The sequence below is a fragment of the Musca autumnalis genome, unplaced genomic scaffold, assembly GCF_047663935.1.
Source record: "Musca autumnalis isolate F117 unplaced genomic scaffold, ASM4766393v1 scaffold_3, whole genome shotgun sequence".
NCBI classification, from domain to species: domain Eukaryota; kingdom Metazoa; phylum Arthropoda; class Insecta; order Diptera; family Muscidae; genus Musca; species Musca autumnalis.
In genome coordinates, this window is record NW_027411866.1 from 152,481,072 (window position 1) to 152,542,019 (window position 60,948).

Sequence of the window (60,948 nt, forward strand, 5' to 3'; positions counted from 1 at the left end):
AGGTATAGATGGTGCCTGTGTGGGTGGCAAAATTCGTATTCGTACACCTAGAAGCACTATATATTTTTGGTATTTAAGGATTTTTAAGCAAAATAACGCAATTTTTTTTTTTTTTTTTTTTGGAAAGTTTTACAGTTTTTAGCCAAGTCGTACTCAGAACAGTTTGACATACGACTATGTTTTGTGTCATTTACAGTGACTTGAAAAATCACTTAAATTAAATCTTTGTATGTCGATAAAGCGTCATCCTATATCACTATGAAAAACTGGTTTAATGAATTCAATCGTGGCCGACACTCGCAAAAAAACAAGGGTCGTGAGGGTCACCCAAAATCGGCGGTTGTGCCAGAAACAAATTAAGCCGTGCGTGAACGGCTAATGCAAGATCGCCATGTTTTATACCGTGAGATAGAGGCATCCTTGGGCATTTCTTCCACCAACTAAGATTTGATATTGCATGAACACCTGGCCGCAAAAATGGATTTTTCTCTCCGGATCCAGCAAAGTTTGTCAATCGCTCAAAAAAACGCTCATGTAAATTTATGCAAAGAAATTGTGAACAAAAACAATCGCGGTGCTTCAAACGACATTAATAAGATCGTTACAGACGACGAATCTTGGATCTATGCTAAGGAGCCCGAAGCAAAACAGGAATCGACCGTTTGGATCTTCGAAAGCGAGCCAAATCCAACGAAAGTTGTTCATGCAAGAAGACCTTAGAAGCAAATGGTCGCCTGTTTCTTGGGCAAACTGACCGTGTGGCGACTATACGGTTTGAGAAATGTAGGACGTTTAATTCTGAGTGTTAAACTACAATTTGTTTGCCTGAAGTCTTCTGAGGAATTCGAAAAACTAACAAGAGAATACGAATCGTTCGGCATCATGACAATGCGAGCTCTCACAAATCGATTCAAACCAGCGCCTGTTTGACCGGACAAAACGTAGAATTGATGGGTCATGCGACGTACAGCCCATGACTTCATTTGATTGCAGCACATCAGGAAAAAAAGGCGTGGTCAAGCGTTCAAAAATCATGTTATGAGATCATTAAGCCACTGAAAACAACCCATACTGTTGTCTAGGCCAGAAGGTTTTTAGTGCCCCTCGTAGTAATCCCCATCAATTATTTTATATTTGCTAATAAAATGTGGAATTAATAACGACTTTATTAATTTTTTAGATGTGTACGAATATGAACTTTGCATACTGTACATATATTTTAAACACTATAAGAAAATATGTAGTATGTCAACAGATAAGCAAACATCATATAGCGTTCATTCATTTTTTTTTTTTTTTGCATTTGTCCAATAAAAGTCATTCCCCAGATTAGTGACTATAGTGCAACATATAAATTTGGGAGCACGACACAAGATAAGATATTTGACCACCGAACAAAAGGTCTCCATTTCAATTGAAAGCACTCTTTTCCTTTTGATTTGCCACGATCAGATATGTACATACATTTGTATGTACAATATACTTTGTTTAAATTGCCCATCATATGAAGATTTTAGTTGTATTGCTTAAAAATGATATACATGCATACTCGTATATAGCATCGGACTCTTGTTTTTTTAATTGAAAATGATGATGATGTCAATATAGAAATGACCAGACAGACCAATATTGAACATTTAAGATGCTTATAAAACCAAGGTTTATTGATCTAATATTCAGCTGGGACAAAGAATTTCTACGATAGGAGGAACTTTCATTTTAAAGCTGCTATTTTGTGGGAGAATAAATATTCATGTTTTACTACGAATCGTTTCCCTATAGACATTTATGCGTTTCAGAGAAGTTCGACTGCATATTATATAAAGATGCAAGAGTCAAAACGAAATACTACACAGCTTTATGTTTGATATTTACTAGCGCACATTCAGAAAGGATTTCCTTAACTTTATTTTAATTGTTTCATTGTATCTCGTCTACTTATCTTTCGTTTATTGAACCCAAAATATTCGATTATTTTTAACATTTATAAATAGCCCAACCACAGAAAAATGCAGATTACAAAATTCCATGTACAAAAGTCATGTCAGACGCCATGCTGACTGAAAAAATTAGCTTCATCTCTTTTAACGGAGCACAATGCAATATCAAAACCGTATAAAGGAATGACAATAACATGTTTGTGGAATTGTAAACAAACAAAAATTATTTTGGTTCACATGAATAATTGTTTTGTACAAGACTAAAAGTAGAGTTACATTAGGCAAATATTTGCTCCAGCGACAGGCAGTGTGCGCTTACTGAGAGCAAGGGAGCATAAATTCAATGTATTATTAACACTCACTTCATCTCAGTAAGCGCACAATGCCCGTAGCTGGAGCAAATATTTGCCTAATGTGACCTTACCTTAAGAAACAAATCTCATCGAAATAACGGTTTTAGACCCCAAGTATGTTTGGACGAAATATGTTTCAGACAATTTGAAGTCGATTTAGCAATGTCCGTCCGTCTGTCTGGCTGGTGCGCACGATAACTCTAGAACGGATGAGCCGATTTGATCCAAAATTTGGCTTTCGTAATATTTTGTCCAAACGTACTTTAAGTTCGAAGATGTGTTATATCGGTCCACTCCTTCCGGTACCTCCCACACAAAAGTTCGAAAATGTTCGGAAAATTTTTACGTACTATAACTCTTAAAGGGAGTAACCGATTTGGTCCATACTTTGCAAATCGTGAAATGTGGTTCCAATATGGACTTAATCGGTCCACTTCTTCTGGTACCTCACACACAAAATTTCGGATAAGTTCAGTTCAGGACCAGCTCTCGAGTCGTTTTGATTTTTGTTGTAGTCACTTGTATTCACGGCCCCCAATACGGTGGTAAAAGTTTCATCAGGGGCAAAACCATACTTCCTGAGAAAATTGCCTGAAAGGTTCAAAAAACCCCTATGACATCGTGTGTAATGGTTGGAGCGCAAGATAACTCTCAAACGGATCTGCCCACTCGATCCAAAATTTAGCCTTCTTAATATTTTGTCCAAACTTAGTTTAAGTTCGAAGATAAGCCATATCGGTTCACTCCTTCAGGTACCTCCCCCACAAAAGTTCAAAAATGTTCGGAAAAATTCTGCGCACGATTACTCTTGAAGGGAAGGACCGATTTGGTCCATACTTTATACATCCTAATATATGTACCAGATATAGATCAGGTTCGAATATGGACTATATTTGTCCACTCCTTCGGGTACCTCCCACACAAATTCACTGGATAAATTCACTTTAAGACCTGTTCTCGAATCACTTGCATTCGCTGCCTCAATTACGACAGTAAAAGTTTTTTTCAGGGATAAGTCCATACTCCTTGAGAAAACACCCCGAAAGTTGTAAAAAACCACTATGGCACCGTATGTAGTGGCTGAAGTGCTCGAACCGAATACAGCGTTCGTCCACACTTTGGAAATTGTAATATTTCTTCGAATATTATATGAAATTCGAAGGTGGTGCTTATAGGTCCACTCATTCCGATACCTCCCCCACAAAAGTTCGAAAATATTCGAAAAAATGGTACGCGAGATTTCTCATAGACGTAGCAACCGATTTGGTCCAAACTTTGGATCTCTAAATATTGTCGAAACTTAGTTTATGTTCAAATTTGAGCCCTATCTGTCCAATCCTTCTGGTACCACAAATGTTCAACATTTTTGTGTGGTTAAGGGTCTGTTCGAGGATCCTTTGGACATTTTTAGCGAAGGGTTTCCTAGTGGCCCTGTTTACAGCGATATTATATTTTTCGTAGGCTAGTGTGATAAAAAAAATCCCTACAAGTATCTATCGTTATCCCCGCAAATTTTTGAGCTTTAATCCTATCTATACTTTTATCGGTTCATACGCCCAAAATTTTTAAAACTTCCCTGAATACATGTTTTTTTTTGGAAAAAAAAAATTCGCTCCACACAGGCTGAGGGTATATCTCTGACGGCAAAGCCGACTGATACCTTTTTACTTGTTATTTCTAAAAAGAGCACGATGGGGTAATTTTGAAATTTTATTATACCCACCACGACAAATTATGTATATTGAAACCAGATTTCAGGTAAGATGATGTGGCTGAAGCTTTAAAAATACCGATACCGTTCTATGGGGGCTATATCAAAATGTGGACATGTACCGATAATTTTCTGTCAAAATGTTTTATACTCCCAACGAAGAGTAAATGCCAAATCACAGCTATTTAATTTGGATAATGTGGCTAAAACCTTAAAAATTACCAAAATCGGGCGGTACCGATCTATGGGAGCTACGTCAAAACGTGTACCTGTATCGACAATTCTCTGTCGGAATAGTTTATACCCCCCAACTGAGACTACATACCAAATTTTAACCATTTCGGTTGGGTAATATTGCAGAAATCTTCAAAATACCGAAAATCGGGAAGTTATACCGGAAAAGTATAAGAAATATAATTTTGCCCAATATATGAATAAATGAGGTAAAATTGTCAATTTAAACCTATTCCTATCCAAATTATGGAAAAACATACAATAAAACATTGACTTTTATTTTCTGCACGCTAGATCTGATTTTTTTCTACTGTGTGGCGCCGCATGGCTTACCGGGCTATTTGTAAGAGATCCACAATTGATTACAGTTCATTTTTTTTCTAGTGGATCTTCAAGTATTTGAGTAGACATTCAGAGCTACATATATTTTTTCAAAATTTTCAGCACGGAACAATGTAAAAATACATGATGAGATTTTAGGGATTCCGGTATTAAGGCATCGTAATAAACCCAAGAATAAATAGTATGGCACTAGAGCTCCAGCGCGCATTGCAGATGTTTGGATCTTCTTATACTTCAGACCAGTGAAGTGACGAACGAGAAACTTCATGTCGTAATCTCAGTTTTACCAGTGGTGAAAGCTGTTTTCAATTGATCATAATTGCTTATCAAATCCTGCACCGTGAAGAACCCAATATTTGGTTATTTAGTCGATACATGGAGCTCTATGATCTATGACAACGCGATCCAATACATGATGCTGAATTTGGGTGTGTGGTTACCTTTCTCTTCAAACTTTTGCTGCAGTAGAACTACAACTCCTGTTATTTAGCTGATATTCACGCTTGTTATATCGTTAACAATCATCAGAATTGATTTAACGTGTTGAACACATCTAACTATTCTGGAGTCCTCCTGCGATTATTTGAGCTATCCCATTTTACAATTTGAGCGCAGCCAATTTAATATTCAAAGCTCACAAGGTCCATGGTCCATGCTCATGAAAGAAGCTTACACCTGGGAAGTTTTTGCGGATTCTGAAACTGCAATGTTCATAGATGAGAAAAATCAAAAACATCGCCGGAGCGCTTTTTAAATAAATCGCGAACAAAGTTCGCATTTTTAGGTTTTCACGATTTTGCTTGGAAACCGCAAGTCCTATCGAAATGGGATTAGAGAAATTTTTGTAGCTGTGAAAATTCTCCACCAGATTGACTTTTTGATATTTTTGTAGGTTTTACCATTTTTGAGATATAGAAGTGGGTGACGTAGGGGATGGAAGATACCAAGGAACGGTCCTGCCCGGCTTTAACATGGCAAAGCCCAGGATTTATCGTGGTCCCTCTTTCATCTCAAGTGGACACTGACCTCCCCGTGGTGTCACCTGGGATACTGCCTTTAACACCCGTTGAAGGTAGTGAGCTAACATGTGCCGCGCGTTCATAAGAACGTTAAAAACTTGGGTTTGGGCGTCGTGTTAGTAACCCTCCCCTATAAAAAGCAGCCTACTATGAAAAAAAACGAAAGAAAAGAAAAACAAACTCCTCTAAAATTGACGAACCCCGCAAACGTTTTAAGGACCATGATCTGCACATGGAATATTCGCACTCTTTATAGAGAATGTGCAGTTTACGCACTGGCAGATGTACTTGAAAAGTACAAGGCCGACATTACTGCCATACAGGAAATACGATGGATTGGGAAAGGCGTCGCAACAACACCTAAAGGTGACGCACTGTATTATAGCTGCCATGACACAAAGCATGAGTTTGGTTGCGGATTTGTAGTTGGTCGGAGGTTAAAACATCTGGTCTCCAGCTTCACCCCAGTGAATGAAAGACTCGCTGCAATTCGACTAAAAGCAAAATTCTTCAACATCAGCTTTATTTGCGCTCATGCCCCCACTGAAGACAAGGACGAACAGACCAAAGATATATTTACGAGGGCTTAGAAGAAACTTATGACCGCTGCCCTGCCCATAACATTAAAATTTTAATGCCAAAATTGGAAAGGAAATATCTTTGGCCCAACAGTCGGAAAATTCAGTCTCCACAATGAAACATCTGACAATGGCATGAGGCTGATAGACTTCGCAGCGGCAAAAAACATGGTAGTTAGCAGCACCAGATTTAAACATCTCGACATCCATAAGGGACCTGGCTGTTTCCAGATCAGAAAACAAGAAATCAAATTGATCACGTTGTGATAGATGGAAGACATTCATAGAGCGTGTTGGATGTGCGCTCGTTCCGAGGAGCAAACATAGACTCGGACCACTACCTATTTGCAGCAAAGGTACGCACTCGGTTAAACGTAGCAAACAAAGTACGAACAGACACAACACGAAAGTTAGACATCGGTAAGCTGCAATCACAACAGATAGCCACAGCCTATTCCTCTCAACTAGCCCAGTTCCTTAATCAAATCACTCCTCATCCCGATAATATATCAGCGCAATGGCAAAGTATTGCCCACTCCATGCAAACAGCCGCAAAATCCATACTTGGATACCAGAGAACTCCACCAAGGAATCCATGGTATGATCAGGAGTGTCGTGCTGCTACCGAAGAGAAAAATGCGGCATATGGGGCTACTTTACAATCCGTAGCAAAGCGTAGCGCACGAGAGAGATATCGAGAGAAAAGGAGATAGGAGAAACGTCTTTTCCACAGGAAAAAGAGAGAGCTGGAAAAGCGGGAGTGTGAAAAAATCGAGATTTACAGGGGCCACAATGAAGTCCGAAAATTCTACCAAAGAGTGAAATATCAAACTGATGGCTTTGGTACAGGCACCTCCTCCTGTAGAGAGCAGCAAGGTAATTTGGTAACTGTGTGCTCAGAATATGGAAAGAGCATTTTTCAAACCTGTTGGTATCCAGCGAAGATCCAATCCAAGAAGATGGTATTGAATATATACCGCCCAGCCAAGATGAGGTAAAGACAGCAATAACCCGGCTGAAGAATAATAAGGCAGCAGGAGCCGATGGCTTACCAGCCGAGCTGTCCTAACCGGAGGCGACATGCTGATAAGGTGTATGCATCAGCTAGTTGCTCCATCTGGCAGGAAGAACGCGTACCCGACGATTGGAACCTGAGCATCCTGTGTCCCGTCCATAAGAAAGGAGATAAGACTTTATGCTCCAACTATAGGGGCATAAGTCTTCTCCTATCGCCTACAAGATAGTGTCAGGGATATTGTGCGAACGACTAAAGCCCATGGTCAACGAAATCATTGGACCATACCAATGCGGCTTTAGACCTGGCAAGTCCACCATTGACCAGATATTTACCCAGCGGCAAATCCTGGAGAAGACCCAAGAGATGCAGATCGACACCTACCACCTTTTTGTCGATTATAAAGCAGCCTTCGACAGCCCGCTACGTTCAAAGCTATTCCAAGCCATGTCTGAATTTGGTATCCCCGCAAAGCTCATTCGGCTTTGTAAAATGGCTCTAACTGACACAAGATCTTCAGTTAAAATAGGAAAGAACCTCTCCGAAGAGTTTTGTACCAAAAGAGGTTTCAGGCAAGGAGACAACCTTTCGTGTGATCTTTTCAACATCCTGCTAGAAAAGGTTATACGAGAGGCAAACGTCGAAAAAAGTGGCACAATCTACACTAATAGCCACATGTTACTTGCTTATGCTGATGATATAGACATCATGGGAAAAGAAGTAACCGATACCTTTATGAAGGTCGAAGGAGAATCTGCTAAAGTGGGTCTGGCGGTAAACTGCGAGAAGACTAAGTTGATGGTGTCGACGCGCAATGCGTCCATTTAAATCGGACCAACTGTTGAAGTTGGTTCCTATAATTTTGAGGTAGTAAAAGGCTTCGTATACCTCGGCACCGTCGTAAACACAACAAACGACATCAGCTGTGAAATAAAAAGAAGAATAGTATTGGCCAACAGATGCTAATTTGGCTTTAGTAAGCAGTTTAAAAACAAAGCCACAACTCGTCAAACCAAAATAACGCTTTACAAAACACTGATACTACCCGTGCTGATGTATGGTTCCGAAGCCTGGGTACTTACGCAAGCAGATAAGGCAGTGCTTAGCGTGTTTGAGAGAAAAATTCTTCGAAAGAGCTACGGACCAATCTGAGTTGACGGTGAATATCGACGTCGTATGAACCACGAGCTGTATCTGCTATACAACGATATCATTATAGTTAAACGTATCGAGATGCAGCGATTGCGTTGGCTATGCCATATAATAAGAATGAGCGATGATGAACCCGCTAAAAAGGCGTATAAATTCGAGCCACATGGCGGTGCACGCAGGATTGGCAGGCCAAAGAATAGATGGCGCAAACTAGTGGATGAAGAGATGACAAGGCGCGGTATTCCAGAAATCGAAGCACTAAACAGAGAGAATTGGAGATCTTTTCTTAGTTCGGTCTATGGAACAAATGTTATGTAATGGGCCAGCCAAGTAAGTAAGTAAGAGATACCTATAGAAGTTCAAATTGGGACAATACACTGACTGTATCGCCTCCTTATAAAACAATGACTGACTTCGTAAATGCAATGCGTCAAATGACATCCTCGCGACTTCATAAATGCAGCATTTATTGACATCGTCGCGACTTCATAAATGTCGCGCGAAACATCACATTGCCCAGCAATTGCCAAATTTGTGCAGTACTGTTATGCCAACTGGCATTTGCGAAGAAAAAAAAATACATAAGAAACAATTAGAAATGACGGCTTTGTGGTAATTATTTAATAGAATAAATTTAATAAAATAAACAAAGTAAAGCAATGTGTGCGTTCATAAATGCAGCAAAATAACATCTCTCTTTTTTGGCAATGTCAGCGTTGGCACACATATTTAATTCGTCTTTTTATGATGTTGTCATTTTTTGCAATGTAAATACTGCTTTTATGAAGTCGGCCAATGAGATGCATGGTGCGCCTTAACTAACTTTAAATAAAAACCGTTTATACGTGGGATTCTGAAACAGCAATGTTGATAGATGAGAAAAATCCGAAAACAAGAAAAAATCGCTGGAGGGATTTTTAAATAAATCGCAATCAATATTCACATTTTTTAGTTTATTTTAGGATTTTGCTTGGAAATCGAAAGTCCTATCGAAGTGGGTCTAAAGAAAATGTTGTAGCTGTGAAAATTCTCAACTAGATTGACCGTTATGATTTGTTCCTAGGTTTTACTATTTTTGAGATATATAAGTTTAAGTTGGGAAATTGCAGTCAATGCAGTTTTCACATCTACAATATTTTCTCTAATCCCATTTCGATAATACTTGAGGTTTCCAAGCAAAATCGTGAAACCCTAAAAAACCCTAAAAATGTGAACTTTGACCGCGATATACTTAAAAAGCGCTCCGGCGATTTACTTATTTTTTTCTTTTTGATTTTTTTCATCTAGGAACATTGTAGTTTCAGAATCCGCAAAAACTTTCCAAGTGTAAGCTCCTTTCATTTAAAGTTGGGTCAGGAGCACTGTGCCACTTCTCCAAATAAAGTGTGCTCACAAAGTATTCTTTCACCGGATCCGCTTCCTTGTATATAGCGATGTGGATTCCTGACTGACATAAGATTGATATTTCAATTTTTTCAAGGGAATGCTGGAGGCACACCGTTGATGCGTTGTGGGGTCTAAACCTGTTCTAAAGCCTAAATACTGAGGGTATAATAGGACAGCAAGAGCTATCTTTGACAAAAAATCAATTCAATTAGCGTCTACTACCTAAACATATGGCAAAAACAAATACTTTATTCTAAACTTTCTGAGCCTATATCTAAGGAAGTATGGATTTCGCAGCTATAACATAGGTTTTACTCTGAACTGTCGACGTCAGTATCTCGGAAAGCATGGACTTCGCAATAAGACCTACCTGTGATAGAAATTTCAGATCATTCGGCCTATTAGACCCAGACGATCGAGGTCTAGTCTTAACTCGACTATAAATCTAGATCTACAACCTTATGTTGACTACAATTTTTTAAGAAATCAATGACATCGTTCGCTTCCACTCAAACGTTCACAGTAAAATGAAGGCGTTTTCAGAATTGTAAACAACAACCCAGAAGTTTTGAGCTGATAATTTTGATAATGCAACGAATGAAAGAACGAGCGAATACCTACATAAGACGATTTATTACTAATCGATGAAACGAAGCAAATGACAACAATAACAAAGATCTATCGACTTAAACGGGCCAAGGGGATTTTCTACTATAAGATTAATTGAAACGAGCATTCGCGCTTAAGTAAACGATCAGTTGCGAGCAAAGCATCTTTGACATGAAGGCTGTGAACGGAGGCGGATAGAAAACGAATCAGTGCGCTTAATAAATCAAGCTTACATCTAAAAATACACATTTTGAAAATAGTTGTGGTAAAGTGAAAAATTGCATTAAAAATATAGTGATTTATTGCAAATAATGTTTGTAACGTCTAAAAATAGACTTTGGCGCCAACGTAACCACTAATAAGCCACGCGAACAACAAACTGCATACCTCGGTGAAAAAAAAAACGGGCGGGCATCCATCGAAGGCGCCGTTCTCATTACCATGGTGACAATATATCAAACTCACACGACAGATAAACTCTTGGACGGTGGACGAAGACACACCATAACTTATCTATTCTTGAATATTCAAAATAAATGTTTGTTGCACAGCAACAACTAGCAATTATCGGTGCCAACAACCGTGGCAACAACATATCGGTCGTGGTCACCAGTAATGGTGGCAGGCAGCATCAGCAAGCAGCAACAAGTGTCGTAAACAAATGATGATAAAAATAAACACAACAACCAACAAAAACAAAGAAATAAACTAAAAATAGAATTCACACACAACGAACCGACGGATGGACGGACGGACCCACAAACATAATCAAACAACAATCCATCCCATCGAAACTATCGATCGATTTACCGACCGACCTAACGTTCAACACCCAGACGATGAAAAACAAGTTGAATGTTTAGCCAGACACCCAACAAACCCAGCAACAAACCAGCTAGCTAGCTAACTATACTATGTCATAGGAAGAGGGCGGCAGCAGGCATTGGAATACCACCATTGTAAACAATCACGAAATCATCACCAGCAGTAGTAGCAGCAGCAACAACAACTCTAGGCGTTGTCAACAATAATAACAACAAAAGAGCACGATCCACAATAACACACGCTATTGCCACACGAAGGTTTCAACGCTCAACACAAACGATCAACCAGTCCAGAGCTATGTAGAGCTCGATGCGAATCGGTGGATTGCTCGCACTCAGCGCTATTCGCTACAGTAGACTAGAAACGTTTTAAATTGAAACGGCAGTAGAAGCAAGCAAGCAGTAGCTCCAAATAATTGCTCCCTGATCTAGTGTTATCGATTATTGATTCGAGTTTATCCCTTACAAGAATAAAAAAACAACAACAAATAAAAATATTTACTCATCTTGCAGAAAAAGTAGAAGAAGTTTATCTGTGCGAAACAGTTGGAAAGTGTATCACCACCAATCAACCACCATCAACAAAAAATAACAAATCTTCCCGAGTTTATATCCCCGAGAAACTATTTCAAAACAAAAACAAGCAGAAGGAAAATTATTGTGATTTCATTATTTGTGATAACCATTTTGGAAACATTTGTGATTTATTTTAAAATTATATGAAAAAATACAAAAAAAAGAAAATAAAACAAAATTCTTTACAAGAAAAATATAAAAAAAATCAAGTTAAGTGCGAAATATTTTTTGCATTATCGTAAATTGTGTGGCAAAACTAAATTAAAGTTCCTTAAACGAAAGTGATTAAAGTGAAAAAAATCAATCGATAGAGTACATCCAAATTCTGGAAATCTTACTAACTTAATACTGTAAACATAATTCCAAGAATTATTTAAATTAAACTTAGACATAAAGAAATTCAAAGTAAACGTAGAAAGGCCGAAACTATTGTATTCAAGTCCCTGCATCTATATAATGAACAAAAGTCGTCGCATCTCATCCACAACAACAACAAAAACATACAACATCAGGATTGCTCAGAACGAAAACCATAAAAGTAAGTATGTTTGTGAAAACTACAAAAACTTAGCAATAAACAATTAGGGAATGTTGGGTTCATTTTTCTTGTCTTGATCAGGACAAATTTCTGAGTCGATATAGACATGTTCGTCTATTGTTTTCTTTTTTTGCAAACAAAAATGTGCACCCAAAAAGAATGGACACAGGTTTTGTTATACCCACTTTGGTATTGTCAGTTAAAGGTATTTTGATATTTTAGGTAAAATTTGTGGCATTATAAATTAATTGTCTTTAATTTCACATTTACCCAGCAAAAATCCTCATTACAAACCTCCTTTCCCACCCATTATTTTAACAAGGGCATGTCGCGCGATATGTCTGCTTACTTTCTAACCACTGAAATAAGTAGTCAGAATCTACTCAGTATCTACGTATTTCAGTGGTTACCATCTACTTTGTTCAGTGGTTACAAAATAACCAGATATTTCGCGCGACATGCCCTTGTTAAAATAATGGGTGGGAAAGGAGGTTTGTAATGAGGATTTTTGCTGGGTAGTACTTTGAAAACTTCTCCACCAAAAATTTAGATTCACGTTTTATGATGACCCCACCTTATTTTAAGTATTTTGGTATAAACCCCTATACCCTCAGCATTTATGCTAGCGAGGCTATATACACTTTCATACGGGTACAATTTGCCTAATGGAAATAATGGTTTTTGACCCCAAGTATGTTTGGACGAAATCCGTTTCAGACAATTTGGAGTTGATTTAGCCATGTCAGTCTGGCTGTCTGGCTGGAGCGCACGATATCTCTCTAACGGATCTGTAGGTGCATACTTTACAATGTTTGTACTTGTAAACTTACATCACATTTTCTTTGAATTTTAAATTGACAGAAAAATACTTTTTTCTTTTTGAAATTATAATTTTCAGTTCTTGTATTTCATTTGAACCAAATATATGTTTTGTTACTTTTTTATAAATGTGCCTTTGTTTCAATTAAAAAACATAAACCTCGCACATTAATTGGTGACCTCGCGTTTTAAATCGTTGAATACAAAAACCAAATACAAAACTAGTGTAACCATGCCCTCGGAAAATTCGGATCAATTAGCAGATGGTCGGAATGAAAATTCTCAAGCCCGTAATGTTGCTGCTTCTAGTGTCCACAAGCTGCATCCATTCTGGAAAGAAAATCCAAAACTATGGTTTATGCAGGTTGAAGCTATTTTTGCAATTTCTGGTATCACTCGCGATGAGACCAAATTCCAATATGTTGTAGCAAATATCGATTCAAATTTTCTTCCTCACATTTGTGATATTTTGGAATCCCCTCCTGCTGATGGTAGAATTGTTGCCGTTAAAAATCGGCTTATGGAAACATTTTCCGAATCTCAGGAATCAAAACTCCGCAGACTGCTGAAAAATCAAGAATTAGGAGACCAAAAGCCATCGCATTTGCTGCAAATTATGAAAAATCTTGCTTCTGGTCAATTAAATGACGCTGTTCTCAAGACACTCGTTTTGGAACAACTTCCAGAAGATGTTCGGTCTATTTTAACAATAAATCAAGTAAGCGATTTGTCTTCGTTAGCTCTGCAAGCAGATAAGTTTGTCCAAACTTAGGCTAAGTTCGAAGATGGGTTATATCGATCAACTCCTTCCGGTACCTCCCCCAAAAAAGTTCGAAAATGTTCGGAAAATTTGTGCGCACGATAACTTTTGAAGGAATTGACCGATTTAATCCATACTATGCACACCGTGAAATTTCTAACAGAGGTTCTAATATGGACTCCATCGGTCCACTACTTCGGGGACCTCCCACATACAATTTTGGAAAAGTTCAGTTTAGGACCTGCTCTCGAATAGCTTTGATTTTTGTTGTAGCAACTTGTATTCACTGCCCCCATACGACAGTACAAGTTTCATCAGGAGCAAGTCCATACTTCCTGAGAAAATAGCCTGAAAGGTGCAAAAAAACCCCTATGACACCGTGTGTAGTGGTTGGAGCACAAGATAACTCTCAAATGGATCTGCCGATTCGGTCCAAAATTTGGCACTCATAATATTTTGAACAAACTTAGTTTAAGTTCGAAGATAAGCCATATCCGTCCACTCCTTGGGTACCTCCCACACAAAATTTCATATAAGTTCACTTTAAAACCTGCTCTCGAATCACTTTGATTTTTGTTGAAGCAACTTGCATTCGCTGCCTCAATTACGACGGTAAAAGTTTTTGCAGGGGCAAGTCCATACTTCTTGAAACAGCCCGAAAAGTGTAAATAACCCTATGGCACCATATGTAGTGGCTGGAAAGCAAGATAACTCTCGAACTGATTTGGACCAAAATTTGGCCTTCTTCATATTTTGTTCAATCTTAGTTTCAGTCCTGTTTAAAGCGATATTATGTTTTCCGTGGACAAGTCCATGCTTTCTGACATACTAGTCCAAAAGTTATATAATGACCCACAGAAATGACTAGTGGGCGCGGTAGCTATCGAAACGATATGACTTCCAAAATAAGATCCACTTCTATAACAGACCAAGGAGGTCCATTCTTTAAGTACCTCCTGCGCAACACTTTTGAACTCTAATCCTAATCCACATTTTTGTCGGCAAGCTCGTAGAAAAAAGATTTAATTCACATAGGCTGAGGGCATATCTCTATCGGCTAAGCCGACTGATACTTTTTTTTACTAGTTATGAGGCGTTTCCCTGCAGTCATTTCAGTGGCGTCACCGTATAATTTAGAGGTTTTTGGACCACTATGTCAGGAAGTATGGACTTGTCACAGAAAACATAATCGGGTATGTTCTGAGACACACTTCTCTTCATGCCTCAAACATTTTGTTCAAGCAATTTACTCAAATTTGTTACGAATTTCTAAGGGCTAAAATTCGTTAGGGCATTTAAGAAGAAGAGTACACCCTAGTCCGTTCAGAAAATACTCCAAAAACAAGGTGAATAAGAGGTGAATAAAATGCTTAAGGCGTGAAGTGAGAGTTGAAGTGTGTCCCAGGACATATCCGAATATAGCTGTAAACAGGACCACAAGAAGTAACATCGAATAGACCCTAAAGAATGGGCCGATATATGTAGTCCATATTTGAACTTTATCTAAGATTCGCAGAAATATTACCATGTGCAAAGTATGGACCAACTCTGTTACTGCCTTCAAGAGTTATCTTGTGCACCATTTTAGGGGGAAATTGTTGTACTATTTTGGGGCGGGTACCTAAAGGAGTGAACTCATTTTCGTACTTAAACTAAGTTTGGGTAAAAATAATCGGCTGATCCGTTGGAGAGTGATCGTGCGCTCCATCCACTACACATGGTGCCATTGTGGGTGTTTACAGCTTTCGGGCTACTTATATCCTACTAGACCCATACTTATATATACCAAAATGAATGTCTAGAAGAGCTAAGCTGATCTGGCTATGTGTGTCCGTTCGTTCGACTGTCCATCTAAATCTTGTAATCACGCTACAGGTCACAATTTTTATTTATTTATTTTGGGTGTTGATGAAGGTCCCGGAGGAGAAGAAGCCTATTGATTTGGTGATGGTCAAACAACGAAGATATCGCAATAGCCGCTAAAAAACCCAACTTTTCATTTTTGCGATTTTAATAATAATGACGAATATCACAGCAATGGTTGGGGACCTTCCAGTCTGACTATGAAAACCAAGGGGATATCGCAATAGTCGGTAATAGAACCCATTTTATTCTTTTTTAGTAATCACGCTACAGATCGCAATTTTGATTGGATCGTCACGAAATTTTGGGTGTTAATGTTTGCGGGAACAAAGGAAAAAACCTGTTGATTTTGGCAATTCAGGGGTCGGAATGTGAAAAAAAAACTTATTATGGAGAAAATGCCAACGTTTTATTTCAAAGCGAATATCTCTCTTCTGTAAGAGTTATATCGAAAGCAAAACCTGACAAGGAAAGTAGAAAATATCACCTTTAGAACGATGAGAAGTAGGTTGTCATAGGTGGTCAAACAACAGAGATATCGCAATAGTCGGTTATGCATCCCTTTTTCCATTTTTTGTGCAATCATACTACAGGTCGGAATATTGATCGGCTCCTCACGAAATTTTGGTAGTTGATGGGGGTCTCTCCTCACGAAATTTTGGTAGTTGATGGGGGTCTCACAGAGAAAGAAGCCTATTGATGATTGGCGTACATCACACTTTTCCATTTTTTTATTTGAGTTGTACTGACGATGCACTTAAATGCGTTTCAACAAAATTGGCCTGTATTAATGAAGACATTCAGAGCAAAGGCGCTAAGCTGTTCCAAATTTTAATATTTTGCCGGTCAAAAGCTTATGCACAGGGGTAGTGGCTTAGGGTATCACATAGTCGTTCCCGACCCGACTATAGCCTTGCCTCACTTGTTTTAGTTAAGCATCGGGTTAAAGTGACTTCAAACAATTTTCAATTTTTTTGAAAATTATTATCAGGGATACGAGGTAAAAAATCAAAACGCTAATATCCACGTTTTGGAGATTTTACCTCCCACTAACTACAATTCCGCAACCAGGCCTTTATATAATACGAGGGGCACTAAAGAACCTTCTGGTCTAGGCAAAACGCAGGGGTGCCAGGAGTCATTTTTTTGGAATGTTTGACTGTTTCTAGCCTAAGCGTACTCAGGACAGTTTGACATACGACCATGTGTTGTGTTGTTTACAGTGGCTTGATTAAACACCTCCAAAACATGGTTTTTGAAGGCTTCTATAGCATCTTCTGGCGACGAAAATCGTTGACCACGCCTTTTTTTCTTGATGTGCTGGAATCAGATGAAGTCATTGGATCCCCAGTCAGGGCTGTACGGCGCTGCGGCGCTCTGGTTTGAATCGATGTGTGAGAGGTCGCATTGTCATGATGCAGAATGATTTGTCTTCTCTTGTTCGTTTTACGAATTTCTCAGAAGACTTTAGGCAAATAAATTTTAGTGTAACACTCAGAATTAACCGTCCTACATTTCTGAAGCCGTATAGTTGCCACACTGCCAGTTTTGTCGAAGAAATAGGCGACCATTTGCTTCGAAGGTCTTCTTCCATGAACAGCTTTCGATGGATTTGGCTCGCTTTCGAAGACCCAACCGGTTGATTCCTGTCTTGTTTGGAGCTCCTAAGAATAGATCCAAGATTCGTCTTCTGTAACGATTTCATAAATGTCGTTTGAAGCACCGCGATTGTGTTTATTCACAATTTCTTTGCACCAATCCACAAGAGCCCTTTTTTGAGCGATTGGCCAATTTTGCTAGATGTAGGGAGAAAAATCCATTTTTACGGCCAGGTGTTCATGCAGTATCACATGTTAGTTGGTGGAAGAAATGCCCAAGGATGCCTCTATCTCACGGTATATAACGTGGCGATCCTGCATTATCCATTCAGGGACGGCTTAATTTTTTTTCTGGCACAACGGCCGATTTTGGGCTACCCTCATGACTTTCGTTTTTTTTTTGCGAGTGTCGGCCACGATTGAATTCATAGGATGTACCTTTATCGACATAAAAATATTTAATTTGATTGATGCACTCTTGCCGTGGTTATCCACGTCGAAACTTGTAAAAAATTATCGGACGAAAATGTTCACAAGTAAATTCAATTTTTTAGCAAAGTGAATTTTTCAAGTCACTGTAAACAACCCAATACATGGTCGTATGTCAAACTGTCCTGAGTACGCTTATACTAAAAGCTGTCAAACTTTCCAAAAAAATGTTCAAATTACGCCTGGCGACACTGCGTGTTGCCTAGGCCAGAATGGTTTTTAGTACCCCTCGTACAGTGTGCCACCTTTAGGTGTTATTGTGACGCCCAGTACATTTACCTGAAACTGAACCTTATCTATAAAGAGTCCGTACATTCCAGGTGCAGATTCGAAGATCATGGTCCCTAAAACGTTTGCGGGGGTCATCAACTTTAGAGGGGTTCGTTTTTTTTCTTTTTGATTGTTTATTTTTTATAGTGCGATGTTTTTTGTAGTCCCCCAATACCCAACCGAAGTATCTGTCGTTCTTATAGGTGAACGCGCGGCACATATTAGTTCGCTAACTTTAACTGGTGTTGTAGGCAGCTCTTTAGGTGACATCACGGGAAGGTAATTGTACACTTGAGATGAAAGATGGATCAAGATAAGTCCTGGGCTTTGCCATGTTAAAGCTAGTCAAGCCGTTGTTTGGCATCTTCACTCTTCTTCCATACCTTACGTCACACAAGTACACCTAAAAATTGGTTTTATATGCTTACAATGTCATATTTAGAAGCCTAAATATTTCAACATCTTTATAATTTCTTATCTCTATGATTTCGAAAAGGTGAGTCTTGGAGCAATAATAATTCGTTGTTTTACAAACCTACATAAAATAATCTTCCCATATGTTATGGTGTAGGGAATCAAAACCCAGTATGAACGAACGACCGTCAACCAAAATAAAACAAAAATAAAAACATTTGATTTCAATTTTTATTACATATTATGTTTCGTATGTGTATAGAAATTGCTATAGGAACTATTTTAATTTAATTTAGCATTACATTTTATTAAAAGTACATACACATACATACATGTACACATCTTCTATGTAATAATGTGTGAAATATATACAACTAAAAAATAAAAAAAAACAAAATAATTTTAAGAGCGCGTGCTACACTGTGTATAACACTATCAGTGTCTGCAGGGTGAACTATTTCCGAGAAAAGAAGGAAAAAAAGTGACAACAACAATAAGAACAACAACAGCGCCGAGATAAGAATTCTATTTTAAAAATATATATAAAATATTTTAAAACCGAAGAATTTGTTTATTCATAAAAAATATTTTAATAATTCATTGATAATGAAATGCCACTATTTCACATAAAAATATTTACAAGCACTCGGACTGACTTGCTAATTGTAATATGACGAAGACAACAATAGCGACATATGTAGCTTTAAAACAACAACAACAGCGACAGAAATAAGAGACGTTCATAATAGGAATCTACTTCTATGAGTCGAAAGTGTCTGGCAGCAACAATAACAACTGGGTATTGGATTGGACTTTATTAAAATCAAAACAACAAAACCTCGCTCGGTGGTCACTGATAATACAAATATGGACCGTGATTATTATTTATTAATGTGTATAGATGTACATAAATATTTTATAATTACACACATTTAAATATAAACACACTTGTTATTAAATTTAAATACATGTGTCAGAAGAATGAGAACAACGAATGCGGTTTGCAAATTATTCCATTGCAAGAATAAAAACAACAACAGCAGCAGCGTGTAAGGAAAATTCCCATGACCAAATTTTGTTTTTACATGATAGTTGGTGCATGTAATCTGATGGAAGGCTTACTTGAAATTTATTTTTATATAGAACAGATTGTAGTTCTCAAAAGTGGTCTAAAAGTATTCTTAAAAAAATAATCCATTAAGGCTGTAATATTCCTTGAGAAATATCCATTAACATAAACCACAATTATAGCTGTCAAAGTATGTAGTTCTTCATATACTATATGATTTAAAAAATCCCTTTAACATGTTTCATAAATGTAATAAAACTAGATTTTTTTGATAATTGTGGCTACAAAAGAATCTGCTTTACTCGCATACTTTGATCAATTCCCTTCAATTCCCAAAAAAAAAATACAAAAACCAATAAAACTCATATTCGTTGTCATATCTCTGAATCATTTCAGATGGTGTTGCTCATCAGGAAAAAATCTACCAACGCCAGGAAATCATTGGCCATGGTAACAAAAGCCCACTCAATTACCTCGTCAATTCTAATGACTGGCCTCCTTATTGTCCGCTTAATAGTTGTCATTAATATGACAGGATCATTGCAGGCAAATCCTATAACCTCAAGATTCAATAGTTCAGATATTGATTTCAAACGTTACTGTGGTCGTTCTCTAACGGATCTCATGCTACTTATATGTGGTGAAAATGTTCGCCCTGTATCGAATAGTGAGTGTACATTTAGTTTAGGATGATATTTATGAAAATTCATGAACATTTTTTCTCTCTATTTTCTCCTCTTTTCAATAACAGCGAACGTGACAGGAAATAATTCACTTAGATCACGAAATGGAGAGACGATATCTGATTGTTGTAGACATCCGTGCGGTTATACTCAGCTTAAGCTATATTGTCCAGAAGAGTGAGAAATACAAAAAAAAATGAGGGCCCACAGAGATTTAAGACTTGGAACACAACACTTGATATTCTTCTTATTTAAATTTGTTTTATTTATAATATTTTTTTTTAATTTATATATACAAAAAGATGAGTAACCTATGATCTTCATGTTAGCTTTTACTACAAACTACATATGTATATTGTTAGTTTTATAAATTAATTTTAATAAATATTTACTAATTTTTTTGCGAAAAGGAAAGTCCGACATTGACTTTTATACAACTTGCCATTGAATATTCACACCAAATGTATACTATATATACTTCACTCTTCACAAATAACGTTTTTAACATTTTAAAATATTGTTCCTATAAATCCAAAAATTATCACAAACAAATCAAGTTAAATAAAACACCGTACAAACGAAGAGATCTACACCCATTGTCTTTTTGGTTGCACCTATTGTTTAAAAAATGCACGATCAGTGCCTTTTTTATTGCCCCTAAAAATTCTTTTAAAATCAATGTTCATAACAAAATTTACGTCCATTGCATCCTATTTTTTTAATCCATTGCCTCCTAATTTTTACAGTGTTTTATTTAACTTGCTTTGGTGTCCGTTTAGTTCAAACCTGTAGCGGGATTCTGTAACTCATTTTTGCTGTTACCGACAAAAATCGGTAAAATTATATCGCAAAATTATGACTAAAAACATAAAGAAAAGTTGGCATCACTGTCTGTGTCGATAGAGGCTAGCGACGACGTTTTATTCATCGTTAACTTACCGAAAAATTTCGTTAATTATCGAAATTATAAGCATTTTAATTTTACCGACAATTATCGATAACAGCAAAAACGAGTTACAGAATCCCACTACTCGTAAAGCTGGGTACACATTGTCAGTTTTGAATGACAGCTTTGTTGTTGCTTGCTAGTGTGGCCGTTCATTTTTGTCATTCATCATGCAACCACAAAATGTTTTGTGGTTGCTGGACGGTTTGACAGTTATCGATTCAAAACTGACAATGTGTACCCAGCTTAACTCATTATACCCTCAGCCTTTAGGCTATGAAGGGTATATACACTTTCATACGGGCAAAATGTGCCTCATCGAAATAATGGTTTTAGACCCCAAGTATGTTTGGACGAAATGTGTTTCAGACAATTTGGAGTCGATTGAGCAATGTCCGTCCGTCTGTCTGTCTGTCTGGCTGGCTGGAGCGCACGATAACTCTCGAAGGGATGAACCGATTCGGTTCAAATTTTGGCTTTCGTAATATTTTCGGTCCACTCCTTCCGGTACCTCCCCCACAAAAGTTCGAAAATGTTCGGAAAATTTGTGCGCACGATAACTCTTGAAGGGAGTAACCGATATGGTCCATACTTGCCCATCGTGGAGCGTGTACCAGACTTAGATCAGGTTTTAATATGGACTCAATCGGTCCACTCCGTCGGGTACCTCCCACACACAATTTTGGAAAAGTTCAGTTTAGGGCCATCTCTCGAATCGTTTTGATTTTTGCTTTAGCAACTTGTATTCACTGCCCTCCATACGACGGTATAAGTTTCATCAGGGGCAAGTCCATACTTCCTGAGAAAATAGCCTGAAAGTTGCAAAAAACCCCTATGACACCGTGTGAGGAGGTTGGAGGGCAAAATAACTCTCGAACAGGTCTGCCGATTCGGTCCAAAGTTTGGCCTTAGTAATATTTTGTCCAAACATAGTTTAAGTTCGAAGATAAGCCATATCGGCCCACTCCTTCAGGTACCTCCCCCACAAAATTTCAAAAATGTTCGGAAAAATTATTCGTACTGTAACTTTTGAAGGGAGTGGCCGAATTGGTCCATACTTAACACATCTTAATATATCTACGAGATATAGATCAGGTCCAAATATGGACTATATTTGTCCACTTCATCCAGTACCTCCCGAACAAAATTTCGGATAAGTTCACTTTAAGACCTGCTATCGAATCACTTTAGTTTTGTTGAAGCAACTTGCATTCGCTGCCTCAATTATGATGGTAAAAGTTTTTTCAGGGGCAAAACCACACTTCTTAAGCAGACAGCCCAAAGGGAGTAAAACCCCCCTATGGCAACGTATGTAGTGGCTGGAGATCGACTTCCATAATGGTCAATGTCGATCCATTCTTTTAAGTAATTCCCCGCAAAACTTCTGCTCTTTAATCTAATCAACATATTTGTCGGTTCATGCGTTCAAAATTTTTAAAACCCTCTAAATTCCTACGTTTTATGGGAAAAAAATGTTTCAATATACACAGGCTGAGGGTATATCTCTGTCGGCCAAGCCGACTGATACTTTTTTTACTTGTTACTTGTTTAATTTACGTCCATTGCCTCCTATTTTTTTAATTTATGTCCTTTGCCTCCTAATTTTTTAAATCCACGTACATTCCTCTTAATTTTTCTTTCAAAAATCCGCGTCCTTGCCTCCTAAATTTTTCCTTAAAAATCCACATCCATTGCCTCCTAAATTTTTCTTTTTAAAATACACGTCCTTTGCCTCTTATTTTCTTTTAAATCCACATCCATCGCCTCCTAATTCTTTTTTAAATCCACATCCATAGCCCCCTAATTATACCCTCAGCATTTATTCTAACGACGGTATATACACTTTCATACGGGCAAAATGTGCCTCATCGAAATAATGGTTTTAGACCCCAAGTATGTTTGGACGAAATGTGTTTCAGACAATTTGGAGTCGATTGAGCAATGTCCATCCGTCTGTCTGTCTGTCTGTCTGGAGCGCACGATAACTCTAAAACGGATCAACCGATTCGGTCCAAAATTTGGCTTTCGTAATATTTTGTCCAAACTTAGTTTAAGTTCGAAGATGGGTTATATCGGTCCACTCCTTCTGGTACCTCCCCCAAAAAAGTTCAAAAATGTTCGGAAAATTTATACGTACGATAACTCCTGAAGGAAGCAACCGATTTGGTCCAGAATTCGCAGCTCGTGAAATATCTACCAGACTTAGATAAGGTTCCAATATGGACTCAATCGGTCCACTCCTTTGGGTACCTCCCACACAAAATTTCGGAAAAGTTCAGTTTAGGACCAGCTCTCGAATCGGTTTGATTTTTGTTTTAGCAACTTGTATTCACTACGGTACGACGGTACAAGTTTCATCAGGGGCAAGTACATACTTCCTGAGAAAATAACCTGAAAGTTGCAAAAAACCCTATGGCAACGTGTGAGGTGGTTGGAGCCCAAGATAACTCTTGAACGGATCTGCCGATTCCGTCCAAAATTTGGCCTTAGTAATATTTTGTCCAAACATAGTTTAAGTTTGAAGATAAGCCATATCGGTCCACACCTTCAGGTACCTCCCCCACAAAAGTTCAAAAATGTTCGGGAAAATTGTTTGTACGGTAACTCTTGAAGGAAGTGGCGGAATTGGTCTATACTTTACACATCCTAATATATCCACCAAATATAGGTCAGGTTCAAATATGGACTATATTTGCCGACTCCTTCCGGTACCTCCCACACAAAATTTCGGATAAGTTCAATTTAAGACCTGATATCGAATCACTTTTTTTGTTGAAGCAACATGCATTCGCTGCCTCAATTACGATGGTAAACGTTTTTTTAGGGGCAAGTCCATACTTCTTGAGCAAACATCCCGAAGAGCGTAAAAACCCCTTATGGCACCATATGTTGTGGCTGGAGATCCACTTCCATAACAGTCAATGTCGATCCATTCCTTTTAGTATCTCCTCCGCAAAACCGTGTGAGGTGGTTGGAGCGCAAAATCACTCTCGAACGGATCTGCCGATTGGGTCCAAAATGTGGCCTTAGTAATATTTTGTCCAAACATAGTTTAAGTTCGAAGATAAGCCATATCGGTATACTCCTTCAGGTACCTCCCCCACAAAATTTCAAAAATGAAAAATTGTTCGTACGGTAACTTTTGAAGGGAGTGGGCGAATTGTTCCATACTTTACACATCCTAATATATCTATCAGATATAGATCAGGTTCAAATATGGAATATATATGTCCACTTCATCCAGTACCTCCCAAACAAACTTTCAGATAAGTTCACTTTAAGACCTGCTATCGGATCACGTTGATTTTAGTTGAAGCAACTTTCATTCGCTGCCTTAATTACGATGGTAAAAGTTTTTTCAGGGGCAAATCCTCACTTCTTGAGCAAACAGCCCGAAGGGTGTAAAAACCCCTATGGCACCATATGTAATGACTGGAGATCCACTTCCATAATGGTCAATGTCGATCCATTCCTTTAAGTATTTCCTCCGCAAAACTTTTGCTCTTTAATCTTAATCAACATTTTTGTCGTTTCATACTCCCAAAAATTTTAAAACCCACTAAATACATACGTTTTTTGGGAAAAAATTGTTTCAATATACACAGGCTGAGGGTATATCTCTGTCGGCCAAGCCGACTGATACTTTTTTACTTGTTTTTTTTTTTTAATCCACATCCATAGCCTCCTAATTTTTTTAATCCACATCCATAGCCTCCTAATTTTTTTTTTTGAAATCCACATCCATAGCCTCCTATTTTTTTAAATCCACATCAATAGCCCCCTAATTATACCCTCAGCCTTTAGGCTAAAGAGGGTATTTACACTTTGATACGACCAAAAATGTGCCTCATAGAAATAATGGTTTTAGACCCCAAGTATGTTTGTACGATATCCGTTTCAGACAATTTTGAGTAGATCTAGCAATGTCCGTCCGTCTGTCTGTCTGTCTGTCTGTCTGTCTGGCAGGCTGGTGCGCACGATAACTCTCGAACGGATCAATCGATTCGGTTCAAATTTTGGGTACCCAAATATTTTGTCCAGATTCGATTTAAGTTCGAAGATGGGCCATATAGGTCCATTCCTTCAGGTACCTCCCCCACAAATGTTCAAAAATTGTCGCAAAACTTGTGCGCACGATAACTCTTGTAGGGAATAACCGATTTGATCCAAACTTTGCACATCGTGTAATTTCTACCAAACTTAGATGAGGTTCCAATATGGACTCAATCGGTCCACTCCTTCCGGTACCCCCCACACAAAATTTCGGAAAAGTTCAGTTTAGGACCTGGTCTCGAATCGCTTTGATTTTTGTTTACGCAAGTTGTATTCCCTGTCCTCTATACGACGCTGTAAGTTTCATTAGGGGCAAGTCCATACTTCCAGAGAAAATAGCCTGAAAGTTACAAAAAACCCTATGACACCGTGTGTAGTGGTTGGAGCGCAAGATAACTCTCGAACGGATCCGCCGATTCGGTCCAAAATTTGGCTTTCGTAATATTTTGTCCAAACTTAGTTCAAGTTCAAAGATGGATTATATCGGTCCACTCCCTCCGGTACCTCCCCCACAAAAGTTCGAAAATATTCGGAAAATTTGTGCTTACGATAACTCTTGATGGGAGTAACCGATTTGGTCTATACTTTGCACATTATGAAATTTCTACCAGACTTAGATGAGGTTCCAATATGAACTCAATCGGTAAACTCCTTCGAGTACCTCCCACACAAAATTTCGGAAAAGTTCAGTTTAGGACCTGCTCTCGAATCGCCTTGGTTTTTGTTGTAACATCTTGTATTCACTGTCCCCTATACGAAGGTACAAGTTTCCTCTGGGGCAAGTCCATACTTCCTGAAAAAATAGTCTGAAAGTTGAAAAAGAAACCATAAGCCATATCTGTCCACTCCTTCAGGTACCTACCCCACAAAAGTTAAAAAATGTTCGGAAAAATTGGGCCACGATAACTCTTGATGGGAGTGACCGATTCGGTCCATACTTTACACATTCTCATAATATCTACCAGATATAGATCAGGTTCGAATATGGACTATATTTGTTCGCTCCATCCCGTACCTCCCACACAAAATTTTGGATAAGTTCACTTTAAGACCTGCTATTGAATCACTTTGATTTTTAAATGGTTTTATTTAGCTCACCCCGTTTGTTTTTTTTTTTATTTATTATTTATTTTGTTGAAGCAACTTACATTCGCTGCCTCAATTACGATGGTAAAAGTTGTTTCAGGGGCAAGTCCATACTTCTTGAGAAAACAGCCCGAAGGGTGTAAAAACCCCCTATGGCACCCCCATGGTCTATGTCGGTCCATTCCTTTAAGAACCTTTTCCGCACAATTTTTGAACTTTAATCCTAATCAACATTTTTGTCGGTTCATACGACCAAAATTTTGAAACCCCCTAAATACATATTTTTTTTTTTTGTGAAAAAAGTGTTTCAATTTGCACAGGCTGAGGGTATATCTCTGTCGGCCGAGCCGACTGATACTTTTTTACTTGTTTTTTTTAAATCCATGTCCATTGCCTTCTATTTTTTTTTCAAATCCACGTCCATGCCTCCCAATTTTTTTTTAATCCAAGTCAATTGTCTCCTAAATGTTTTTTTAAAAATCCACGTCAATTGCCTCCTATTTTTTTTTAAATCCACGTCAGTTGTCTCCTAATTTTTTTTAAAAAATTCACTTCATTTGGCTCTAATTTTTTTTTTCAAAATGCACATGAATTGCCTCTAAAGTTTTTTTAAAGATCCATGTCCATTGGCTTCCAGTTTTTTTAAATACACGTTCATTGCCTTATAACATTTTTAAATCTACGCCCTCCTAATTTTTTTTTAAATTCACGTCAATTGCCTTAAATTTTTTTTTAAAGTCACGTCAACTTGCTCTATTTTTTTTTAATTCACATCAATTGACTCTAAATGTTTTTTAAAGATCCACTTCCATTGCCTTCTATTTTTTTTTTAAATCCACGTCATCCTATTTTTTTAAATCCAAGGCAATGTCCCCCTAATTTTTTTAAGAAAATCCTCGCCTATTGCTTCCTATTTTTTCAAACCCACGTTTTTTTTAAATCTACGCTCATTGCTTCACGTCTATTGCGTCCTAATTTTTTTAAAAAATCCAGGTCCATTGCCTTCTTATTTTTTTTAAATCCAGGTCCATTGCCTCTTAAGTTCTTCTAAAAAAATCCACGTCCTTTTAAAAATTCTAATTTTAATGCTTATACATATCCAAATTTTTAAAACTTTTAACAATCCAAGATTTCAAAGCTTTTAATTTTTTAACGATTTTAAAAGTGGATTTTATAAAGCTTTAAAAGACCGAAGTTTTTATAGCATTAATTAAAGCTTTCAAATGTCTATTGTTGCTGCTACAAAGTTTTTAAAAATACACCTTTATTGGAGTCTATCGATGCACCTAGAAAGGTTTTAAAAATCCACTTTTATTGGAGTCTATTATTGCTCCTAGAGAGGTTTAAAAAATAGACCTTTATTATTGCTCCTAGAGAGGTTTTAAAAAATCCACCTTTATTATTGCTCCTAGAGAGGTTTTAAAAAATCCACCTTTAATATTGATCCTAGAAAGCTTTTAAAAAATCCACCTTTATTATTGCTCCTAGAAAGCTTTTGAATAATCCACGTTTAATGGTATCTATTAATGCTCTTAGAAAGCTTTTGAAAAATCCACGTTTATTGGTATCTATTAATGCTCTTAAAAAGCTTTTAATAGAATCCACGTTTATTGGTATCTATTAATGCTCTTAAAAAGCTTTTAATAGAATCCACGTTTATTGGTATCTTCTAATGCTCTTAAAAGCTTTTAATAGAATCCACGTTTATTGGTATCTTCTAATGCTCTTAAAAAATATAATCCACGTTTATTGGTATCTTCTAATGCTCTTAAAAAGCTTTTAATATAATCCACGTTTATTGGTATCTATTAATGCTCTTAAAAAGCTTTTAAAAAATCCACGTTTATTGGTATCTATTAATGCTCTTAAAAAGCTTTAAAAATTCCACGTTTATTGGTATCTATTAATGCTCTTAAAAAGCTTTTAAAAAATCCACGTTTATTGGTATTTATTAATGCTCTTAAAAAGCTTTTAAAAAATCCACGTTTATTGGTATCTATTAATGCTCTTAAAAAGCTTTTAAAAAAACCACGTTTATTGGTATCTATTAAGGCTCTTAAAAAGCTTTTAAAAAATCCACGTTTATTGGTATCTATGAATGCTTGTAAAAAGCTTTTAATAAAATCAACGTTTATCGGTATCTATTATTGCTCCTAGAAAGTTTTTTAAAAACCACGTTTATCGGTGTCTATTATTGCTCCTAGAAAGCTTTTAAAAAACACGTTTATCTGCGTCTATTGCTCCTAGAAAGCTTTTAAAAAACACGTTTACAAGCGTCTATTATTGCTTCTAGAAAGCTTTTAAAAATCCACGTTTATTAGCGCCTATTATTGCTCCTAGAAAACTTTTAAAAATCCACGTTTGTTGGCCTCTATTGTTGCTCCTAGAAAGCTTTTAAAAATCCACGTTTATTAGCTTCTATTGTTGCTACTAGAAAGCATTTAACATCCACTTTTTTGGCTTATTGCTCCTAGAAAACTTTTAAAAATCCACGTTTATTGGCCATTATTATTGCTCCTAGAAAACTTTTAAAAAATCCACGTTTATCGGCCTCTATTATTGCTCCTAGCAAGCTTTTAAAACTCCACGTATATTGGAGTCAAAAATTGCTGCTAGAAAGCTTTAAAAATCCACGTATATTGGTGTCAATTATTGCTCCTTTGTTACTCCCAGAAAGCTTTAAAAAATCCACGTTTATTGGTGTCTATTGATGCTCATAGAAAGCTTTAAAAATGCACGTTTATTGTTGCTGCAAGAAAGCTTTAACAACTCACGTTTATTGGTGCTCTTGCTACTCCAAAAATATGTTTTAATTACCTCATAGAAGAGTCGATCTAGCCTAGCTCTAAATTCCTACCATAAGTACCATTTGAACAAAATACTAATGAAAAATTCTCTTTTCTCTTTGCAGATGACGTTTTCTCAATGTATAATCTCATCGCGTGCGTTAAGTTCAACAACAATCGCGTCTTTAGTCATAATAAGCTTCATTGTGATAATTACCCTGCCAACACCTGCCCGCACACAACCGTTGACGTCACAGTCACACGTACCACATCAGCGTTACTGCAGCACATCGTTATTTGAAGCCATAAGGACAATTTGTAACGGACGTTACAATTCATTGTCGAATGTCTATCGTAAGTTTTAAACTCAGACACCTACGCACCCGGATAATTGAAACTAATTTATCTCTTTCTTCTCTTATAGCCGAAAGTTTTGGCAATCAAAATCGTGCCAGTCTTTTGAGGCGTTTATTACCGGATGACAATGTCATTTATAGGCCCTCATTCGGTGGTCCAGTCCATGAATGTTGTCGTCGTCCCTGTGGCTATTCGGAACTGCAGTCTTATTGTGCAGAATAAATTCTAATTTATAAACTAAGATCATCGCTCATCTCCATTGTCATAATCGCGAAATCATTTTGACAAATTTTGTATTACATTGTCACTGTCATTGCCATCTCTAATATCTCTCACTCTGTCTTACACTTACACGCATTTTCCTCACATTCATTTAGGCTGTTTAGTTTTAAGTTCCTTCCTCCTATCCTTTAAGTTGTAAAGCAAAAAATCTTTGTTAATATTTTCTAATAATTTGTTTATGTAGTGTTTTTTTTGTCTGTGTTTTGTCGCGACGTTTGCTATTTTTTCGTCATATTTTGTGTTCGTTTTTTATTTTTGTATAATTTTTTTGTGTGTTTAATTTTTTTTAGCGAAATGTTGTTAGCAAATTTTTACTTTACAAAAGACATTTTTATAAAAAACGAAAAAAATAAAAATTTGAATGAAAAAACTGTTAAGAAATGGATAATAGTGTTTTTATTGGAGAAGATAGAATAGGACATTTTTGGCGAAACCGAGCTTAAGACCTTTCTTTGATGTGTTTATTTATTAAACTGTATTCTTATTTTTTGGTAACTGTATTACCAAAGTGACATCGAACTAAAAAACAATGCCAGCAGAAACTTTCTACAATCGTTTGGATGCTAAACTCCCACAACATCGCAGCAGCTGATCACAAAAAGTAACAGTCCTCAAAGAACCACTATATAAATAATCAGAACTATTTGCTTAACATTTTGTTTTGGAAAGTTGGTTTTTGGAAACAATGCCGTTATACATGGAATGTGTTAAAAAAAAACTAAAATAAGTTTTTAATTCAATTCATCTTATTGAAGAACAGGAGGTCTTGTAGAAGAACAGGGAGTCTTGTTATATAAGAGCAGGACGTCTTCTCATAGAAGGGAATGAAGTGCGGGCAGTCTTTTTACAGAAGAGCAGGAGACCTTCTTATAGAAGAGCAGTATGTCTTCTAATAGAAGAGCATGATGTCTTCTTAAAGAAGAGGAGGACGTCTCCTAATAGGAGAGCAGGAGGCATTCTTATAGAAAAGCAGAAGTCTTTATATAGAAGGGCAGTAGGTCTTCTTATAGAAGATCAGGATGTCTTCTAATAGAAGATCAGGAAGTCTTCTCATAGAAGAGCAGGAGGTTTTCTCATAGAAGAGCAGGAAGTCTTCTTAAAGAAGAGGAGGAGGTCTCCTAATAGGAGAGCAGGAGGTCTTCTTATAGAAGAGCAGCAAGTCTTCTAATAGAAGATCATGATGTCTTCTTAAAGAAGAGGAGGAGGTCTCCTAATATGAGAGCAGGAGGTCTTCTTTTAGAAAAGCAGAACTCTTTGTATAGAAGGGCAGTAGGTCTTCTTATAGAAGATCGGGATGTCTTCTAATAGAAGAGCAGGAAGTCTTCTCATAGATGAGCAGGAGGTCTTCTCATAGAAGAGCAGGAGGTGGTCTCATAGAAGAGCGGACAATCCTCTCATAGAAGAGCAGGCGGTCTTTCCATAGAAGAGCAGTAGGTATTTTTAATGAATGACAGGAGCTCTTCTTACAGAAGAGCAGGAGCTCTTTTCATAGAAGAGCAGGAGCTCTTTTCATAGAAGAGCAGGAGCTCTTTTCATAGAACAGCTGGAGGTCTTTTCATAGAAGAGCAGGAGGCCTTCTCATAGATGCGCAGTAGATCTTCTTATAGAAAAACTGGAGGTCTTCTTTTAGAACATTGAAAGCTTCTTGTAGAAGACCTAGACACTTCTTATAGAAGATCTGAGGTCTTCTTATAGAAAAACTTAAGGACTTTTTATAGAAGACCTGATGAATGTCTTCTTATAGAAGATCTTAAGGTCTTTTCAGGGAAAACCAGAATGTCTTGTTATAAAACGCTTGAATGTCTTCTTATAGAAGATCTGGAGGACATTTTATAAAATACATGGAGGAGTTATTTTAAACAAGTGAGCCAAGGCTATAGTCGGGTCGGGGCCGACTATGTGATACCCTACACCACTTCCCCTGTGCATAAGCTTTTGACTGGTAAAATTCAAAATATTAAAATTGGGATAGCTTAACGCCTTTGCTCTGAATGTCTTCATTAATACAGGTCAATTTTATTGAAACGCGTTTAAGTGCATCGTCAGAATAACTCAAATAAAACAAGTAAAAAAGTATCAGTCGGCTCGGCCGACAGAGATATACCCTCAGCCTGTGCAAATTGAAACACTTTTTTCACAAAAAAAAAAAAATATGTATTTAGGGGGTTTCAAAATTTTGGTCGTATGAACCGACAAAAATGTTGATTAGGATTAAAGTTCAAAAATTGTGCGGAAAAGGTTCTTAAAGGAATGGACCGACATAGACCATGGGGGTGCCATAGGGGGTTTTTACACCCTTCGGGCTGTTTTCTCAAGAAGTATGGACTTGCCCCTGAAACAACTTTTACCATCGTAATTGAGGCAGCGAATGTAAGTTGCTTCAACAAAATAAATAATAAATAAAAAAAAAAACAAACGGGGTGAGCTAAATAAAACCATTTAAAAATCAAAGTGATTCAATAGCAGGTCTTAAAGTGAACTTATCCAAAATTTTGTGTGGGAGGTACGGGATGGAGCGAACAAATATAGTCCATATTCGAACCTGATCTATATCTGGTAGATATTATGAGAATGTGTAAAGTATGGACCGAATCGGTCACTCCCATCAAGAGTTATCGTGGCCCAATTTTTCCGAACATTTTTTAACTTTTGAGGGGTAGGTACCTGAAGGAGTGGACAGATATGGCTTATGGTTTCTTTTTCAACTTTCAGACTATTTTTTCAGGAAGTATGGACTTGCCCCAGAGGAAACTTGTACCTTCGTATAGGGGACAGTGAATACAAGATGTTACAACAAAAACCAAGGCGATTCGAGAGCAGGTCCTAAACTGAACTTTTCCGAAATTTTGTGTGGGAGGTACTCGAAGGAGTTTACCGATTGAGTTCATATTGGAACCTCATCTAAGTCTGGTAGAAATTTCATAATGTGCAAAGTATAGACCAAATCGGTTACTCCCATCAAGAGTTATCGTAAGCACAAATTTTCCGAATATTTTCGAACTTTTGTGGGGGAGGTACCGGAGGGAGTGGACCGATATAATCCATCTTTGAACTTGAACTAAGTTTGGACAAAATATTACGAAAGCCAAATTTTGGACCGAATCGGCGGATCCGTTCGAGAGTTATCTTGCGCTCCAACCACTACACACGGTGTCATAGGGTTTTTTGTAACTTTCAGGCTATTTTCTCTGGAAGTATGGACTTGCCCCTAATGAAACTTACAGCGTCGTATAGAGGACAGGGAATACAACTTGCGTAAACAAAAATCAAAGCGATTCGAGACCAGGTCCTAAACTGAACTTTTCCGAAATTTTGTGTGGGGGGTACCGGAAGGAGTGGACCGATTGAGTCCATATTGGAACCTCATCTAAGTTTGGTAGAAATTACACGATGTGCAAAGTTTGGATCAAATCGGTTATTCCCTACAAGAGTTATCGTGCGCACAAGTTTTGCGACAATTTTTGAACATTTGTGGGGGAGGTACCTGAAGGAATGGACCTATATGGCCCATCTTCGAACTTAAATCGAATCTGGACAAAATATTTGGGTACCCAAAATTTGAACCGAATCGATTGATCCGTTCGAGAGTTATCGTGCGCACCAGCCTGCCAGACAGACAGACAGACAGACAGACAGACAGACGGACGGACATTGCTAGATCTACTCAAAATTGTCTGAAACGGATATCGTACAAACATACTTGGGGTCTAAAACCATTATTTCTATGAGGCACATTTTTGGTCGTATCAAAGTGTAAATACCCTCTTTAGCCTAAAGGCTGAGGGTATAAAAATAGAAAAGTGGGATGTATGCCAACCATCAACCATCACATTCCGACCCCTGAATAATATCCGACCATTACCAAAATCAATAGGTTTATTCGTCTGTGGGACCCCCATTAACACCCAAAATTTCGTGACGATCCAATCAAAATTACGACGTGTAGCGTGATTACAAAAAAATAAAAAATAGGACGTATTACCGACTATTGCTATATCTCCGTTATTTAACCACATACGCCAACATGCTTTACATCATTGTAAAGATGGGATTTTCTACTTTCATAGTCGGACTTTGCTTTTGGAAGGTCCCCAACCAATGCCGAGCTATTCGTCATTATTATTAAAATCGCAAAAATGAGAAGTTGTGTTTCAATAGCGGCTATTGCGATATCTTCATTGTTTTACCACCTACGACAACCTACGTTACATCGTTACAAAGGCGATATTTTCTACTTTCATCAGTAGGGTTTGCTTTTGATATACCCCTTATAGAAGCGGAGATATTCGCTTTGAAATAAAACGTTGACTTTTTCTCCAAATAAGTTGTTTGCCCATTCCGACCCCTGAATATTATCCGACCATCACCAAAATCAATAGGCTTCTTCCTATTGACGATCCGATCAAAATTGCAACCTGTAGCGTGATTACAAAAAATGGAAAAAATGGGATGTATTAACGACTATTGCGATATCTCCTTTATTTGGCCACCTACGCCAACCTACTTTGCATCATTGTAAAGATGGGATTTTCTACTTTTATCGTCAGACTTTGTTTTTGGAAGGTCCCCAACCAAAGCTGTCATATTCGTCATTATTATTAAAACCGCAAAAATGAAAAGTTGTGTTCTATTAGCAGCTATTGCGATATCTTCGTTGTTTGACCACCTACAACAACCTACCTTACATCGTTGCAAAGGCGATATTTTCTACTTTCATTAGCAGGTTTTGCTTTTGGCATACCCCCTACAGAAGCTGAGATATTCGGTTTGAAAAAAACATTGTCTTTTTCTCCAAAAAAGTTTTTTGCCCATTTCGACCCCTAAATATTATCCGACCATCACTAAAATAAATAGGCTTTTTCCCCTGCGGGACCCCCATCAACACCCAAAATTCGGTGACGATCCGATCAAAATTACGACCTGTAGCGTGATTTCTTTAAAAGTGGAAAAATGGGATGTATTACCGACTATTGTGATATCTCCGTTATTTGGCCACCTACGCTAACCTACTTTGCATCATTGTAAAGACAGGATTTTCTAATTTCATAGCCAGGTTTTGTTTTTGGAAAGTATCCAACAAAAGCTGTGTTATTCGTCATTAGAATTAAAATCGAATAAATGAAAAGTTGGGTTCTATAAGCGACTATTGCGATATCTTCGTTGTTTGACCACCTACGACAACCTACCATACATCGCTGTAAAGGTGATATTTTCTGCTTTCATTAGCAGGCTTTGCCTTTAATATACCCCTTATAGATACGGAGATATTCGCTTTAAAATAAAACGTTGACTTTTTCCGCAAATAAGTTTTTTGCCCATTTCGACCCCTAAATATTATCCGACCATCACCAAAAACAATAGGCTTCTTCCCCTCCGGGACCCTCATCAACATCCAAAATTTGGTGACGATCCGATCAAAATTGCGACCTGTAGCGTGATTACAAGGTTTATATGGACAGACGGACAGACGGACAGACGGACGGACGGACTGACGGACGGACACACATAGCCAGATCGACTCAGCTCGTCGAGACATTCATTTTGGTATATATAAGTATGGGTCTACGACCATTATTTCGATGCGTTACAAACTTTTTGGCCAAAACCAACTTATAATACCCTCCCCACATAGTGGTGTAGGGTATAAAAATCTGCAGGATCTGAAGTTCCTCTTATGAAATATATGGAGATCTTCTTATAGAAGCCCTGAAGGTCTACTTATAGAAGTTATGGAGGATTTCTTATCGATGATCTGGAGGTCTTCGTATAGAAAATCCTGGGGGGGGGGGGGAATTTCCGTTTTGTAACCAAAAACGAATTTTTTATTAATGAAATTTATAAAAGTATAATAGTAAGTTTAGATTTACGAAGTCCACTCGATTTCAATTGTCAATTCCATTGCTTAAACGTAAATTGAAACCCAATGGTTTTCAGATGAGTTTTCATTTGACGTATACACAACGGAATTGACAATTGAAATCGAGTGGATTTCGTAAATTTAAACCAAGCTAATAATGGCATTTTTTGCAAATTGTGAATCGCACAAGGAGCGCTCACTCTTTGAGACATAACAATGTGTAGGGTTCACCAATCAAAGTTTGTTGTTGATTTATCTTTAGATAACACTTCAAAAAAGAATACAAAATTATTAAAATAAAGGGGTAGCCATAAGTAGTTTGCCTTAAAATGAGCATTAACTGGCTATGCCATATGGTTAAAAAGACGCGATAGAAGAAAACACTACGATGAAATGGCGAGAGAGGCCGGAAGTTCAGTGTTGCGAGGCTATACACGTTCAGTTTACAAGGCGGTAAGAAAATTAAGCTTGGAACAAAATACGTACTGCGGCGAAAATTGATTGGCAAATAGGCAAACCCTCACGACAATCTCATGACAACAACAACGATGGAAAGTGGTGTATATTGAACTACTTATCCACGGTACACGAATGCATCAAGCCCTTTTGACTTCATAGGTTATTCCGTTTTTAATAAACCAGTCCAAAGAAAGGCCTTCCGAGGAAATACCGAAATTGGAAATTTGTAAACCTATTAAATACTACACAGAATATCTTAGCATTTGTCATCGTGGATCGTATCGTACAATTGATATACGGAACTCATAGTGTATGAAGATTCATTGTGCAACGTCTAATTTAAGGAATCGGAAAGCGAACTTCTTACTGTACAAACTATGAGTACCTACCCCAGGGCTTTCGGAACAATAGTTAGTATCTTTTGGTAATTTTCCAACTCTTTCCGTACAAATTTTCAGAAGCCCTATCATATCCCATTCCAACACATCAACAATACCTCACATTCCAAATTTCATGGTTATATCTTGAGCGGTCTCGCCTGGGCGTGGATATGCCTGTCACTCACCTACGAAGTTCGTTTGCGTTTTTTTTTTTTTGACGACCGTGTTTTGCGTTGTCTCAAAAATCAATTTTCCAAAAAAAAAATGCAATTAGCTTCTGAACATTTTCGTTCGATAATTTTTCACAACAGTCGGCGTGGATTATCACGGCTAGAGTGTGTCGATGAAATTAGATCTTTATATGACGATGAAGAACCATCCAATAGCACTTTAAAAACTGGTTTAATGAATTCAATAGTGGCCGACGCTCGCTCAAGAACGGCGGTCGTCCAAAAACAGTCGTTGTGCCAGAAAACATTGATGCCTGGGACGTTCCTTGGCACCAATCCACAAGAGCCATTTTGAGCGATTGTCATCTTGGGTGTGGGTGTTCATGTAAAATCAAAAGGATGCTGGTGGAAGAAATGCCTAAAGGCCTCATCTCATAAGAGGATTTCTGGCTTAATTCATTAAGTTGCATGTTCATCCGACTTTAAGTCAAAAGTCAAAGCATACGAAAATCGTGTTCCAGCACACATTCAACAGCGTAGAGATGCGGCAACTCTATGTGGCTGAATGTGTGCTGATACACGATTTTCGTATGCTCTGACTTTTGACCTAAAGCCGGAAGAACATGCAACTTAACGAATTAAGCCAGAAATGCATTCCAGAAAATAAAAAATATACTATTTATACAATATTTTAAAGAAATGCATTAATGCACAGTTAACGGCTGATGAGACGTGACTTTAAATGAATATGTAAATAAATTAACTATTATTAAGTTGCTACTAATTTTTTTAAATGTTGGTCATGCAACGGAAATGAAACGTGTCAACAGAGCAAAACTACACTTACAGTGACAGCAGAGTGGCGCAGTGGAAGCGTGCTGGGCCCATAACCCAGAGGTCCGAGGATCGAAACCTTGCTCTGCTATCAAGTTTAATGATCAAAACAATTTTTTCTTGAATATTTGTAAATACCAAATACTATTTCATAAACGTTTCGTTAAAAAAAAACATACATATCGTCATCATAAATGCCCGAAGTAGAGTTGTGCTTTCTAGTTCGTTTAGCTGATCGATCTTTTTAGTTCAGCTCTTTTGACTGAACTAGGTCGTTCTTTTAGTTCAGTTAGTTTGTCTATATTTACGTTAGGCAATTTTCTTGCGGCAATTGTCAGTTTTCTGGAGAGATAGGTGAGGTATATGGTAACCCTTTGCCTCTCAACACCCTCTCTCACCGAAAAACTGACAATTGCCGCAAGAAAAATTGCCGAAAGTTAATATGGACTTTATTTTATTTATTTTTTATTTTATTTATTTATTGTATTTATTTATTGCAACAGCTGACATTTCTTCGTTCTTTTGCTGAACTATAAAGAACGACTTCGAGTGATCTAGTTCAGTCGTTCCTTCAGGAGAGTCGTTCAATTGAACTAGTTCGTTCGCGAACTACACAACTCTAGCCCGAAGACGTAACCGACATGAAAATCGAAATTTGTTTTTTGACGTAATCTGATACATAAAGCTAAAATAAATGATCCGGCAAAATTTCAATCTTCTACGTTCAAAAACAACGATGCTATTTAAGAAATGGCATTTCGGAAAATGGGATAATATTGCAAATTTTGTTGTAATGGATGATCTCAAAACTAAGCACTTCAGCGGTTTTGGTTTCACTACTAATTCCCCTTCGTATATGATCGATAATATCCCATATACTCGCCTTCATAAGATTAATATTCCATAAAACAGTTTTTAATTTTATAACGTTTTTTGCTTCTCCTGTAAAGTTTTGGTTTTATGGGTTACGTCTTCCGGCATTTATAGTGACGATATACACCTAAGGCCCATACCTATATACGAACGTATACCCAGGGCGTGTGTGGTGAAAAAAGTAGAACTCATGTATTCTTATGAGAACTACCGAAATACGTCGAGCGTATACTTTTTGTAAGTTGAACAAATTTAACTTTGACACAACTTTATTGTTTGTATGTGTTTTTTTATTTTAAAAACAAAAGTCCAACAAAACATGAAATACAATTCATTGCAAAACATTTAAGTAAGTTTCGGTCGCGGATTTTGTGTTTTAAATGTGATTTGGGACTCAACGTATTTGGGTAATACGGACGCTCAGAGAGCGTTGTTTTGGTAGGTTGGTGAAATATTTGTGTACGTCCCGTCGTTTTTTATGTTTAGCAGTAAAACATAAATGGAAGTATTGCTTTCATTTTATTATTATTTTATTATTTATTCTATTACTTTTAAACATAAAAAAGGCTCTTGTCGATTGGTGCCAAGGAAAGTCACAGGTGATGAATCATGGATCTATGCGTATGAGCCAGAAACAAGACATTAATCGACCATGTGGGTCTTTGAAGAAGAGCCAAATCCAACAAAAGTTTTTCATGGATGAAGTACTTCGAAGCAAATGGTCGCCTGTTTTTTCGGATAAACTGACTATGTGGCGGCTATGCGGCTTGAGGAACGTAGGATCGTTAATTCTGAGTGGTACCCACAATTTGTTTGCCTGAAGTCTTCGGAGAAATTCGAGAAACGAATAAGAGAAGACGAATCATCGTACACGTGGCAATGCAAGCTCTCACACATCGATTCAAAACAGCGCCTTTTTGGCCGTACAAAACGTGGAATTGATGGCACATCCGCCGTACAGCGCCAGAACATGCTGTTGAAGTGTTCAAAAACCACGTTTTGGAGGTGTCTCAATTGGAGTGGAAAAAGTGCTTCAACAATTGGTTTGAGCACATATAAAAGTGTATAAATCATGCTAAAGAATACTTTAGAAAACAGTAAAACTTTTTTTCATGATAAATATTCAGTTTTACATTACTAGTCGTCTGTTGTAATCACTCTAGCGTCCAAAATTATTGAGCTAGAACGCTATATTTATGCACTCGATGTCAAGTACTACGATGGGCTATATCGGCCACGTTTTGGTATAGCCCCCATATAAGGTTGCCTCACGATTTTCGGTATTTTGAGGGTTTTAGCTGTAGTTTTTGTCTTAACTAAAAGTAATTTGACATTTAAGGTTCGCAGTGGTCACAAAACTTGTCCACTTATCAAAAACTTGTCAACATAGGTCCATATAATGGTACCACCCGATTTACGATGTTTTTATGTGCTTCAGACATTTGAGGTTCCCAGTGGTCACAAAACTTCTTTACCAAAAATTGTCAACATTGGTCCACACTTTAATATAGGCCCCATATTAAGGTGCCGCCCGATTGAAGGCATTTTTAGATAAATTTTCTGGCGTAATTTAGGCATTTGGAGTATCAGTGGTCATAAATATATCCACGTTTACTGAAAGTACATATTATACAATTCACATTCTATTATGTGACCTGGTTCCAGAACCTGCATGAATTTACTATATACGTACTTTCAAATTTTGTTTTATTTTTTCCTTTATTTATTTGAAAAGTTATGCAAGTTTTATGTGTATAAATGTCCGAATTCCAGAAAATAAAAAATTAGACTATTTATACAATATTTTAAAGAAATGCATTAATGCACAGTTAACGGCTGATGAGACGTGACTTTAAATGAATATGCAAATAAATTAACTATTTTTAAGTTGTTAATATTTTTTTTTAAATGCTAGTCATGCAACGGAAATAAAACGTGTCAGCGGAGCAAAACTACAGTTGTAGTAACAGCAGAGTGGCGCAGTGGAAGCGTGCTGGGCCCATAACCCAGAGGTCCGAGGATCGAAACCTTGCTCTGCTATCAAGTTTAATGATCGAAACAATTTTTTCTTAAATATTTGTAAATATCAAATTCTATTTCATAAAAGTTTCCTTAAAAAACATACACAAATCTAAAAAAATAAATGGAAATAATGCTTTCAGTAACTACGTTCAAAAAATTGATTCTATTAGTTTTAAACATAATTTCATGGTCTGCTTCTCTAAGACGATTTGAATTCAAATTCGTTCGAACTAGTACAAAACTTCCGTTTTTTTTTGAAAAATATTTGAAACCTTGCTCTGCTATCAAGTTTAATGATCGAAACAATTTTTTTCTTAAATATTTGTAAATATCAAATACTATTTCATAAACGTTTCGGCAAGAAACATACACAAATCTAAAACATAAATTAAAATAATTTCACATGGTTTAATAAGAAAGGTTAGCCAAAGCTTTTTGTCAATTTAAATTTTTTCATTCGAGTATGCCTAAAACTTCAAAACAATATAACCAAACTGTGTATGTGTGTGTGGTGTTTGAATAATATGCCAAACAATTTTAAAAACAATCGAATTCAATGATTTTTAAAATTGTTTTTAGACCATTTGTATGGAAGAAATTGGTGAGATTTGCATTGAAACAATCAGTTTATCATATTCACAACTCGATTATGTGGAGAAAACTTAACTATTCATTCATTGTTCGCGTTTTTTATAAAATGCTCAAAAAATGGATTGTAAACAAACCCACTTGTTGCTTTTATTTTGAAGTTTTAGGAATTCAAGAAAAACAAGGGTTCTATAGATTTTTTTCATTTAAATCTACCTCTTTACTTATACCATGTAATTTCATGTTCTGTTCCTCTATGACGATTCGAATTCAAATTCGTTCGAACTAGTACAAAACTTCGGTTTTTTGAAAAATATTTGAGTTTTTTTATTTGCAATCAACCGACCATATGTTTAAAAGTAATAGAATAAATATTTTGAAAGTAATATTCTGAAAGCAAAATTTCCATTTATGTTTTAAATTTTTGTATACTTTTTACCGAAACGTTTATGAAATAGTATTTAATTTGTAATAATATTTAATAAAAAACGTTTCGATCATTAAACTTGATAGCAGAGCAAGGTTTCGATCCTCGGACCTCTGGGTTATGGGCCCAGCACGCTTCCACTGCGCCACTCTGCTTACGATTATGATAAGAGTAACCAATTTAACAATAACTGTAGTGAAAGGTTTTAAAAACCTGAAGAGAAGTTTGGACATGAAACTACTTCATTCAAATATTTCCTGGAATTTCAGAAATTAATATTTGAAGATACTTTTTGAATTTGAAATAAACGAAAATGTATACAATAGTTCGAATATACAAATTACCTTTTTTGAGGTGGACGGAATTCAATTATTCCGAACCAATGGGACTTTACATTTTATTTAAATTATTTTTCGGGCTCAAGAAACAATATTGACCGAAATACAAAAAACAAATAAATTAGAAAATCGCCTGCGTCAACCTACGAGAAACAACGTAGATGTCACTATAGTTGTAAATCCATCTCATTTTTCGCACTTTAACCCTCCCAGTCCATTTGTTTACATTTCGCAATGTTTTTACGTGGGCAGAAATTATATTTGACTCTGAAAATGTTAATTGTAATGTCGAATATGTCAAACTTGGTTGAAGACATTTCAACAAATTAAACAACAATTAAATTGTAATATCAAAAGTTCTCAAATACTAGAGATATAGAAGAAGGAGAAGTTATCCCAATTTTTGCAATTTTATTTCAATGACGTGTATCTCTGCTTTTGTTAGACGTTAGTCCGAATGAAATGGAAGTGTGGCACGTTGACACGAGATAAACTTATATGCCATTTAGATATTACACCATTAGCCGGATTTAGCCCATTATCAGGTTTTATTTGCTATCCGGCCAAAATCTACCAGATTTCCCATACAAAAATAAATCCTCCTATTGGGTGGATTTGTTTTAAATCTGGCATAAATCCTCATATACAACTCTGTTTTTTGCAACATGTTGCTAGAAAATGCAAAAATTTGCAAGCTGACACAAGAAACAAGGTAGATGCATCGGTGAATTGCTACACTAAATATAATTTAAAATGTAAAAATTTGTAAACAAGGTGGAAAAATTAAATCTGTTTTGATGTACAAAGTTGATTTTAATCAACAAAGACTAATATTTATGATGTCTAAGCGATAAAATAATTCGTTTATTTATTTTAGATGGGCAAACTGCGACAAAATAATTCTTTATTTGCTCTTTAGTTAGCATTAGTAGCATAATGTGCTAACATTTTCAGTATTAAACAATAAATTTGTAAGTTGACGTATGTTTTTTGAGACGAATTCAATTAAAAAAAAAATTCTTTTGACGTTTCAAATTCGGGCTGATGCATCTACCTTGGTAATTGTGCTATGAACAAAAATCAGCTGACTGCCATTTAAAGCCTCCAAAATGTATATCTAAATGCAATGAGATTTGTACTGGATTTATTAAATCCAGTCGAGGATTTATGGCTAGTCTAAATGAGCTATTAGACCCATCTATGGCCCAAAACTACAGGTACTACACCAAAAACAGCAGATTACCGTTCTCATTGTCAAAATGTATTATTATTACAAAACGTTAATAAGCAATTCACAGTAATGCGTTATTGTGAACAAATTTTGACGATAAGACAGATTTTGAGCAACTGATGTTGTAGTAACACCTTCTTATTCCGCCGTGGACCCATCTCTATGGCAGACTTCCTTTAATTTTTTCAATCGCTATGCAGATATGTTTAAAATGCTTATTTATGACTAACTTCCCTTAAGTAGGCAAATTACTTATTTGAACTCCGCATTTTTCTTCTAAAATCTTCACAGAGATATTGCAATTTTTATTTCAAACCCTAGTCCATGAACCATTACGAATGTTGCAAGAATTGAAATATAAGAAATATAATTAATTGGCACATTTTAAAGTGCGCTTAGCAGAGCAAGGTTTCGATCCTCGGACCTCTGGGTTATGGGCCCAGCACGCTTCCACTGCGCCACTCTGCTGTTGTGCATAGTGTGATGCTACCATTGAATAAACCTTTTCTCTTAATAAAATCTACATATCGCCTCTAATTTGTGATAGTAATTAAAAATGAAATTAATTGACTTATCTTAAACCATACCTCATACAGCGAACATTGTTTGAGGATATAGGCCTCGTCACATAAGAGGATTTCTGGCTTAATTCATTAAGTTGCATGTTCTTCCGGCTTTTAGTCAAAAGTCAAAGCATACGAAAATCGTGTTTCAGCACACATTCAGCCGCGTAGAGATGCGGCAACGAGGCCTTAATTCCTTCTTCAACTCCATATTTTTCTTCTTTATGTATTACAAATTAATATGTTTTATGTTATGAAATTATTGACAGCTCTCGATTCTTAGCAGCATGTATTACACTTGTTTTATTCCTGTATCCTGTCCGTTCTTGAATGTTCCTTAACCAGTATGTCTCTCTTCTGCCTCTTTTTCTGTGTCCTTCTATATTACATTTAATAATGGCTTGTATAAACTTATATTTACGGTTTCTCATTAGGTGTCCCGGATAAGCGATTTTTCTTGATTTGGCGGTGCGTAGAAGTTGTCTATCGAGGTTCATTCATCTTAGAACTTCTTGATTCGTAATATGTGATGTGTAGGGTATCTTCAGTATTCTTCGATATACCCAAATTTCAAATGCTTCACTTTTTTTCTCATATGAACTTTTTAGGGTCCAGTAGGCCTATTTTGTTACTTTTTAACAATCCGACAATCGACAACGTTGTCGACACTAAAAATTTGCAGTAGCGATTGTGCTATTCTGTAAAAATGTAGACAATTTTCGATAAACTTTCAATTTTGAATGCAAAACATACACACAGACCAAAAATAAATCCAATATTGAACTTGTTGTTTTCATAACGACATTTTAAAACAAAAGTTGTTAAAATTTTTGTACCGAATACCAAGGTTGTTAATTATGTTGTTAAAATGAGTTTCTCGAAAAAATATCAATATCGACTGTCGTTAAAAAGTTACAGAATGGGCAGACAGGTTTCTTTGCATATAGTAGTATAGACCAAACGTAGCATTTGACAAATCTTGCCTTCGTTTTGGGACTTATTTCATGGTTTGTAAGTGTTTTTATTTTAAGAAAAAATTACTATAGAAGTTTCCATAGAAATTAAGGGTTATGCGATTTTTTAACAGAGCAAATTTTCGATCCTCGGACCTCTGGGTTATATGAAAAAAATTCTGTATACAAATATAAAGTTGTTATCAAGTGTGGTGTAAAAATTTAATTCATTTCTTAAACATTTACCATATACTTTTAGGATCTTTATTTCCCTATTTACTAAAGGTTAGTATGCAAAAAGATGAGTAATATATTCCTAAAGGTAAGGTCACATTAGACAAATATTTGTACCAGCAATGGACAGTGTGCGCTTACTCAGAGCAAGTGAGCGTAAATAATGCATTGCAATTTATGCTCACTTGCTCTCAGTAAGCACACACTACCGGTCACTGGAGCAAATATTTGTCTCATGAGACCTTAGCTTTAGTCTACATTTGGATTAGTCCATAACATTACGATTAACGTCAATTAATTACACGTTTAAACCCGAATTGGACAATTTTTACTTCAATTACAAAACAGTTAGTCCAAATAATGTTTGACACAAAAAACAGAGCAAGGTTTCAATCCTCAGACCTCTGGGTTATGGGCCCAGTGTTAATGAATTTAGGCGCACTGACAAAAATACAATAGCAATTATAGTAAAATCGCGATAATTCATAACAAATATTAAAAAAATCGTAATAAAAATGGCCAGTTCCTTGGATTATGAATTATGAGGATTCTACTGTAAATGAAAAATTGCAGGTTTCTCTGGTGTGGTGTGTATTTATTTAATTATAGTTATAAAATGTGGTCCATATACCTAGGATCATCATTTCCTTATTACTTCCTTGCATATTTTTCAATACTTCAAATAGAAAAATTTTGATATTTTGGGTGATTTTGTATATATTTTTGTCATATTTGCATATAATATAATAAAATATGTAAAATGTGGCAAAATATGAATAATCACGTATTAAATATAAATTTTCCAATTTGAGTTTTTAAAAAATATGCGATGTCTAATTATTACAAAGAAAACTTAACGAAATAATAAAAAGTGAAATTTGCATGTATTATTGTCTTATTGGGACGAAGGTATACATGCATATGTATTGAGAAATAGTTCTAGACATTATTATTAAACTCCTCCTTTATCCAGCCAATCGCATCGGATATGCCTGGTGAGCTGAATGAACACTAGCGAAACGATCGTAGAATATTGGTGGATTTGTTACTCCGCTAGATATCACTTTCTCAATACAAACTCCTTAGGTCATGATAGCTCAATTAATTAAAATGGTCATAAAAATAATATTACGGGTCATTATTATACATATGTTTTCTTTTACTATTGGATGGATTTGAAAACGCAAAATAAACCAATTTGGAGGCATTGAACGTATAATTTGCGCATTAAAAGCTAATGTCAAGAAGGCCCTCCTTGAAATTTAATCATCACTTTTAAGTTTAAAACTTTTTAACTTTAACTATCATTTTTTTAAATTTTTTATTTTGGTGCTTATTGTCGATGAAAACTCACAAACAAATTGCAACGAAATCTCGAATTATCTATTTAGGTTACTTCTCTACTTAAAGCATTGATTATTCTTTTAAAATATCTTCATAGTCTATCATAAATACAAGTAGCATTTATTTGTTACTATAAATAAATGATTTTTTTGTCAAATAAGAATTGTTATATTTATGATCTAAACAAATATTGGAAAATTATTAATTATATATGAAGATAATAAAATAATCTTGACATGTTTGCATTTAAAGTTATTAAAAGAAAGAAATAAATGTATTTGTTCCAGAAATTCCCTCATGCACCTATCTAATTAACTCACAGTGTTCACAAAATCTATAACAAATGTTTGTCACGCCATGGGAAAACAGCAGAGTGGCGCAGTGGAAGCGTGCTGGGCCCATAACCCAGAGGTCCGAGGATCGAAACCTTGCTCTGCTAATGTGTTGTGTCCTCAAAAAGACAGGCACTGTGATTTTTTGATAAATATACACTATGAATGATATCCACTAAGACATAAAATATGCCTAAGGCAAATTGAAGAGGTAGTGGTATCGACAAATTTTAAATATGTTATTTCAAAATTTTCATTATGTTGTTGGGTGAAATTACAACAAAAAATGTGTTACAAAGGAAGGCATTTGACACTTCACATTCGCACAGTTGGTGTGAAACCTCAAATGTTCAATATGCCTTTACTATGCCGAATTAGTTATCCATTCAACAGACATATTCATCCAGAACTATTTTTGGGATCATTGCTGTCTGCGTTCATTAACCTTTTATTTTGATTGTGCATACATACTTGTTTCTTGTAAAACGTTTGCCAAGCGATCACCATGTGGCCCATTAGCTCAGTTGGTTAGAGCGTCGTGCTAATAACGCGAAGGTCGCGGGTTCGATCCCCTCATGGGCCAACTGAATTTTTTTATTTATATATATTTTTACAAAATCTATTTTTAGTTTATGGTCAAAAGTAAATATTCATATGTTTATGCTTGTTGTTGGTATTATTATTTTGATTTTATATTTTGGAATAATTCAATAACAAGCAGAGTGGCGCAGTGGAAGCGTGCTGGGCCCATAACCCAGAGGTCCGAGGATCGAAACCTTGCTCTGCTATTTGTGTCAAAGATTAGTTGGACTAACTGTTTTGTAATTTAAGCAAAAATAGCGAGATTCCAACAGAAACTTTGTGTTTGGGGGTGTGGAATGTGTATATTACTATATACACTGATGTGTCTAGTAACAGGGCCATATACGACGTTATGCAATATAATGTGTTATATAGCACATTTTTATAATGAAATACTATCCAATAAATAAAAGTCAATCAACATTTGTCCAATTTGGGGTTCGATGTTGTATAATAGAGCCAATTTAATTTAACAATAAAGTTGCTTAAGGAAGCTGCAATTTGATCACTAAAACCTGAGTTTTTTCCTGAATAAATCTGCATCAATAATTATAATGTAGACTCTGGAAGCGTCTTAACCTTAACCATCAACAATATTTGTAATTTTTTATAGAATTGGCTAATCTACTAACAAAAAATACGTGCAATCCTCTTACACTGAAAGACCGATTTTTAATAGTTTCGATTGTTGATTGTTAAAACAAATGGTTAACAGTTTCTAATCCTTTCAGCTTTCGGTGATCGCAATCGATTTTTCCCCTCATAGCTGAGATTTTTAGACTTCGCCACAAACCGACTGATAATTTATTACTTGTGTGTGTCGATTTAATTCAAAAAGTTAACGCGCCTTGAGCACGTTTAGCAGAGCAAGGTTTCGATCCTCGGACCTCTGGGTTATGGGCCCAGCACGCTTCCACTGCGCCACTCTGCTCTTTCTTTAAGTTCATGGGAAGCAATGTAGTGTTGTCTCAATTTTTACATTGGGTATAATATTCAGAACATTGCATAAAATAAGTCATTTGGCCCATGAGGGGATCGAACCCGCGACCTTCGCGTTATTAGCACGACGCTCTAACCAACTGAGCTAATGGGCCATGTGCCACAACCGTGTTCAAAGTGCCATAAGAATATGACCATACTCATCATCGCAGTAATATCGGAAAGAAGTTCCACTCAAACGATACTTAAGAAAAGTTGGAAAAATATATAAATCACGTGAATAAAATGAAAACTATAATTTCAGAATGTGTATATCTCAACGAATCAAAAAGAAAAAAGTTTCTTATACAAAGGAGCCCCATGGAAAAATGCAGACAGATGTTCAAATGGTATTGTTTAATACAGGCAGTGAATAGTATTCCAATTTTTCGGAATTTTCTGTTACCATGACAGTAGGCCTGTTCGATAACTTCGCAAGTAAAAAGTATTTGCAAGTTCTTGCAACTACTTGCATGTGCTTCTCATATCTCTTCTACTGAACAAGTTTGTTATCGAACAGCATTTTATAAAAGTTTGTACAAATTTGTACAAACTTTTGAGTTATCGTACATACCTAATTTCGAAGTTCTAAGAAGTTGTACTTTTGGTGTGAAATTTAATTTATTCCTTGGTAAACTTCCGCTAATTAAAAAACTTTCTATGTTATATGAACATACAACACTAGCAGAGCAAGGTTTCGATCCTCGGACCTCTGGGTTATGGGCCCAGCACGCTTCCACTGCGCCACTCTGCTTTTGAGTACCTACTCACTTAAAAGAGTATAACAGTGAATGATGACACATAACTGTTCTAATCCTTTTTAAGGATGGGTATTGTTATCCTCAAAAATCATCTTATATGTAGACGAAAATAAATTTGAAAGAGAAAACTGAAGTCAAACAAGTTTTGCATAATTAACAAAGCCAATGTACTAAAGTTATTCTCCCGATTGGCTCCGCGAAAAATGTCCCAATGAAAAATGGCCCCAAAGCAAAAGTGCAAAATTACCCCAAAAGATGTGTACAATACAACAACACGCAATTTGGGGCATTTTTTTTTTATAAAATTTTGGGGTATTTTTGCACCAAAAAATTTGGGTGTAATTGCATCTCAACAATAATGAAATATGACCCCAAACATTAAAAATGCAAAATGAATTTCAATTTCAATGAATTTTTTAATTTGAAATTTTTCCCAAAATGAAAAATGGCCCCAAAAATTCCCTTGTAAATTTTGGGGTCATTTTTCATTTTTCCAAATAATCAAATTTTGCTAAATTTTATTTTTATGTAACGGTGCAATCGGTGATTCTGTTTTACTCTATGCTTGTAAAAGAGATCGACGTTTTAAACCATTCATTCTTAGAAGTTCTGTGAAAGTCCTAGCAAGTGTAATTTGCAATAAATAAAGAAAGAAAAAAAAACTATGGAGTGTGTAATGTTTGCGGGAAAAAAATTAATTCAAATCTTCTTTTCCTAAAATAAGATAAAATGATATATAAGAAAAAGTCGGTGTATAAAGACGTGGTGAAATATGAATGTTGGCGCGATGGGTGTAAGTCCAGGTTGAATTATCATCCGGATGGAACCTGTACTTATCCTAAAAAATTCATAAACCATAACCACGAACACGAAGAAGATGAATATAAAAAACGAAATCAAGCACGAAAGTGCAAAAATATTTCCAAAACTTTGGGAGCTCAGCCAAGTGCCATTAGTGGTGTGAGGACCGATTTTAGAAATGTCACTGGGAGGTAAGTACATATCTCAAACTTTAATACATTTCTATTCAAAAACAAATCATTAATTTTCAAATTACAAAGCAAGACGAAGAATTTAGAATTTGATAGATTGAGGCGTGGGCTACAGTATATAGCTTCAAAAAATTTTATAACTACCCCCAAAGATGGGAGGGAAATAATCGATGCTTTCACCCTAGAAGCAGTATGGGAGTCATATGGGAAAACCCAAGACATGGAGAATCCCAAACCATTTTACACAGCGTGTAATGTGAAAAATGACTATACGTTCTGCATATTTTCTTCACAAAAATCGATCAAATTAATCGTAGACCACCTTAGCGACCATCAAAGGAAGTGGTTAATTGATGGAACTTTTAAGATCGTTCCGAGTGGATGTTTCACCCAATTGCTCGTGATATATATCGAGTACTGCAACGAAGTAAGAACAAATAATTAAAATATTTTGTTAACACTAATATAAATATTTTCATTAGATTTTTCCCATATTCTTCGTGCTAATGGATAAGATAATATGTTGAAATACATAAAGCAGAATATCTTTGATATGAATCCTGCTGTGGTAGTAACGGATTACGAGCAGGGACTAAGAACTTCCCTAAAAAATATTTTTCCAAATGTGAAATGCATTGGATGTTGGTAAGTTTATAATATAACTAAAATATTATAATAAAATGTATTTTATGATTTGTTGAAATCGATTTTTAATTGTAATACTTGTATTACAATTAAAAATCGATTTCAAACATTTCATAAAATATATTTTAATGTAAAATATTTAAGTGGGGGAAACAATTTTATGAGTAATAAATTGAAGAGGCCAGTGAGAAAATAACAAAATCGCGCGTGCGATTTTTGCTTTGCATTATAAAAATATTTAAATTGCATACTTTCTAATTATTTCTATATATTTAGCTTCCATTTCTGTAAAGCAGTGAGAAGAAATGCTGTGAAGAGTAAACATCTTCTAAACTACATTCGAACTTCTAAGCCGGCGTCCATAGCATATCATAAGTTGTTGGTCCTCCCACTTCTTCCACCTTCTATGATAAAAGATGGATTTCGCCAAGTCAGAGTGGATATAAATGTAATGGATGGCGAAAGACACTTTTCAAAATTTTTGCAACATCTTGAAAACCAGTGGTTGAAAAAGGTAGAGACATTATATTGTTATAGAATAATAATCTAATTTTTAATTATTTCAGATCGGTTGCGAAAACCTTAGCGTTTTTAATCAAAACACACGGACCACTTCGGCCGTCGAAGCCTATAACGCCGTATTGGGAAAATGTATCCCATCAAATGGAAACTTTTTTTAAATTTGTGAAGAGATTTCTCTAATCTTACAGAAAGTGGAGGTTCTTTCAAAAAGTACCGAAAAAAAATAGTGTGATAAGAGACGCCTTGATAGAGGAAACAACAATATTATTGACTGAAGGCAAAATCACGGTAGCTCCTTTCTCTCACGAATGGTACACAAAAACAATAATATTGTAGCGGAGCAAATTCCCGCAGAAAACATTTTTGAAGAAAACTCAATTGAGGAAGATCTTTCTGGAGAAGAAGAAGCTCCCGCAGAAAATGAAACCAATGACGACAATGATAGAGAATGCGTAGTATGCAGGGACAATTTAGCCAATGTGGTGATGCTTCCGTGCAAACACTTGAAGTGTTGTTCTGCTTGTACATCCACTTTGGCGAAATCTGAACATTTTCTTTGTCCTTATTGTAGAGAACATGTCAAAAATACTATGGTTGTTTTTATATAACTAATAAAAATTAATGATTTTTGGGGTGAAATTTCATTTTTTATTTTGGGGCAAAATTTCACAACGCAAAATCACCCCAAATTTGGGGCAATTTTTCATTTTATTGTTGGGGTAAAATTGTTTGAGCCACATTAGGGTCAAAATTCGTTATGCAGTTTCACCCTAAATTTGGGTCCAATTTTCACAATGCTTTTTGGGGTCATATTTCCTGGGGCCATTTCTCGCGGAGCCCTCCAGATTACTTAAAGCTAACTGAAGCAAAATAATTGCAGTCGCACTATCGATTTTTTGAATACACCTAATGGAAGCAGGGTTATTTGTCATTAAAATAAAAAAGTTAAACATATTACATATTAAAATTGGGAAAGATTTGTGTCTTTTGCAATAACTCTGATATTTGGTAGAGTTGTGTAGTTCCGGAATGAACTAGTTCCAAGGAACTATTCCGAATAAGGAACTATTGGAACTACATCCAGCTCTTGCTTTTATATAGTTCCTTTTGTTCTCCTCCTTCGTCGATCTTTTTTCGTTGCGTTATTTTTTCTTATTGTGCGACATTGGCAAATAAACGTAAACAACATCGCTGCAATTCATATATTATTATGTCAATTCCACCAAACGACGAAAACAAAAGGAACGAAAACTGAACTATTTCGCTCTCGCAACTATTGGGAACGAAGGAAACAAAAAGAACGATAATTCAAAAAGATTCATGGAACTATGTACATATATCGCTCTCGGAACTATCTGTAATCGAAGGAAACAGAAAGAACGATGAAAACGAAAGATTCATGGAACCATATCGCTCTTGGAACTATTTGGAACGAAGGAACAGAAAAAACGATGGAAGAGAAAGATTCATTGAACTATATCGCTCTCGGAACTATTTGGAACTATATTAAGGAACTAGTTCCTTTTGGTAAAAGGAACTGGAAAGATCGATCCGCTCAGGGAACTAGATTACCCAACTCTAATATTTGGTACTGATTTAAAGCTCAAACGATCTACTTTCATTAACAGTTTTTTCCCCTCGGGACACGTCCAACAGTAGAAGAGCTTTTCGCCGTGGAAATGAATTTTCACAAATTATAAATTAGGATATCTGGGCCTCTTTTTGTATATCTTTAGTATTTGAACGCTTTTGGCAAAGCAATTGCGACCGATTTAAAGTCCAGGAGGTCTCCTTTACATGGGTCATATTTGTTCAAAGCAGTAGTGGAATTCTGGAATTCATTTTTTGAGTTACCGCCAAAAATTAAAGTGCTTGTAATTTCGGGAATTAACGATATTATTCGGTAAGTTAGCGACCAATAAAAAGTAGTCGTAAAGGTCTACCGATAGCAACAGTGTTGTCAACTTTTATTTGAACTTTTCATTCATAATTTTGCGTTTTTGTGCTACCGATTTTTGTCGGTAACTCAAAAAATGATTTACAAAATTCCACTACTCAAATATTTCTCATTACAATAAAAATAAAAAAGGAAAATGAGATTGATTTTCGACTAATGCAACATCATAGTTGTTTGTCCATCTGCGCCAAACTACTTTTCATTTTATGGCGTTATGGTTATGTCATAACTAATTCTACCTTTAGGCTTTCCTTTTGGTATCGGACAGAGAAGGTAAATGGTTTGGAGTCTTGGCTCGGGTTGATTCTCATGGCCTTAGGTTCGTCCGTTGATCTATCCCTCTTCACCGGTTTTTTGATGAAGTGTGCTTGATTTGAGAAGGATACACACGCTTGCATGATTTCACATGGGGCTGGCTGAATCACCTGTGTTCAGTAGTGCGATTCTCTAACACATTTTTGGAGTTACCGACAAAAATCGCTAAAATTACAATGCTTATAAATTCAGTAATTAACAATATTTTTCGGTAAGTTAGCGACCAGAAGAAAGTAGTCGTAAAGTTCTAGCGATAGCAACTGTGTTATCAACTTTTATTTTAACTTTTCATTCATAATTTGGCGTTTTAATTTTATCGACATTTGTCGGAAACTCAAAAATGAATCGCGCTACAGAGCTCCGAATACTCGCTCGATTTCCACTCTTCTCGAATTCGATCGATTTGAGGGAGGCAACTTGCCTCCTCTCCGTACCAATCAAAAACTTACCCCAGCCCCAAATAAACTTGTCCAACCACCACCAAAAAAATGCAATCAAAAAACTTACCACCTCCCCCCCTTCCACGTTTCACTCACGAGTAAATCGGAACTTTACCTCTGCTACACTCACCTCCCACGAGCGGTGCCCAGTCTGTGCAGTGACAGCGTGCCCCTTAGGTGTTGTTGTTTTGGCCTTTGCGGGCCATAGGAGTCCATGTTGGCGTTAAAACCAGCTTAGCTTCCTCGGTCATCTGGGTGAGAGAACGCCTTTTTCTTCTCTTGGGTGGGTGAGGATATTTCTTTTCAAACGTCCTTACCACCCTGTGATTGATCTTGATAAATTTGTACTTAATCGTAGAGATGGGCGAGGGTTTTCTTCCGATGCACTTCTTAAGGTAGTGTATCGACCTATGGTACCTCCCCTACCCTTTGTCACCCGATTTACAGTGTCAGGGCCTTTTCGGCCATGACTCTGGTCGAGGTTCCATCCTCAGTAGTGTCCTGGGGACTAGGTTTTTCATCTCCGGCGTATGAACAGTTCTCCGGACTCTCGACAATCCTGGCTCCACAGGTTTAGTAGTCTCCACCGATGCCGAATGAAGTTCATTGGCAATTACAATCGCTGGAACACAACAGTCGAGCTCGTCGTCCGCTCTGATTGAGACTCAGGGTCAACGTCCGTTCCAGAAGAGCTAGTAGTTGTCTATTTTGTACAGTAAGACTGTCTTCGAATACTGCCCTTGTCAGTCCCCTCCTGGAATTATTGTCTTGTCGACGGTACAGCTGAATTTCATCAGTCCAGCATGTATTGGAATCGTTGTACATGGACGTTGCGGAATTGTTGTCATAATTGGATTTTGGGATTGTTGTTTTGTTGTTTAATTTATTCAGATCTATGATATAATTGAATTAATAGTGGAATGAGAGTCGACCTTGGCAAGGACTTGACAAACTAAGTCTATACTGCATTGAGACGCTCAGGAAGGATAACTAACTTATTTCCTAAGAATGGTCAAATTGCAATTTCCATAAACATTTTCTTGTTAACTGTAGTTGGCTTATTATTTTTCTCACCTTCTTACAGGCTCAACCAAATTGAACAAATTTTGTTTGAATTTTATGTATGGGAAACTACATAGTTCATGATCAAAATGCGTCATAACACACGTTGCAGAAGTGTTTTAGGAACATTTAAGGGGTTATGGCCACTAATTAGCACCAAAAAAATCGATTTTTTATGATTTTTTTTACAAGAAATCTACCAAACTTTTTTTAGAAAATTTATTATTTTATTTTTACTAAAGCAGTTTGCGATGCCCACTGGAGCTCGAAAACGTATAAACCGATCAGCATATATTTTTGTGAGATTATTAAGAACCTAATAATCTTGACCTTAAGCGAAAAGCGAATTCAAAAATATCTGTTTGAAAAAAAAAATTTTTAGGTGTAAAAATCAAACCACAAAACCAATATTTTTTTAATTATGAGCTGTAAAAAGGGCAAGCTTTTTATATGTACTTATAATAATCCCACAAAAACATGAAGATCGAATCATCCGTATTCGAGCCACAGTGGGTACCGCTTTCAAAAATGCAGTTTCGAAAAACCGCGTTTACAAATTCTATGTTACATAAAAAATACAGAAAAATGTTTCTTTTCAGTGCATGTTTTAGTTTCATTATACATATTTTTTCAATATCTTTAGTATTTTTCCTATTTAAGTATATAATAAAAATAAACACCGAATTAAAAAAGCAAAACTAAAAAAATTCTTCGTGGCCCATGGGGGGATCGAACCCGCGACCTTCGCGTTATTAGCACGACGCTCTAACCAACTGAGCTAATGGGCCATATGTCATTCTTTAGCAAATACACCAACAAATATGTTTTATTCTCAAATACACACAACGTACATACACATATACATACGTGTTATAAAGTAGTTGCCACCTTGTGAACACTATCTAAATTGAACTGTTATACATTAAAGCCAACAAAATACACTAGATGTCGCTAAACTGTTTCACATTGAACAATATATCGTATGATTAGTCCACACATTTTTGTTAATAATTAAATCATCATTATAAGTTAGGAACGTCATAAATGAGACAAATAAAATATTGCTTTTCACTCCAGCTTTATAGTCCCGGTCCACACTAAGAGTAATTTCACTGAAATTTTGACATGAAATTAGAATACATATAATGTAAAATAAAACGGACTGTTTGTTTCATACGAGTACTGCAACAAAGAAAAATTGACGAATACTAGTTTTTTGAAATTACAATGTGTTTTCCAAAAAAAAAAAAAAACGTACAATTTCATGTCAAAATGTCAGTGAAATTACTCTAATGTAGACTTTCATACGAAACTTTCCCATTATTTAGTTTCAGCGTGTGGCTTTAAAGTAAGCAACGTAAAAGAGAAATTTGTTTCACCCTGAAAACAATATACTTATAGCGCATTTAATCAGATCGTTTAAGTTTCCAATTCGATTGAATGTGTGCAGGGTTTATTCCGCTGTGAGGCATGCACTGAACCAATGTTTTTTGGACAATAATAGTAAACCCAGAACATACTGTTCTAATATTTTTCTACTGTTTTCTTGCATGCACTAATTGCCTTAGTTATCACTTTTATTCACTTATATTCTTACAAAAAGGCAATTTGGCCCATGAGGGGATCGAACCCGCGACCTTCGCGTTATTAGCACGACGCTCTAACCAACTGAGCTAATGGGCCCATATTTTATTAATAATATTCGCTCACTGCGCTCAGATTTGACAAAAGATTCGTTCCAGAACTATCAAGTTTTTAAACAATTTTTTTATTATTATTCTATTTCTTAATACTGAAGCCTCCAAGGCCAATAAATAGTATTAACAAAAACAAATGCTTTGTTCTAGAACCTGCAAGAAGCTACTATTTTTTACTACGATAACATTTTTTCCTTTATGTTATCGAAAAAAATAGTAAAAATTAGTAGATTCTTGCAGTACTGGAACAGAACAAAGAAATGTCTAACCCCCAATATTATAAGTCTTCTTTTGTTATAGTTTGGATTTACCGAACAGATTTATAGTGTTCCGTTTAACTTAAAGTTAAAAGTGATGATGGAACTTCAGGGAGGAGCTTCTTGTCATTAACTTTCAATGTGAAAATTATATTTTTAATGCCTCCAAGTTAGTTTATTTTGCATTTTCAAATCCATCAGATAGTAAAAGAGCACATGTAATAATGGCCCTAAATATAACTTAAAACTAAAAATACTTAAACACTACTAGCTAAGTCCCGGGCCACACTGAGTAATTTCAATGAAATTTTGACATGAAATGGCGCTGAATAGTTTTCTCTTTAGAAGCTTCTTACACGACAAATTTGGGCGACCAAAAATGTGCAACATGTTTGCCGGCTTCTGATTTGTTCCAGTTTTTATGACGTTTCTGTCATTCTTCCGTTCCCGTACGTTTTGGAAAAATTTTCATTTTCGACAGTTTGCTCTTTTGACACTATTTGCTCTGTTCCAGAACCTGCAAGAAGCTACTATTTTTTACTACGATAAAATTTTTTCCTTTATGTTATCGGAAGAAATAGTAAAAATTAGTAGATTCTTGCAGTTCTGGAACAGACCATTAATCATTAAATAAAAAAGTACTGGAACGAACCTACAAATTTAATCTAAACCCAAAGACATAGAACTGTAAAGATTGGACATAGAGCATAATGCAGTTCAATTTTACTATTAAACCATAGATGGTGTTTGTGTACAACAGAACACGACGGCAACAAAACAAGTATAACATAATTTTATGTCACCATGTTGGAACATAACATTATGTTAGACCTACAGCGCCATCTGCCGATGTATAGTAGCAATGGAACTGTCCTATCTTGTTATAGCTCTGTTCCTTTACGTGCCTGAGGTTACCATTTCTTACCATTTTTAACCTGCAAAGCGTTCCTTTACTTCAACAAGCATACAATTTATATGAGACCAGTTCACCACTTTTACCATTTTTTGCCACTGTTACCATTTTTTAAAGTAAAGGAACAGACCATATATTTTATGTGTGTTCGTTTACTCAAAAATTGTACAAATTGTTACTGGATGTTGTTCGTTTACTCTACAGTACAATACAAAAGAGCTTAGTCGATTGCAAAAAGTTACTGAACTTGTACAAATCTGTACAAATTATTGAGTAAACGAACACACCTTTTATGTCTTTGCTAAAGCTAACTAGGCGTTTACATCAGACAGTTTGTCTCCAAATACAACCCTGATTTACTAACACATACATACATTTGTCGTTTGTCTCCCAACTGTTCATCATTTTTTCAGAGACAGTAGGGTTAACAAATTTTTGACATTTTTGTAAAAAAGAAGTGAAACTATAATTAAAATGTGTTGAATATAAAAGAATATGAACAAAAACAAAATATGTGAACGGAAAACAAAAAGAAATCGATGATTTTCATTCATAATTTTACAACTGTTTTTGCAGTTGTCTGGACGCCTACGTCATGCAGACAAGTTTTGGGTTTTTGACAATCAATATATGAACTCAACTGTCCTGTCATGTGTAAACGCAGGGTAAATATTATAGGTGTGTTCGTTTACTCAATAATTTGTAAAAGTCCAGTAAAGCTGAAAACAGATACAACGTTTGATTAAAGTTTTGCGTTGGGCGTCGAGAAAAAAAACAACAACAACAGGGCGACGACGATACCAAAGTCCAGCGTTTATCTGTTTGTCGGCATATATTTCAAATGAATTTGAATTTTTCGGCATCATGCCCAACAGTGTAAAAACGGCCAAAACGACACAAAACTTTAATCAAACGTTGTATCTGTTTTCAGCTTAACTTCTTGCAATCGACGAAGCTCTTTTGTATTGTACTGTAGAGGTGTGCCTTTTAATTTTTAGAGAAGAAAAAAATTTTATCTGTTAAAAACATCATTGCACTAATGTAGCAGAGATCTGTAACAATAATAGTAAACGTTGAATTGAAGTAAGCGATGAATGTTAGTTTTCATTTGTCCATAAGTCAGATATCAGACTATATTAAAGTTTTCCTAAATCGTACTGATATCAAATATCAAATCGTTAGATCTATTTAACGAAAAATAAAAATACATATTCAATGGAAGTAAGCAACACTGTTTCAAAGGATATGACTTGGCGTCTTTTTAATTTTCTAGCTAATGTATTGTGGAAATGGTTTTCACCATGGTACAATCATTAAAAGGTAGGACACAGCAAACATCTGATTACAATTTTTTCCTGAGGTCCTCCTATTGTGTCAAAACAGTTTTGACAGAGTTGACAAATGACAAAATAAATCTATTCAAAATCAAATTGGATACGAACAAAAATAAATATAAAAAATGTACAATTTTGAAAACAGAAATGACTTCAACATAGTCGACGTGTACATTCATAAAACAATTGGGCCAGATGAGTGGAATATGCTGTGGCTATGTGTTGTGATTGCAGCTTACCGATGTCCAACTTCCGCGTTGTGTCTCTTGGTACTTTATTTGCAACGTTTAATCGGATACGTAGTACGTACCGTTGCTGCAACAAGATGGTGGTCCGAGTCCATGTTAGCTCCTCGGAACGATGAATGTCGAGATGCTTAAATCTGGTACTACTAACTACCATGTTTTTTGTCGAAGTCAACCAGATTCCTTTGTCAGAAGTTCCACTGGGAAGACTGAATTTTCGGACTGTTGGGCCAAAGTTATTCTCCTTTCCAATTTCGGCATTAAAATCGCATAAAATAAATGTAATGTCATGGGCAGGACAATAATCAATAATCTTCTGAGCGCTTATAAAATATGTATATCTTTGGTCTGTTCCTAGTGTTCTGTGGAAGTATAAGCACAAATAAAACTGATGCTGACAAATGTTGCTTCTATACGAATTGTAGCAAGTCTTTCAATCACTAGTGTGAAGCTGGATACCAGACCCTTTTACATCTGACAAATACAAATCCGCAACCAAACTAATGCTTTGTGTCATGGCAGCTATAATACAGAGCGCCACCTTTATACATATGTTGTTGTGACGCCTTCCCCAATCCATCGTATTTCCTGTATGACATTAAAATCGGGCTCGTATTTTTCAAGTACATCTGCCAAAGCGTAAACTTCACATTGCAATTATAGATTCGCTGTTTATGATCCATAAACCATTAGCGAGATCGTCAACTTAAGAGGGGATTGTTTTCTGTTTCTTTTTTTTTCTATAGTACGATCTTGAGTTAGCCCAATGTCCAACTCAAGTTTTTAACATTATTATGAGTAAACATGTTAGCTCACTACCCTTAACAGATGTTAACGGTAGCTCGCAAGGTTGCACCAAGGTGAGCTCAGTGTCCATTGGGCCTGGAGAAGGTTTTATATCCTCCACCGTCTAGTTTTCTGAACTAAAATCTGCAGGTACAGTTATATGGTACGTGGACTTTAAAAACACTTTTGGGTAGAATACAAAATCCCAAATTACAAGGGCAAATTGCGACAATTCGCGTTATATGGGCTATACCAAAACGTAGACATACATATATAAAATATTTCAAATTAAATATTTGACAATATTTCAAATAAACAAAACCTGTTGTATTTGTTATTAGTCATTTGAAGTTATAAGCAAACCGGCATCAGAGTTGCTTTTTTATAATTTCATGAACCTGCCCAACCTCTAATAATTAAACCATGGGCGCCATCTATATTTCAATAGTAATGAATTGTATTGTGTCTGAAGTAAAGGAACTCTTTTCGAGTAAAAAGTGGTAAAACTTGAAGATTCTTGAACGTAAAGGAACAGAGCTTAAATAAGTGGCAAAGGTTAAAACAGGTTGTCAATGAAGTGTGTTTATGTGTACATGATAATGCATCTGCATCAAAGCAAAACATGATTGCAACTTGCAAGGACATGCGAACAATTTATATAAATTCTTATAAGAACAAGTAAGAAAGTATCAGTCAGCTGAGCCGACAGAGATATACCCTCAGCCACGTACCCGAAGAAAAAAAGTTAACACAATACTTCTGTAGGTTTTTTAGCTGTTGGGAAAATTTTCCAGGATGGAAAGGGCCGCAAAAAACTACATGTTGCAACAAAATTCAGAATGATCCAAGACGAGTGCATTTTTTAGGAGTGATCCGATGTAGTACATATTCGGACCTAATACAAATCTGTAGGAAATATTTTTTTTCTTTATTAGTCTATGGATATTTTCCTTACAGACTATATAATTAAATATGTTGTACCTTATTTTCTGAATTTAAATATATTACAATTTTACTTTTCAATTTGCAAAGTTTGAGCTAAATAGATTTCTCTCTTAAAGGGTTATTTTACACATTAGCCAGTTTAGGTGGTGCCGGTAGGATT

General features: G+C 36.2%; 1 protein-coding gene and 12 non-coding genes across 14 annotated transcripts; 6 read left to right on the forward strand and 7 right to left on the reverse strand.

Annotated features, from left to right (window-relative positions):
• The first annotated feature begins 10,451 nt into the window (after positions 1-10,451).
• On the forward strand, positions 10,452-30,133 carry LOC141397948 (LIRP-like). 2 transcript variants are annotated; one of them, XM_073974938.1, is made up of 3 exons: positions 10,452-12,277; positions 29,239-29,467; positions 29,538-30,133. In XM_073974938.1, exons 2-3 carry the CDS (start codon positions 29,239-29,241, stop codon positions 29,690-29,692), a joined length of 384 nt encoding a protein of 127 aa, XP_073831039.1. In that variant the 5' UTR covers positions 10,452-12,277; the 3' UTR covers positions 29,693-30,133. The 2 variants fall into 2 exon arrangements, with proteins under 2 accessions (XP_073831039.1, XP_073831040.1); XM_073974939.1 differs by lacking the exons at positions 29,239-29,467; positions 29,538-30,133 and adding exons at positions 19,956-20,226; positions 20,311-20,656 and having other exon boundaries at positions 10,625-12,277.
• A 7,338-nt stretch (positions 30,134-37,471) lies between these two features.
• TRNAM-CAU (transfer RNA methionine (anticodon CAU)) lies at positions 37,472-37,543 on the forward strand. Its single transcript has one exon. It is a non-coding gene; the product is annotated as a tRNA-Met (tRNA).
• Positions 37,544-40,293: 2,750 nt separating this feature from the next.
• On the forward strand, positions 40,294-40,365 carry TRNAM-CAU (transfer RNA methionine (anticodon CAU)). The gene has a single exon. It is a non-coding gene; the product is annotated as a tRNA-Met (tRNA).
• Positions 40,366-41,445: 1,080 nt separating this feature from the next.
• TRNAM-CAU (transfer RNA methionine (anticodon CAU)) lies at positions 41,446-41,517 on the reverse strand. The gene has a single exon. It is a non-coding gene; the product is annotated as a tRNA-Met (tRNA).
• Positions 41,518-43,327: 1,810 nt separating this feature from the next.
• Positions 43,328-43,399, reverse strand: TRNAM-CAU (transfer RNA methionine (anticodon CAU)). Its single transcript has one exon. It is a non-coding gene; the product is annotated as a tRNA-Met (tRNA).
• A 2,993-nt stretch (positions 43,400-46,392) lies between these two features.
• On the forward strand, positions 46,393-46,464 carry TRNAM-CAU (transfer RNA methionine (anticodon CAU)). The gene has a single exon. It is a non-coding gene; the product is annotated as a tRNA-Met (tRNA).
• Positions 46,465-46,866: 402 nt separating this feature from the next.
• On the forward strand, positions 46,867-46,940 carry TRNAI-AAU (transfer RNA isoleucine (anticodon AAU)). Its single transcript has one exon. It is a non-coding gene; the product is annotated as a tRNA-Ile (tRNA).
• A 133-nt stretch (positions 46,941-47,073) lies between these two features.
• On the forward strand, positions 47,074-47,145 carry TRNAM-CAU (transfer RNA methionine (anticodon CAU)). Its single transcript has one exon. It is a non-coding gene; the product is annotated as a tRNA-Met (tRNA).
• Positions 47,146-47,798: 653 nt separating this feature from the next.
• TRNAM-CAU (transfer RNA methionine (anticodon CAU)) lies at positions 47,799-47,870 on the reverse strand. Its single transcript has one exon. It is a non-coding gene; the product is annotated as a tRNA-Met (tRNA).
• Positions 47,871-47,959: 89 nt separating this feature from the next.
• On the reverse strand, positions 47,960-48,033 carry TRNAI-AAU (transfer RNA isoleucine (anticodon AAU)). The gene has a single exon. It is a non-coding gene; the product is annotated as a tRNA-Ile (tRNA).
• Positions 48,034-48,599: 566 nt separating this feature from the next.
• TRNAM-CAU (transfer RNA methionine (anticodon CAU)) lies at positions 48,600-48,671 on the reverse strand. Its single transcript has one exon. It is a non-coding gene; the product is annotated as a tRNA-Met (tRNA).
• A 6,654-nt stretch (positions 48,672-55,325) lies between these two features.
• Positions 55,326-55,399, reverse strand: TRNAI-AAU (transfer RNA isoleucine (anticodon AAU)). Its single transcript has one exon. It is a non-coding gene; the product is annotated as a tRNA-Ile (tRNA).
• An 821-nt stretch (positions 55,400-56,220) lies between these two features.
• TRNAI-AAU (transfer RNA isoleucine (anticodon AAU)) lies at positions 56,221-56,294 on the reverse strand. Its single transcript has one exon. It is a non-coding gene; the product is annotated as a tRNA-Ile (tRNA).
• Positions 56,295-60,948: the final 4,654 nt, after the last annotated feature.

Excerpts from the sequence above, each read along its gene's own strand:
- LOC141397948 (XM_073974938.1), top strand. The coding sequence starts at position 29,239 with ATGACGTTTTCTCAATGTATAATCTCATCGCGTGCGTTAAGTTCAACA. Across the intron at positions 29,468-29,537 it reads TTCATTGTCGAATGTCTATC|CCGAAAGTTTTGGCAATCAA; the intron begins GTAAGTTTTAAA and ends CTTCTCTTATAG.